We start from the raw sequence: 72089 nt of genomic DNA on the forward strand, positions 1-72089 counted from the left end.
GTGGCGGCGACGTGGGGGGGGGACAGATTAGGGGTTAATAAATATAATATAGGTGTCGGCGGTATTAGGGGCAGCAGATTAGGGGTACATAGGGATAACTTAGCTGGCGGCGGGGTACGGAGCGGCAGATTAGGGGTTAAAAAATTTAATAGAGTGGCGGGGATGTGGGGGGACCTCGGTTTAGGGGTACATAGGTAGTTTATGGGTGTTAGTGTACTTTAGAGCACAGTAGTTAAGAGCTTTATAAACCGGCGTTAGCCCAGAAAGCTCTTAACTCCTGTTTTTTTTCTGCGGCTGGAGTTTTGTCGTTAGATTTCTAACGCTCACTTCAGCCACGACTCTAAATACCGGCGTTAGAAAGATCCCATTGAAAAGATAGGATACGCAAATGGCGTAGGGGGATCTGCGGTATGGAAAAGTCGCGGCTGCAAAGTGAGCGTTAGACCCTTTCCTGACTGACTCCAAATACCAGCGGGCGGTAAAAACCAGCGTTAGGAGCCTCTAACGCTGGTTTTGACGGCTACCGCCCAACTCTAAATCTAGCCGTGAGTTTGCATTCAAGTGTCAATCTTCTACCAGTTTACTCTGAAGCCTGAACATTCCACATGGCTATATTTTTCTCTCATTGAATCCTGCAGCTACTCCTATTAACTAACTATAAGTCACAGTGAAGCCAGAATATATTGTATACAAATGTTGCACTCTCCATGAATTCTACAATAACTTCTAGCAACTATGAATCACAGACTATCATCTATCCACGTCCAGGATACTCTTCCCTGGGTCAGGGGTCGTGTCTTCAAATCTCTACCACTGCCCCTAGGGTCTGTGTCCTGAGCGCATGTACACCGGAACATGACAGAAAGTTAACGCCTAAAAAAGGGATCCGCAGTGGTAGTGGATGCACCGACCCTCAAAGGAAAATAAAAAATTACAACCTATCTCAGACCCAAGCTATCCCTAAAGAAAAAAACAGAAGATTTTCATGCTTTTAAAAATTTAAGGACACAGTACTCCCATTGTAGACTATCCTCTACTCATGTTCGTGGTTACCATTTTGGTGAAACTGATCCTGAATCTGACTATGAAAATTAAGAGGATGTATCCATAGATTCTGCAGAAAAAAAAATCAGATCTTTAAAGATTTAAAGAGACAGAACCACTTTTCTAGAATTTCATCTACTCATGTCCGTGACTTCCAATTTGGTGAAACTGATTCTTAATCTGACTATGAAAATGAAGAGAATGTATCCATAGATTCAGCAGAAAAAAATCAGATCTTTAAAGATTTAAAGAGACAGAACCACTTTTCTAGTATTTCATCTTCTCCTGTTCGTGACTTCCATTTTGGTGAAACTGATTCTGATACCCTCAAGGTCACGCTCCACATAGTCAATTGCACAACAGACATCTCTATGTAAAAGGAAGCAAGTTCACTGACTGGATAATGGGGCAAATTACGAAATTGTTGTGAGGTCCTATCCCAATGAATCTCCTGTAAGAAAACTATGTGTAATTTATGAGAGGACAGATAGTTGGATAGGAGACTCCGTTTAGTGGGGGAGTTGAGTCCCTGGGCATTCAGGGTGGCTACAGTTATAGGGGCCATGGGTCACAAGAACTCAAAACTCCCAGGGGGGGGGGGAGCCCCGTTGAGTCAGAGAGTCTGAAATCGTAAAGGGGGCGGGAGGAGAGGGGGCCGGTGGGCGGGGGGGGGGAGAGGGGGAAAGAAAACACTAGTGTGCCAAGGAGGGAAATAAAGGAGCGTTGAACGTAGGGAGCACAGCTGTCCACAATATCTTGTTAGTATGTGTCTCTATGATACTGTCTAGTGTATAGCGATGTGTATATAACACTATCTCAATGAGTGGGGTCTCTCTCTCAATGTTCGAGAGAACACAACTTTTTATGTAGGGGGGGGAGAGGTAGGCATAAGAGGCCTAACCCCAGTCAGCTATTTTGATTCATGCTTTAGAATATCTTGTTATGTCATGATTCCTTGATCTGCATTTGTTGAGCAACTATATAGCCAAGTCACCTCTGACTATATGATGTTTTAGGGAGTGTTCAATGTTATGTCATAGGGTTTCAGGACTTTTCAGTATAAGACAGTGTCTACATGAATCCCAGATGGGAATGCGAACATAAAATAATAGTCATGAGCAGTGCTATCGATCATCATGGGCCCGGGGTGGGGGGGGGCAGTGGAGCGACTTAATCAAGAGGAGGTGATATTCCGCATCCTCCTTCAAACTCCCCCCTGTGCCCAGGAGTACATATGCTAGATTACAAACACAGCGATAAACAATTAAAGAGATAAGAATCAAGGAAACAGGCCATTTGTTCATCAATATACATACAATGATAATACAACAACACAACAACATAACAACATTACAATATTACCGGGTGACCCAACCCCTGTCTCTCATACTAAAAAGAAGAGAAACGGGCAGGCATTAAGGGTGTCTTAGGGATATAGGAGCCAGTGAATGATGCGCAATGTTAAGATATAGAAGGTGTTATAAGCAGCTGGGGTGTAGGGAGGGGAAGTTCTACCTTCAATCACTTGAATCCCAGGGGCCTCTTGCACTCAGAAGCGAGAGTTAGGAGTGGGGATTTAGGGATATCTTTTAACCTAAACACTATTTCAAAAAATCCTATGTAGATTTGTATCAATAGGATGTAGCAGGATATCAGATCTCAGGATATCACCCAGGTCGGAAACAGGCTAGAGGGGATGGTCACCCAGATCTCAAAATTCAGATGTGGCAAAGATGTTAAACAGTATAAAGACACTATGAGTTTCTGTAAACATTGCAAGAGCTGCAAACAGATTTGGAGTACAAGGAGAAGGAAACTAAGAAAATAAAAAAGAAAATGTGAAAATCTATGTTAGATAACATTAACAGAAAACAAAGTCCATATAATGGACTATCTCACCCAACTTCATGAGCCAGTGGTACTAATTCCACCGAATCTGCTAGAATGTCTCTCAGTAAACAGTCCAGGTTTGGGCACAGTATAGATTTTTTGGACAAGGAGTTGTGATGTGAGGCTAAGAGCGATGTAATGGAGTCCATCAGGTTGTTGTTGGTATTAGTATCTGTGCGCAAAGAACACCCCACCGATTGGATCAATGTCGCCCCCCTCATGTGTTTCATTAAGACTACTTGCATCTGAAACTTCTTCATCAGAGCCAGCTTGAGATCTGGAGGACGGTTTGTAGTGGTCTACTACTGTGTGCTTCAGGGTGGTATGGGGTTTTTGTTTTCTCTTGAATGCTTGAGGCATTTTGTGTTTCTGCATAGATTTCGGTAGGTAGTGATATAGCAGATAGCACTATAAAGGTTGGCTTCTGGTTAGCGGACTGGGGTCTTGGCATAAAGAAAAAAAAGTGACTCACATAGTCAGGGCCCTCACGTATTCAGCGTGAATGAGTGACTAAAGGGCCTTCAACGTCCCTTTAATAGGACATGTAATTAAAGCGCCCCTCTACTAGTGTTGTAGCTTGAGGGAGGTCTGGAGCTCAAATGTGTTATGATGCAGGTTAGGGTTACAGCATTGGAAGCAGGATCAGAGTGTGTAGATGTTGCTGGGGAGGGAGGGGTAGGCCTAAGTATATAAGTCCTGTATCAGCAGTAAGATAAGCTGTAAGCCCTGATGTTAACAGCAGAGTTGTAGGATATGCTGATTCCACTATCTCTTAGGAAGTCTTTAATTACTGGCCTTTACAGTATATGTGGCCCAGCTTTATGCCAAGTGTCTGCATGTGGGCTATGTGGAGATTAATGAGCTGCGTATGTGCTGGGTAAAATGGCGGCCTCCCCTTTACTGCGTATGTCACACACCTCACCTTTAGGGCAAATAGTCCAGATGAGTCTAGGAGGCTGGTTGTCTGTTTAAACGACGTGCGCCCTGTGATGTCCAGTGGGCCATCTGCTTGAGAACACCCCACCAAGTCGTCTGCTGGATTTAGCTGGATCACTCCATCTCCAATGACCCCAACGACTCCTGCAAACCTCTGCACAGCAACTCAGGAGCGGAGCCCCGACCATCCGGAGTTCTAGGAGTAGCGTGTGCAGGTGGGGAGCTTGTGAGCTGGGTGTAGCTTCAAATGTAGGGGCCGGATAGGCCGTGGGAGACCAGAGTCTCATCTTCTAAAAGCTCCACCTGTCCTCAGCTGTTACTGAATCCGGAGCAGAGCCCCGACCCTCCGGATTGGCTATCAGCAGGAATAGAGATGCTGCGAGCCTGGGTGACCCCACGTTGGTAGGCCGCACTCACTCTGTGTCACGGTTCCGCTGGGGGTGGTAAAACTAGCAGCCTCTGTGCACCGAGTGTTGCTCTGGTGTCCCGTACCTTAATCAGGGAAACTTAAATCAAAATTAAGCTGTGGAATCTGGTAATAAGAGCTATTTTATTCTTTTATGCTCCGGAGATCCTCTAAGATGCGACCACTTTCACTGGCAGTTGACTCCGCCCCCCCTGATGAAGGATTTTATCCAGCCACTGGACATAAGTGGATAACTCTTCTCCTTCATTTTGATAAGTGTGTGAGAACATATGAATTAACTCGGCACAGTCCTCCACCCCTCCAAAGATTTCTCATAAAACTTCTAGACATTCAGCAGCTGTGCAGTCTGGCTTGTCCCTTTTTAGGTTTCTGATGACAACCTAAAGGAGAAGGCTCTCAATTAACCTTTGTCTTTTTACTGTGTCAGCAGCTTTCCATTCTTCCACAGCCTGCACTGCCTGATTTATCCAGGTTTCAAAGTCCTCTTTCCCAGATGGCACAGGGACCTTACAAGAATAGAACCGCAACTTGCGATATCCATAATTGGCAGACGCGGCTGAATTTCGGGCCAACGTTTCCACCAGCTTTCCCATAGTGGTAAAGAATGTAGCATGAGGTAACCCTATGGTTGAGGTGGAAGTGGTAGCTGATACTCCTGAACCTGATATTATTGGGCTGGTACTTTCAGGGTGGTCATCCAGCATATTTGGCTGTATAAGCTGAGCTTCGAGGTCCCCTGGTAACTTTATGCTAACTCCCTGGAAACAGGTTGGGATCCCTCTTTTCCATTCTAGCAGAGTATAAGTGCGAGAGACTGCCTGATCAACTTTCAGGTCCAATATGAATGTTTTCTGATCAGGTATCAAAGCTGACATTACTTGTTGAAACTGTATCTTAGTCTAGGTGGCGTCAGTGAGACACATAATTACACAGAGCCACGGCCTGCCATTTTGCTCTTCACACCACTTGGCAGCAGTACCAGGGTCCATCATGGTGACTTGGCTGATAGAGGTAGTCATCACTCTGTTACAGGGACCAAAATTTATCCCGGATGAGTCCCCTTCATGTAGCGCTATCCCCGTAAGGGCCGCTGTAATATACGGGCCTTCTGTTCCACACCAGTTATGACTCACCTGAACCTAAACCGAAGTGACACGAATACACCGTTTACACTTTTGAATGGGCTTTAACTAACAATAAGCCCTAAAAAGAAGAGATAGAAGCAAACAAATAAATATAAACTGAATAACAGAATAACAATATCAAATGCAATATTATTAAACAGCTCAGGAAATAATTCAGGACTTAGGTTCGTTCACTTTAACCGCCATTCAGAGGCCTTGCCTGAAATGCACTGAGCGAGTGGTGAACAAAACTGTCAAATACACAATACAGCAATACTGTTCAATTAGTATCTAAAAGTAATATAGCTGACTATAATAGCCTATCTAAGTCTGATAGGTTCTAACTAACCACTGGCTAGTGGGTATCTTACACACACCCAAAGTCTGCATGCGTTGGGGCCCTTTAAATTCTGTGGTTGAGTACTCTGGTAAAACAATATTTGTAATCCACAGGATGGAAAGAGAATGTTCGCAAAGTGTCACAGAGTAAACAACATTAACTGATGTGGTGATCCACATTCAGAACGAGGTGCATTACCATTAAGGGAGCAGGATTTTTCACTTTCTGTCTCATTTCTCTGCTGAAAGGTGTCTGTGGTGAAGGATTTGCTGTTAATCCTGCTGTGCCAGGCTTTCTCCCTTCTCCCCAAAACAAACAACTAAAACGTATTTTAAAAAACGGCCTCTCTGATCAAATAACCACTCTCCTCTTTCCTCCAGTCCTTGCTTGCCTTCGTTGTTAGGGGTGGGCTTCCTCCTTAGCTACAGCAGTAACCAATAGAGTCTCTCCTCCAGTCTCTGTGAGCTATCAGTTTAGCCACAAAAATGCAATGTTTTAGAGAGCAATTTTCAGCCTGTGCTACAAACGTATTACAGTTTAATTAGTAGATATGAAATACTACAATCAATTTTAAGTTGAACTTTAAAGAAAAATGCCTCAGATGCCTGAGGCTCCTGCTGGACAGAAAAAAATGTCCCATTAGTAAGAGAAAACTCTCTAGAAGTGATTTTCTCCTCTGGGAATCCGGTGAGCTGATTAACAGAAGCGATTCAGAAAATGTCCAAGCAGAGTTGTTACAAACTGCTGTTTGTAACTGGCCCTTTAAATGGAAAATTGCCCTGCTTCCCTGGATTTTGGAGAAGCCTATTTGCCAGCCTCCTTCCACATGACTATGGCCCCTGGAAGATTGTGCCCCTGAAAACCTATTAACTTTTATTGGGTGTGTATGGCCCTTTAAGAACCGTCTGGGGACATATTGTGACTTTGGTGAACAATGCCCCCTTTAAGACTATGTCCCCAGACCTGTGAAATGACTTGTCCCTGGCTTTCTCCCACTTGGTTCAGTTTCATTGTGTGCCATTAAGAGTTAAATTTTGTTCAGCTTCAAGAAACCTATTCTAAATACAAGTCTGATGGGATTAGCTCTAATTAGGTTTAGTGATCAACTTTCCCATTGTCTAATCAGACTAGTATTGATAAGGTGGACTGCATTGTTTTATTGTGTGTAATGTTATCTGCTGAAGTAAATGTTGTGGCCTGTCAAAGGGAGTGTCTCTCTATCTAATATCAAATGTGTGATGGGGGATTTTATGCCTCCCCCTGAGAGTGTCCTGTTTGCATGTAACCTCAATAAAAAGGAGGCTGTGTGCTCAAGCACATCAGACCTATTTTTGACCCTCTAACTTGCAGCTTTGACTCATGTTTGTAGGGGACAGCTTATAATCACTACAGGGATTGCTATGTTTTTCATACTCCCTTAGCTACAGGGATTGCTACAGAAGGAAGAGGTTCGCCTACTGGAGCCTGGTCGTAGGTCCAGGGCGCAGAGCAGACGGCGAGATACCAGCCCAGCAGCGGTGGTTCATATAGTCTGCATTACTGATGGTGGCTACGCAGTAGTTATAGTGTCCACGGTGCTGCTGCTCCTTTGGTGAGCGCTAGGAGCATCCTTTTCTACGGTCCAACTTCCAGCCAGCCTGGCGGCAGCGGTGGGATCGCGTCCTAGCGCAAGGAGCAGCACCACAACAGCACTGGTATCGTAAGAGAGTAATTGAGGGCAACGCTAGCCACTGCGCAGCGTCCCTACCTACAGCAGCATGGAGCTGACAAGACACTGGTCAGAACCCTGTGAAGAGCACCTCAACCTGATCCGTCGCTATGAGGGCGCTGATTTCGTTCCAGAGGTAAAGAGGCGGCTAGTCCGATATGGTCCAGACCCTGCACAGGAGGTAGTCAGTCGCCTCATCCGGGAATTGGCTACTGAGAACGAAGCGGCACGAGCCTTTGAGCGCCAACTGTGGAGTTTGAGGGTATGGACACCTGGTCTCTCTCCCCAGCCGCAGCATATTCCACAGGGAGAGGAGAGCAGCGACCTCCCTCCCCAGCGGCAGTATACTGTGCAGAGGGAAGAGACAACCGGTCTCCTTCCCCAACCCCAACCAGAGATACCAGAGGCAGCAGGCCTCATAGACTGGTCCTGGGAGGACCCCCAGCAGGCAGGTGGAGATGGGACCGCAGTCTCTCTACCGGCCCTACAGGGATGCTGGGCAGGCGGCCCAGATACCCAGCGACAGACCCAGCTACAGGGAGGGGAGAGCATCGACCTCCCTCCCCAGCCGGAGTGTGCTTTCCAGGGAGAGGAGACAACCGGTCTCTCTCCCCAGCCGCAGCATGTTCCACAGGAAGCGGAGAGCATCGACCTCCCTTCCCAACGGCCGCCGGAGTATCAGGAGGAGGAGGTAAGCCAATCTCCCCCTCCCCAGCTAACTCCTAACTTGGGCCCAGGGTTAACAGTGGAGATGTTAACCCCCACTGACCCCCACGTTCCCTTTGCCACTGGGCAGGACTATGCCCCAATTCCCCAAGCAGAAGAGCTGGCATCAGGACAGAGCGCTGCTGGCCTCTGCCCTACAGACCTTGTCCTTGTTACAGGACTGGCCTGCAAACCCCTCACCCCAGCAGAAGCGCTGGCACCAGGGCAGAGTGCCGCTGGCCTCTGCCCCCCAAGTACCATCAGCTATTTGCCCAGCTGCGCCAGGAAGGCCGAGGATGCTACACTTTCATCCTACAACCTGGAACTTACAGGCCAGTACTACGTGGTGAACAATGCCCCCTTTAAGACTATGTCCCCAGACCTGTGAAATGACTTGTCCCTGGCTTTCTCCCACTTGGTTCAGTTTCATTGTGTGCCATTAAGAGTTACATTTTGTTCAGCTTCAAGAAACCTATTCTAAATACAAGTCTGCTGGGATTAGCTCTAATTAGGTTTAGTGATCAACTTTCCCATTGTCTAATCAGACTAGTATTGATAAGGTGGACTGCATTGTTTTATTGTGTGTAATGTTATCTGCTGAAGTAAATGTTGTGGCCTGTCAAAGGGAGTGTCTCTCTATCTAATATCAAATGTGTGATGGGGGATTTTATGCCTCCCCCTGAGAGTGTCCTGTTTGCATGTAACCTCAATAAAAAGGAGGCTGTGTGCTCCAGCACATCAGACCTATTTTTGACCCTCTAACTTGCAGCTTTGACTCATGTTTGTAGGGGACAGCTTATAATCACTACAGGGATTGCTATGTTTTTCATACTCCCTTAGCTACAGGGATTGCTACAGAAGGAAGAGGTTCGCCTACTGGAGCCTGGTCGTAGGTCCAGGGTGCAGAGCAGACGGCGAGATACCAGCCCAGCAGCGGTGGTTCATATAGTCTGCATTACTGATGGTGGCTACGCAGTAGTTATAGTGTCCACGGTGCTGCTGCTCCTTTGGTGAGCGCTAGGAGCATCCTTTTCTACGGTCCAACTTCCAGCCAGCCTGGAGGCAACCGTAACAAGAGTCAAAGATGGCTGCACTAACTCTATAACCACTCTGCTTTGTAAAAGCCGAAGTGCGGTCTCAGAAAGTAAACTGTGACACATAAATTTACACCTCTCTAAAAATAGTGCGAAAAACTGCAGTTTAACAACGGCTAAGGTATTAAGACCGTTAAACTGAATATATGTTAATCCGGTAGCCCAATAATGTCAAATAAAAATGTAAGCCTCTAACCTAGAAGCGTAATTAAATGGGAGGTAACCAATAAAGAACTCCTTTACTGTTAACCCCTAAACTCCCCTGGCCAAGTGAAACTCCTCATATGATCTGACCGTACCCATACTAATAAAAATACCCAAGTGCCATGTCCTTAATATAAATCCTTAACTAATAAGGAGTATTAAGTCCCAAATGAAGGATCTGAAAAGAGGATTAACCTCCTAAGTGCTGCTATCCTTCTGTACCTAGAAGGCAAAAGCACATACCTTAGATCCATTTGCATGATAGATGCTGATCCTTAGATTTGACAGCCGCTTCACTCCCTGTCATAGACCTGTAGGAAAAGAAAGAACAGAGTAACCAACTCTGGCTTTCTGCAAAGGGCTAGCAAAGTGTTAAAAGTAAAGCAAAGACTTCCTCACCGCCTTTTAACTGCTAAAAGTCACCACTACTCTTACTCAAGAGATTGACATGGACACAGCTAGACCCCAATCCTTGCTTGCAGGAAAAGTACCCATAAAAGGATTAAAATCTTCAGACCCCAACGGCTTAATGGGTGAAAATAAATGCATGAGCTATGTTAGAGCTTAGCACTAGCGACCCTAAATGTATATGGGCAAGATTACAAGTGGAGCACTATTCAATGCTCTCGCTCGAGCGTTAACTGTGCTAGAAGTAAACTTTTTGCACGCGTTGGGTTCCACACATATTAAGTAAACTGTTCGCTAACCTTACGTGTGAAAAAAGCCAAACTTAGGATATCACGCGCGCGATAAGGTATTTCCCCCATAAAAGTCTATGTGGCAAAAAAGTGGGAAAAAAAACACACTACTCACGGGGAGAATTTCCCGAAACGTCACTTAATTAAAAGCATTTATTGCATTATTTAAGACCAGTGAGTGCTGTCTTCTATCTACTATATATATAAAAAAAATTTGCACAAATACAGGGAGTGCAGAATTATTAGGCAAGTTGTATTTTTGAGGATTAATTTTATTATTGAACAACAACCATGTTCTCAATGAACCCAAAAAACTCATTAATATCAAAGCTGAATAGTTTTGGAAGTAGTTTTTAGTTTGTTTTTAGTTATAGCTATTTTAGGGGGATATCTGTGTGTGCAGGTGACTATTACTGTGCATAATTATTAGGCAACTTAACAAAAAACAAATATATACCCATTTCAATTATTTATTTTTACCAGTGAAACCAATATAACATCTCAACATTCACAAATATACATTTCTGACATTCAAAAACAAAACAAAAACAAATCAGTGACCAATATAGCCACCTTTCTTTGCAAGGACACTCAAAAGCCTGCCATCCATGGATTCTGTCAGTGTTTTGATCTGTTCACCATCAACATTGCGTGCAGCAGCAACCACAGCCTCCCAGACACTGTTCAGAGAGGTGTACTGTTTTCCCTCCTTGTAAATCTCACATTTGATGATGGACCACAGGTTCTCAATGGGGTTCAGATCAGGTGAACAAGGAGGCCATGTCATTAGATTTTCTTCTTTTATACCCTTTCTTGCCAGCCACGCGGTGGAGTTCTTGGACGCGTGTGATGGAGCATTGTCCTGCATGAAAATCATGTTTTTCTTGAAGTATGCAGACTTCTTCCTGTACCACTGCTTGAAGAAGGTGTCTTCCAGAAACTGGCAGTAGGACTGGGAGTTGAGCTTGACTCCATCCTCAACCCGAAAAGGCCCCACAAGCTCATCTTTGATGATACCAGCCCAAACCAGTACTCCACCTCCACCGTGCTGGCGTCTGAGTCGGACTGGAGCTCTCTGCCCTTTACCAATCCAGCCACGGGCCCATCCATCTGGCCCATCAAGACTCACTCTCATTTCATCAGTCCATAAAACCTTAGAAAAATCAGTCTTGAGATATTTCTTGGCAATGTCTTGACATTTCAGCTTGTGTGTCTTGTTCAGTGGTGGTCGTCTTTCAGCCTTTCTTACCTTGGCCATGTCTCTGAGTATTGCACACCTTGTGCTTTTGGGCACTCCAGTGATGTTGCAGCTCTGAAATATGGCCAAACTGGTGGCAAGTGGCATCTTGGCAGCTGCACGCTTGACTTTTCTCAGTTCATGGGCAGTTATTTTGCGCCTTGGTTTTTCCACACGCTTCTTGCGACCCTGTTGACTATTTTGAATGAAACGCTTGATTGTTCGATGATCACGCTTCAGAAGCTTTGCAATTTTAAGAGTGCTGCATCCCTCTGCAAGATATCTCACTATTTTTGACTTTTCTGAGCCTGTCAAGTCCTTCTTTTGACCCATTTTGTCAAAGGAAAGGAAGTTGCCTAATAATTATGCACACCTGATATAGGGTGTTGATGTCATTAGACCACACCCCTTCTCATTACAGAGATGCACATCACCTAATATGCTTAATTGGTAGTAGGCTTTCGAGCCTATACAGCTTGGAGTAAGACAACATGCATAAAGAGGATGATGTGGTCAAAATACTCATTTGCCTAATAATTCTGCACTCCCTGTATATATATATATATATATATATATATATATATATATAGCCAAAATGGAAGAAAGGGTATATGCACTCTCACCAGCTACCATCAACTACCAGGGTGCTCTGTAGGAAAATTCATCAGCAAAATTGAAAAAAGCACTCACTGGTCTTCAGATAACAGTTCAAATGAAATTTATTAGTGACGTTTCGGGACAAATAGCGTCCCTTCCTCTGACCAACAGAAACTGCAAACAAACAAACTAATAAAGGCCTGTTAAGCCCTCCCCTAAAGAGGCCACCAATGAATGGAGGCCGTGTGCAAACCTATCAGGACTGTACCAATTGACAGAAAATGTGATCTTAAACAAACAAATAAAGTGTAAAATATCTAAATCGTGTATCAAGTGTATATCATATGTATATAAACAAGGTGTACAAAAAACTACATATATGTCCCTCATTCGAAGTCCTTATATAAACACATACATACACAAACAATAAATATATTGGTATACATATATATATATTAATATGTATTTACAAATACTTAGAACATATTCAGAACATTGGAATTTGAAATACTTACAGTAAATACACAGTATAACACTTTATTAAACATAAATATTGCATAAATATCTTTTTTCATGTTTTCATCTACTTTAAGGGATAGTGTTGTCAAAATTAAACTTTCATGATTCAGGTAGAGCAGCAATTTTAAGCAACTTTCTAATTTACTCCTATTATCAATTTTTCTTCGTTCTCTTGGTATATTTATTTGAAAAAGCAAGAATGTAAGCTTAGGAGCTGGCCCAATTTTGGTTTAGCACCTGGGTAGCGCTTTCTAATTGGTGTCTAAATGTAGCCTCCAATCAATCAAAAATGGGCTGGCTCCTAAGCTTACATTCAAATAAATATACCAAGAGAACAAAGAAAACTTGATAATAGGAGTAAATTAGAAAGTTGCTTAAAATTGCTTGCTCTATCTGAATCATGAAAATTTAATTTTGACTAGACTATTGCTTTAACTGCAATGTACTTATATGTCTATATATGTGTACAAACATATTTATATGTTTAAATGTGTATGTATGACTGTAATTACATATAGTTCAAGAAAAGAAAGGCAGGACCTTGCTTGGAAAAAATCGACACACTTTATTCCAACATGATTAAAATAGATCCAAGGAAGAACAGCACAATACAGGGGGACGTAGCACCAATGGCTTATGCGTTTCAGCTGAGTGCTGTAATCATAGCCTATGGTGCTACACCTGATTCTGACTTAAAACAGGTAATCTAAATTTCTATTGGCTAACTATTTAAAAATATTTGCATGCCCATCCTGAAAATAGTTAATCTCAACTGCTCTTAATTGACAGCAAGACTATATTTGACTGTGATTATTATACTGGAAAATAAGAATAAAACATATCAATAAACATATCGATCTAGAAAATCATACATCCATTATAATGGAAAATAAACACATAAAATTCATGAGGGATAAAATTGATTAGCAGTCTGAATCGGTGTATATCTGGAATAAAAAAAAAAAAATAATAATAATAAAAAAAAAAAGCGCAATGAATTCAGACGTAACCAGCCTCATCCTAAGAACAGGAATAGAAATAGGAGATGTAGAGGCAGGAAAACAGTGTCTTTTTCAGATAGTGAGACTGAATGTTCCTCAGATAAGAATAAAACTATTAGAAATGTTGCCTCTAACCAAGGTAAATCTGGCATACTTAAAAGCCCAGAGAGGATGGGAAATTATAGTGTGGCACCAACTACAATGGTAGTAATACCTAAGGAGACATATGGGGGGAGCAAATACACACAGGGCCCCGTAACCAGTGCAGTGCCCCTAGCTAATTACCCATAAACGAATGTACCCATTACCCATATCGGAACTAGATATTGTTTTTCCGGTGGACCAGGAACCTATGGGGGGGGGTCAAACACACAAACACAGCTACAACGAATAGCAAACATACAGGAAAGATATCAACTCAGGGGGAATCGACCCCAGAGCAGGTACAAATGATGAATGTGATAAACCTCTCTAGTACTCAGTTAACACCTGAACAGGAACAGCTACTTAGTTTGGGTTTAGGCTTCTCCTCACTGAGTTCGATATATTTCAAACTTTACTAGATGTAAATCGACTGATAAGGAATGTTACCCTAAAAAAGCATTTTGGGGGAATGGAGGCAGCTTCTGATGATGTAATTCTGCAAACCCCAGCTTTCGATATTAGTTTTACATCTTTTAAAGAAAATTGTGATTTAACAACTCTTCAGATGTTGGAATCTTAATGGTGAATTGGGACATATAAACAAAGGGAAGACTTTTAAAAACAAGGCACGTTTTTATCCCATACAAAGTATCATAGAGACATTTCAGTCTAGGATAGAAAGAGACCTAATAGCCCTTATGAACAAAACAAAATCAGAAAAATGTAAACAGAATTTAATGAGGAATCAAAGAGAAGTTATGAGAGCCCTATAATAGAACAAAACACTTGTCATATGTCCTGCTGACAAGGGTGGGTCAGTGGTTGTCATGAATAGAGGGAGTATTATGTTGCGGAAGCAGTGCACCAATTGAACAATCCGAGTGAATACACTAGACTTATGGGGGATCCTACTGGGAGATTTAGGACAGAATTGAGACATATCTTGGATGATGGTGTGGAACACGGGTTTCTGCTGCCTATATGGATGTAGAATTTCCCAGAATCCTGTGGTTTCACCATCTACCTAAGGTACATAAAAATTTCACGGAAGTCCAGGGTCGCCCCATAGTTAGTGGTATTGACTCACTCTTAGAGCGCACGTCCCAATGGCTTGACTCAATTTTACAGCCACTTGTGGTCACCTTAGCCTCCCATATAAAAAATACAAAGTATGTTCCAAATCCTATAGAAGAAGTATATTGGAGCAATGACTACACCTGGCTTACAATTAATGCAGTCTCCCTGTATTCCTCTATCCCTCATGGCAGGGGTCTTCAGGCTATTAAATTTTCTTTGCAACATTTGACCCAATATACCAGGGAATTTCAAGAATGTATCCTTAGGGTCACTGAATTTTTACTATCTCACAATTTTAAGGGAGATTTCTTTCTCCAAAGGTGTGGCACAGTGATGGGAGCAAAATTTGCCTCATCATATGCAAACCTATATCTCAGATGGTCAGGGCCGCCACTAGAAATTTTGGGGCCCCTTACTTAACCATTGATCAGCACCCCCCCCCCCCTTTGACATGTGCAATTTTTGACCAAGTGACTAAAATGTATATGCACTTTATTATTAAGTGTAGTCAAACTTGGAAATGTTGTAAAGTTAGTAACACACAAAAACACAGACACACATAAGTTTTCACATATAGACACTCTAGCAGACAAGCAAAGAAACACACAAACAATCTCAGACACAGACACTCAGCACTTGTTTACATTGACCTGACAAGTAATGAGGTAGACTACAGTTTTGTCAAAAAAGGAGACAGAGACAGCCTCAGAAAACACATAAAGACACACACACACACACACACACACACACACAAACCCTCACAGAGAGATCCACAGAAAAAATATACACATTCATATACACACCAACAAAAGCACAAAGACATAAACACAGACACCCACAAAACACAGGAGGTAAAATTTCTGCATATTGCCATCCCCTAAATCAATAGTGTGTCACATGCATGATAAAAAAATAGCAGAAATTAAGAAATCACTTTTTAAAGATTCATATTTGTAAATGTGCAAACAAAAATAATTTTGTGAATTCAAAATTGTACATTATTGGTCTGTCAGAATGGGTAAATGAAGAAAAGTATGTTTGAAAGGTTGACATATGTTTGGGGTTCCCCCCATTTTCCCCAACCAAGAGCACAACTTCATATCTGGTTTACAAATGTTCCCATCTGTCAGCTGTACTTTTGGATTTTGAAAATGCTGTACTCTATATGGTCTTGGTGGAACCATAAGCTGTGGAACTAGGTCTCTTACCATTAAATCTGGTCAAATGCAGGATTTAGGCTTGTTTGTATGTATTTTAAGCTGTTGAGTAAACTGGACAGCTGTTGAGTAAACTGGACAGTGTTAAGTTAACCTGTCTCATTTCAAACACTGAGCAATCTTAGCCTGAGAGTATAACATTTTATGCAGATGAAAAAATCTTAGATAAAATGCCTCCTGGCATCTGGAAAGTCCTTGCATAAAGGGGCAGTAAACTGGAATGTAATGTAAATATAAAAAAAATCATATTTGTCAAAAGGGCACCTACCATTTGTGTATTGAGGAGCCAACATTTCTGCATGGTTTTAAATATAGAATTTCTACAGCATTGTCAAATAATCCTAACTACACTGCTGCATATTGTTAAAAAAAAAACAGCTGTTGAGTAAACTGGACAGTGTTAAGTTAACCTGTCTCATTTCAAACACTGAGCAATCTTAGCCTGAGAGTATAACATTTTATGCAGATGAAAAAATGCCTCCTGGCATCTGGAAAGTCCTTGCATAAAGGGGCAGTAAACTGGAATGTAATGTAAATATAAAAAAAATCATATTTGTCAAAAGGGCACCTACCATTTGTGTATTGAGGAGCCAACATTTCTGCATAGTTTTAAATATAGAATTTCTACAGCATTGTCAAATAATCCTAACTACACTGCTGCATATTGTTAAAAAAAAAAATTATGGAGCCCTGGCCCGCCACACAACTACCACACTGAAGTTACAATCTGAAATTGCACAAATAAATAAAAAACATTTACTAAGTAAGTCCTACCTACTCTGCAAATGAAAGTGATCTGCCGCCTGACTCTGCACACACTGTACAAACTGAAGTGCTAAGTCTGTCTCACACTGTGCATAGTGGTTTAGTGCACACTCAGAAATCCTCTCAAATGGTAATGTTTTACTCCTTGTAATAACATTTTCCATGCTCAATGGCACTCTGCTGTAGCACCCTCTGGTGGCTGCCAAAATGTAAAAAAATAATAATAATAAATATATATATATATATATATATTTTTTTTTTTAAATAATAGTTGTGCTTGCCTCATGGGGCCCACTGGGCCCCTGACAGGAATCACCCTATTCACCCCCTGATGGTGGCCCTGCGGATGGTGGGAGATGGTGCACATCTTTGGAGAGGGGAATCCCTACAGGTCACACATAATGATGTATAAATGCTTTATAGATGACCTGCTTTTGATTTGGACACGCCTGGTGGACACTATTGAACCCTTTATGCACTACCTAAATTGTAACAATCTGGGTTTATGGTTCACCCATGAATCTAATCCATCTCAGATCAATTTTCTTGACCTTGACAAGCTGCCCCCTAAGCATGTGACATATGCGGTAGCAAAGTGTCAATTCACCAGGATCAGGCGCAATTGTAGTGAGGAGACAGATTTTTTCAAAGAGTCAGAACAATTGGAAGGCAGGTTGCTAACCAGACAGTATCCCAAAAGAGACGTGACACGAGCCAAACACAATGTACAGTCTATACGAAGGGATTACTTACTGTGACAGGGGCCTACTAGAGAACATGCCACTAACTTTGAGGGACTTCATTTTGTAACAAGATACAGTGCTCAGTACAAGCAAATTTTTGGAATTGTAAAAAAACATTTCCCACTATTAGCGGCAGACAATGGTTTAACAGATGTGGTTGAAAAGGGAATTAGATGTTCATATAAAAAATGTAAAACTCTGGGGTCTATTCTTGCACCTACCCAATTGCGACCTATAACATCCACCACTAGCTCTTGGCTCACGCATGTAGGCATGTTCAGATGTGGACATAAAAAATGCAAACCATGCGAATATGTTTTAGTGACCAAAAAGTTTTCATCTAAAGACAGGCCAGTTCTGAGCTGGTACACCCCAATAGATTTGCCAGATTAAGTGAAGATGTTGGGGATATCAGTTCAGGGGTGGCAGTGTCAGAGAGGGCTGTTTTGCCTAGTATAGTGAACAGTCCTTTAGTTGTGGAAGAGCAGCATACTATGGTGGGCAGTCCTTCAGAAATGGTAGAGGGGCATACTATAGTTAACAGTCCTTCAGTCATGGAAGAGAGGCATACAAGTCAGTGCCTGAGGCAGATGTTGGTGATAGGAGACTCTATTATTAGGAAGATTGATAGGGTAATTTGTCATCCAGACCCTTTAAATAGAACAGTTTGCTGTCTTCCAGGAGCTCATATTAGGCATATTGTGGAGCGTATTGATAGATTGTTAGAGGGATGTGGGTCTGATCCTGCAATCATGGTGCATATTGGTACCAATGGAGGAATCGGTGGGAGATGGAGAGTCCTAAAAAATGACTTCAGGGAGTTAGGTATCAAGCTTAAAGCAAGGACCTCCAAAGTAATATTTTCTGAGATATTACCAGTGCCGTGTCCTAACTCAGTAAGGCAGAAGGAGCTAAGGTCTGTTAATTCATGGTTAAAAACACGGTGTAAAAATGAGGGGTTTGACTTTTTTAGAACACTGGGCTGATTTTTCACTAGGGTACAATTTGTACAGTAAGGATGGATTGCACCTGAATGACATGGGTGCTGGTGAGCTGGGGGAAAGGATGGTAGCACGTTTAGAGAACCTTTTAAACTAGGCAAAGGGGGGAGGGTCAGTTAAAACACAATAGAACAGAGAGATCAGTCTGTGAATATGTCACTCCCTTAATATCTCAAGGAAGGGATGACTTAAGAAATGTAACATTAGAAAGTATAGAGGAAAGCACACCAAGTAGCAGCAGAAAGCACATTAAAATTAAATATATGACAACAAATGCAAGAAGCATGACAGGTAAAATGGGGGAGCTGACGCTCTTAGTTGCAGAAGAGGACTATGATGTTATCAGTATAACTGAAACTTGGTGGGATGATTCAGATGACTGGGCAGTTAACTTAGAGGGGTATACTTTATTTAGGAGGGACAGGAATAATAAAAGGGGTGGAGGAATATGCATGTAAATTAAACCTAACCTTAAACCTACAATAAGGGAAGATATTTATGATACAAGTGACAATGTAGAGACCCTGTGGGTTGAAATAAAGAGTGGGGAAAAAAATCCTAAAAAAATATTACTAGGAACATGCTACAAGCCCCCAAAAATTAGTGACCCAGAGGAAACTACTTATCCAAATAGGTAAGGCTGCTAATAACAGTGCTGTAATTATGGGAGATTTTAACTACCCTGATAGATAGGGGGATAGATTTTTAAATGTTCTCAGGGATAGCGTCTTGTCACAATTAATAGAGGAGCCAACTAGGAGTAAAACTATATTGGATTTAGTGCTATCAAACAATACAGATATAATATCAAACATAGAATTCAAAGAAAATTTGGGTAACAGTGATCATAACATGGTCACATTTGAAATCTCTTTTCATATGAAATGTCTTAAAGGTTTAACTAAGACTTTTAATTTCAAGAAAGCAAAATTCAACAATTTAAGGAAATTATTAAATAATATAAATTGGGACAATGTATTCTCTAATAAAAATACAGAGGATAAATGGATAATATTCAAAACTTTGTTAAATAAATATACATATCAACAAATACCATATGGTTATAAAAAGAAAAAGAAAAAATCTAAGTCGTTGTGGCTAAATGGGTTATGTTTAGAGGACATCAGGAAAAAAATGGATAATATTAAGGTAAATAAAACTCCAGGCCCAGATGGAATACACCCAATGGTGTTAAAGGAACTTAGCACTGTTATAGACAAACCTCTACTCTTAATGTTTCAAGACTCATTATCCTCAGGCATGGTACCCCAGGAATGGCGTAAAGCTGATGTGGTGCCACTCTTCAAAAAGGGAAGCAGGGATGATCCAGGAAGCTATAGAACAGTTAGTCTGAAATCAATAGGGGGGTAGATATTTGAAGGGATTATAAATTATTATATTGATGAGCATATTCGTGTAAACAAGATTATGACTTCTAATCAGCATGGTTTTAGGAGAAATAGATCATGTCAAACTAATCTAATTAAATTCAATGAGGAAGTAAGTAAAAATATAGCTAAAGGGGAATCAGTTGATGTGATATACTTAGATTTTGCAAAGGCATTTGATACAGTACCACATGAGAGATTAATGCACAAAATTATGGGACTGGGAACAGCTGAAAATGTTAGCTCAGAAGTAACTGGATAAAAGATAGGGAGCAACGAGTAGTAGTAAATGGATCATACTCAGATTGGACAAAGGTAATCAGTGGAGTCCCCCAGGGATCAGTACTGGGCCCTGTTCTTTTTAATATTTTTATAAATGACTTGGAGCAAGGATTAAATAGCAAAATCTCTATTTTTGCAGATGATACTAAGTTAAGTAAGGTCATTAGGTCAGAGCAGGATGAACTTTCATTACAAAGGGATCTGCAAAAATTAGAACTATGGGCAAGTAAAAGGAAAATGAGATTTAATAGGGAAAAATGCAAGGTTCTACATTTTGGAAGTAGGCAACATATTTTTTAAATGGGACAAGACTTAGCCAAACAGAGGAGGAAAGGGATTTGGGAGTAGTAATAGATAACAAGCTAAAGATGGGTGTACAATGCAGGGCAGTGGCTTCAAAGGCTAATAAGATACTAGCATGTATTAAAAGAGGCATTGATTCAAGGGAGGAAAGCATAATTCTGTCACTATATAAAGCCCTGGTAAGATCTCACCTTGAGTATGGAGTGCAGTTCTGGGGAACGATCGCAAAAAAAAAAAGATATTGCAGAACTAGAAAAAGTTCAGAGAAGTGCCACAAAGCTAAAAAGGGGATTGGAGAAATGAACCTATGAGGAGAGGCTAGTCAAACTGGGTCTGTTTTCTTTAGAAAAAAGGCGCTTGAGAGGTGACATGATAACTTTATATAAATATATTCAAAGCCCATATACAGAGATTTAATCTCCTGCAACGGAAATGTTTTTTTCACTGTAAGAGCAATAAAATTGTGTAACTCATTACCGAAGGAGGTAGTGAATGCCAATACCCTAGATACATTTAAAAATAGTCTGGATACATTTCTGTATATAAACAAAATTCATGGATATGATTGCTAGTATTAAATGGGTCACCTTTTAATGGGGTTATTTAAGCTTAAAGAGACAGTCAAGTATAAATTAAACTTTCATTATTCAGATAGGACTTTTAATTTTAATTGACTTTCCAATTTACTTTTATCATCAAATTTGCTTTTTTCTCTTGGTATTCTTAGTTTAAACTAAACATAGATAGGCTCATATGCTAATTTCTAAGCCTTTGAGGGCTGCCTCTTATCACATGCTTTTTAAATCTCTTTTAAACACAAAGAGACAGAAAGTACACGTGGGCCATATAGATAACACTGTGTTCAGGCACAGAAAGTTATTTAAGATCTAGCACAATACAATGCTAAATTTAAGACAATAGATAATAAACAGTCACAGTCATGTGATCAGGGGGCTGGAAGAAGGTTCCTAGATACAAGGTAATCACAAAGGTAAAAAGTACATTATTATAACTGTGTTGGTTATGCAAAACTGGGGAATGAGTAATAAAGGGATTATCTATCTTTTAAAACAATAAAAATTCTATGGTTTTTTTAACTGGAGCTTTTTGTAAGTATTTTAGATTTGTATAGGTTGAACTCGATGGACTTCGGTCTTTTTTCAACCTTATCTACTATGTTACTATGTTAAAGTCACTTGGGAAAGTTATGATATACTTTCATGTCTTAATTGTACCATGACATATGTTATTTATCTCATAGAATGCACCCAGTGTGGGATACAATACGTGGGTCTAACCACCAGGGATATTAACTCCAGGATTAGGGAACATCTGTCGACCATAACTGTGGGTAAATCCTCTACACCGTTAGTGCAGCACTTTGTCACCAGACATGGTAGTAAACTCAATACTTTCAGGTGGTGTGCTATCGAAAAAGTTAGGGTACCTAACAGAGGGGGAAATAAAGAGCAACTTCTGGCTAAGCGAGAGTTGTATTGGATTTTTAAGATGGGTACACGTATACCAACAGGCTTAAATTTGAGATACGATATGATAAACTACTGGGAGTAACTTGTGATGTATGAGACAAGTACCGACAGTGGTAGTAAAGACATACCCTTAAAGTGGTTAATATATGTCATGTCTTGTCCTTTTGCTCTCTTGTCCATGTTTGCTAAATAATCTATTGACCTATGATGTCTTGAACAATGTTTTATTGCAGAGTGTGTTCTTATTTTGTTTTATATACTGACATTGTATATGTACACTGAGATTTTGGATACGAGTTTGTGTACGTGTAAATATATTGCAACCTATGTGCATATGTAAATGTCAGTGTAGTAATATGTATTCCATTCTTATAGGTTCATTGTGTCAATATGTGTTTTTTACAATAATTGTAAATACTGATATAACTTTGAATCACTGTGTATGATTTTCTAGATCAATATGTTTATTGATATGTTTTATCCTTATTTCCCAGTATAATAATCACTTAGTCAAATATAGTCTTGCTGTCAATTGAGAGCAGTTGAGATTAACTATTTTCAGGATGGGCGTGCAAATATTTTAAAATATTAAACCAATAGAAATTTAGGTTACCTGTTTTAAGTCAAAATCAGGTGTAGCACCATAGGCTATGATTACGGTATTCAGCCGAAATGCGTAAGTCATTGTTGCTACGTCCCCCTGTATTGTGCTGTTCCTCCTTGTATCTATTTTAATCATGCTGGAATAAAGTTTGTCGATTTTATAAAGCAAGGTCTTGACTTTCTTTTTTTTGAACTTTGGATTACCAGTATTGGGACCACTTGATGCTGCAACGATTTCCCTGTGAGTGTGTACCCGTGAAATTGTCGGATAGTGACGTCACTACTAACAGACACAGAGGTGAATACGCTGAGTCAAACGTGGGAGAAGGAGACGCTGAAGTAAGCTTTGTCAGTCTGTGGCAACAGAGTCCTAGCTCACCACTAAAGGCCAATAGCTATTGATGCAGTTTGACACATCCAATTACACTTTAGGTTTAAGTGGCTCACAGGTGGTACCATTGGGTAATATCATACTGTGAAGGATATTGGGTTCTATGACTTTTTGGGCTTCCACTCCCTTGTATCTGTAATTACATATATACACATATAAATACATATGTACACATATATAGATACACACACACTTTTTTATATACAGTATATATATATATATATATATATACAGTATATACATATTTAAACATGTATTTGTATGTATCTGAATGTTAAAGCCCTTTGTCTGCCTTTTTTTTCTAACACCTGAGACCTCGTTGTGTAATATTGTTTCTAAATCATTTTTATTAGATGGTGTTATTATGAGTGTAACTGTACTTTTAAATGTATTTTTGATGTGTTTTGCGAAACAGTTAACCAGAGCTCTGAAGTTGCGGTAAACCGATGCACGTTAACATCAATTGCACTTAATCTATCACGTTTACTTTTAACTTGTAATAGGAGCAGAAAACCTGACGCGTGCAAACATCTGCGATAAACCCATTATCACTCGCCCATAACTGATAACGCGACACTCGTTATCTGACCCTATGTGTTTAAACTACACAAAGGGTGGTTAAACACAAAGGGAAAAATCATAAACTTTTATAAAAACTTATAGAGTTTCTATGGAAAAATCAGCATTAAAGAGTATGGGGATTTTTTTTTTTTTTTTATAGAAAAACATTTGATAGTTTTCTCTAATGGATTATGATTTGACCCCATAGACTTTCAAGGTTGCTAGTGCTAAAATTAAATTTTATTTTTACTATAATGACTGTATAATATAGGTAATCATGTCAAAAGTTTCCATATGTTATTAATTAAAAATGAAATTTTATCTTACAAGTTTGTTTACTAGAATTAGCTAATAATTTTCTTTCATAATCACCCAATATGGATGTTGTCAATAACAAAACGTATATGACCAGATTAGTCACTATTAGGGTCTGTGTGTGTAGTCTGAGGGTTACATCTAATTAGCTACTTACTCTGGTCCTCAAACTCAGTGGCAGAGTAAGGCTGGCTGGCATGTTTCTGTTTCACACTGGCAAAATGCTTTGTGTCACTAAAAATGTGGTTGTAATAGTGATTTGTGCAGGGCAATTGAGGACACTAACACAAATATAAGTGAAACACTGCCACTGTGACACAAAGCTGCATGACAATGTGACAATATGATGCAAAGCCATTAGTGGGCTACTGGGTGACAGTGTGTCACAAAGGTTTGTGTGGGACATAGTGACACTCTGAGGCAAACCATTGTGTGCGTAGTACTAAGTGAATGTTGTTTTGAAGTTTTTCACTAATCTACACGGAGCATCATTCTAACACCAATTTGATTCAGTGGGGTGACAAAATAACACAATAATGATAATCATGTAACACACACTCACCATAATATTACAGAGAACAAGGAAGAGTGAGATCTCCTTCACAGATCTTCTGCTAATGCTGAGACGTCCCATGTCCTGCAGATAGGCCAGTGATGCTCTCCGAAGATCCATTAATGACATTCTGCGATGCAAATCCTCCTGCTCCTCTGCCTCCTCTGTGTTAGGATGAGGACTTATTGGCCTCCCATGGTCTCCTCGGAGGCCCTCAATGATAAATATGTTTTGAGACATATGCTGCAAAATCATAAGTACAGAGTATGCCAGATTAAGGCTATTTAACAGATTCCAGTTATTTGTAGCTACAATTGCCACTAAAGAGAAATAGGAGATTGAGAAGTGTCCCAGAGCAGCTGCCAACAGCAAAACAATATCCAAACTGCGAGTGTAGTTCTTAGCATCTCCCATTACATTAGTATGTTTGTGGCCTCCATCCAGGATGTCTCTTTGCTCCTTTTTTCCTTGTCCATCTTTGTACTTTGTCCTCTTCCCTGCTGTTTGGTCAACCATCTCATCATGCCTGTTCTCCATCCTTTGCTCCAACTTTCTTTGGTCATCATCATCATCATCTTGCATGTACTGATTGTCCTCTCCAAGAACCTCACACTGTTCCCCATTCTCTGTCCTATTCTCACCCTTCTTATTTTTCCAGTTTTCTTTGTTCTCCTCTGTCACCTGGATGTCTTCTTCCTTTGAATTCCAGTGCTCCCCTCTCTCTCCATTACAATGTATAGACTCATTGTTCTCTTTATTATGTTGTATATCCTCCCCTATCTGTTCCAGCTCCATTTCAAGTCTGTGTTTCTCGTCTATTGCCATGTCATCTTTCTTCTCTCTGTGCTGTCCAATGTGTCTGTCTTTCTCCCCTAGGCTAAGGGAGAGTGTGCCTATGATACAGGAAATGATCATAATGGGCAGAAGGGTGACACAGTATGCATAATAGAATAGAAAGGATGTCAGTGGGGCCATGCCAGCAGATGCCTGGACTTGGTATTGAATGAAGATACAAAGACCCACTAGTAGAACTGCTCCTCCAAGAAAAGGACCATACACCACCCCTTTCAGGTGGAATCTAGGCTCTTGATGGGAAGAGTGTCCATGCTCCCTTCTGCCAACGTTTTTCCACATGACAAATAGCATAGAAGCGCAGATCAAACAATATTCTAGCTTGAAAGGGTACAGAGTCACATACCCATGCTTGAAAGTCCAACAGGGGGAGTCATTTCCACATGTACAAGAAGTCATGTCCAAACCTGGGAGTGGGGATAAAAACAGGGTCAGAAATGGGTAAATGTGGGGTAAACATAATACTGTAATCTCAGTTTTGTATATAATGGTTTCTATGACTTTTATTAATTCCTACTTCCTTTATTAAATTTCTATCACTCGTTCCTTAGGTGGCTCCCAGTCAACTCCCAGTAGTGTATTGCTGCTCATGAGCCTACCGATGTATACTCTTCAACAAAGGATAGCAAGAAAACAAAGCAAATTAGATAACATAAATACATTGGAAAGCTGTGTAAAAGTGAATGCTCTATCTCTATCATGCAAGAAAAAATTTGGGTTTCAAGAGAATTAAACCCAAACATTTTTGTTTTTTTTATTCTAACAGAGCATACAGTTTATAAAAAGTCTTCCAATTTACTTTTTTTTTTTTTTTTAAATCAAATTTGTTTAATTCCCATGATATTCTTTGTTGAGAGATATCTAGGTAGGGATCTTAAGCACTACATGGCAGGAAATAGTGCCCTTGCATATGGATAACATTCAAGCAAAACCTGCTTGCCATATAGTGCTCTTGAAATAGATAACATTCAAGCAAAACTGCTGCCATATAGTTCTCCAGAAATGGTCCAGCTCCTAAACATCCCTGCTTTTCAACAAAAGTCCAAGAAAAGGAAGAAAAAATAAATAATAGAAGTAAATTAGAAAGTTGTTTGTAATCTCATGCTCTGTCTGAATAATAATACAAAAAGGGCTTTATATCTCTTTAATGTCCCTTTAAATTAGCAAACATCTTTATTTTCTGAAAAATGCACGTTACAATCCTAGAGTAATATTTTCTTGCCGGGCTTGTAGAGGCACGTTACAATCCTAGAGTAATGTTTTCTTGCTGGGCTTGTAGAGGCACGTTACAATCCTAGAGTAATGATTTTCTTGCCGGGCTTGTAGAGGCACGTTACAATCCTAGAGTAATGTTTTCTTGCCGGGCTTGTAGAGGCATCGTTACAATCCTAGAGTAATGTTTCTTGTCTGGCTTGTAGAGGCACGTTACAATCCTAGAGTAATGTTTTCTTGTCGGGCTTGTAGAGGCACGTTTCAATCCTATAGTAATGTTTTCTTGTCTGGCTTGTAGAGGCATGTTACAAATCCTAGAGTAATGTATTCTTGTCGGGCCTGTAGAGGCACGTTACAATCCTAGAGTATGTTTTCTTGTCGGGCTTGTAGAGGCACGTTTCAATCCTATAGTAATGTTTTCTTGTCGGGCTTGTAGAGGCACGTTACAATCCTAGAGTAATGCTTTCTTGTCAGGCTTGTAGAGGCACGTTACAATCCTAGAGTAATGTTTTCTTGTCGGGCTTGTAGAGGCTCGTTTCAATCCTATAGTTAATGTTTTCTTGTCGGGCTTGTAGAGGCACGTTACAATCCTAGAGTAATGTTTTCTTGTCGGGCTTATAGAGGCACGTTACATTCCTATAGTAATGTTTTCTTGCCGGGCTTGGTAGAGGCACGTTACAATCCTAGAGTAATGTTTTCTTGTCGGGCTTGTAGAGGCATGTTACAATCCTAGAGTAATTGTTTTCTTGTCGGGCTTGTAGAGGCATGTTACAATCCTAAAGTAATGTTTCTTGTCAGGCTTGTAGAAGCACGTTACAATCCTAGAGTAATGTTTTCTTGTCGGGCTTTAGAGGCACATTACAAACCTAGAGTAATGTTTTCTTGTCGGGCTTGTAGAGGCACGTTACAATCCTAGAGTAATGTTTTCTTGTCGGGCTTGTAGAGGGCACGTTACAATCCTAGAGTAATGTTTTTCTTGTCGGGCTTGTAAAGGCATATTACAATCCTAGAGTAATGTTTTCTTGTCGGGCTTGTAGAGGCACGTTACAATCCTAGAGCAATGTTTTCTTGTCAGGCTTGTAAAGGCACGTTACCAATCCTAGAGTAATGTTTTCTTGGTCGGGCTTTTAGAGGCACATTACAAACCTAGAGTAATGTTTTCTTGTCGGGCTTATAGAGGCATGTTACAATCCTAGAGTAATGTTTTCTTGTCGGGCTTGTAGAGGCATGTTACAATCCTAAAGTAATGTTTCTTGTCGGGCTTGTAGAGGCACGATACAATCCTAGAGTAATGATTTCTTGTCGGGCTTGTAAAGGCATATTACAATCCTAGAGTAATGTTTCTTGTCGGGCTTGTAGAGGCACGTTACAATCCTAGAGTAATGTTTTCTTGTCAGGCTTGTAAAGGCACGTTACAATCCTAGAGTAATGTTTTCTTGTCGGGCTTTTAGAGGCACATTACAAACCTAGAGTAATGTTTTCTTGTCGGGCTTATAGAGGCATGATACAATCCTAGAGTAATGCTTTCTTGTCGGGCTTGTAGAGGCACGTTACAATCCTAGAGTAATGTTTTCTTGTCGGGCTTGTAGAGGCACGTTACAATCCTAGAGTAATGTTTCTTGTCGGGCTTGTAAAGGCATATTACAATCCTAGAGTAATGTTTTCTTGTCGGGCTTGTAGAGGCACATTACAATCCTAGAGTAATGTTTCTTGCAGGCTTGTAAAGGCACGTTACAATCCTAGAGTAATGTTTTCTTGTCAGGCTTTTAGAGGCATGTTACAATCCCTAGAGTAATGCTTTCTTGTCGGGCTTGTAGAGGCACGTTACAATCCTGGAGTAATGTTTTCTTGTCGGGCTTGTAGAGGCACGTTACAATCCTAGAGTAATGTTTTCTTGCGGGCTTGTAGAGGCACGTTTCAATAGCTAGAGTAATGCTTTCTTGTCAGGCTTGTAGAGGCACGTTACATCCTAGAGTATTGTTTTATTGTCGGACTTGTAGAGGCACGTTTCAATCCTAGAGTAATGTTTTCTTGTCGGGCTTGTAGAGGCACGTTTCAATCTTAGAGTAATGTTTTCTTGTCTGGCTTGTAGAGGCACATTACAATCCTAGAGTAATGCTTTATTGTCAGGCTTGTAGAGGCACGTTACAATCCTAGAGTAATGTTTTCTTGTCGGGCTTGTAGAGGCACGTTACAAAAAAATAGATAACATTCAAGCAAAACTGCTGCCATATAGTGCTCTTGAATAGATAACATTCAAGCAAAAACTGCTGCCATATAGTTCTCCAGAAATGGTCCAGCTCCTAAACATCCCTGCTTTTCAAACAAAAGTCAAGAGAAGGAAGAAAAATTAATAATAGAAGTAAATTAGAAAGTTGTTTGTAATCTCATGCTCTGTCTGAATAATAATACAAAAAGGGCTTTATATCTCTTTAATGTCCCTTTAAATTAGCAAACATCTTTATTTTCTGAAAAATGCACGTTACAATCCTAGAGTAATGTTTTCTTGCCGGGCTTGTAGAGGCACGTTACAATCCTAGAGTAATGTTTTCTTGCTGGGCTTGTAGATGCACATTACAATCCTAGAGTAATATTTCTTGTCTGGGTTGTAGAGGCATGTTACAATCCTAGAGTAATGTTTTCTTGCCGGGCTTGTAGAGGCACGTTACATTCCTAGAGTAATGTTTTCTTGCCGGGCTTGTAGAGGCACGTTACAATCCTAGAGTAATGTTTTCTTGCTGGGCTTGTAGAGGCATGTTACAATCCTAGAGTAATGTTTTCTTGTCGGGCTTGTAGAGGCATGTTACAATCCTAGAGTAATGTTTTCTTGTCGGGCTTGTAGAGCATGTTACAATCCTAAAGTAATGTTTTCTTGTCAGGCTTGTAGAAGCACGTTACAATCCTAGAGTAATGTTTTTCTTGTCGGGCTTTTAGAGGCACATTACAAACCTAGAGTAATGTTTTCTTGTCGGGCTTGTAGAGGCACGTTACAATCCTAGAGTAATGTTTTCTTGTCGGGCTTTTAGAGGCACATTACAATCCTAGAGTAATGTTTTCTTGTCGGGCTTGTAAAGCATATTACAATCCTAGAGTAATGTTTTCTTGTCGGGCTTGTAGAGGCACGTTACAATCCTCGAGTAATGTTTTCTTGTCAGGCTTGTAAAGGCACGTTACAATCCTAGAGTAATGTTTTCTTGTCGGGCTTTAGAGGCACATTACAAACCTAGAGTAATGTTTTCTTGTCGGGCTTATAGAGGCATGTTACAATCCTAGAGTAATGTTTTCTTGTCGGGCTTGTAGAGGCATGTTACAATCCTAAAGTAATGTTTTCTTGTCAGGCTTGTAGAAGCACGTTACAATCCTAGAGTAATGTTTTCTTGTCGGGCTTTTAGAGGCACATTACAAACCTAGAGTAATGTTTCTTGTCGGGCTTGTAGAGGCACGTTACAATCCTAGAGTATTGTTTTCTTGTCGGGCTTGTAGAGGCACGTTACAATCCTAGAGTAATGTTTTCTTGTCGGGCTAGTAGAGGCACGTTACAATCCTAGAGTAATGTTTTCTTGTCAGGCTTGTAAAGGCACGTTACAATCCTAGAGTAATGTTTTCTTGTCGGGCTGTAGAGGCACGTTACAATCCTAGAGTAATGTTTTCTTGTCGGGCTTGTAGAGGCACGTTACAATCCTAGAGTAATGTTTTCTTGTCGGGCTTGTAGAGGCACGTTACAATCCTAGAGTAATGTTTTCTTGTCAGGCTTGTAGAGGCACGTTACAATCCTAGAGTAATGCTTTCTTGTCGGGCTTGTAGAGGCACGTTACAATCCTAGAGTAATGTTTTCTTGTCGGGCTTGTAGAGGCACGTTACAATCCTAGAGTAATGTTTTCTTGTCGGGCTTGAGAGGCACGTTACAATCCTAGAGTAATGTTTTCTTGTCGAGCTTGTAGAGGCACGTTACAATCCTAGAGTAATGTTTTCTTGTCGGGCTTGTAGAGGCACGTTACAATCCTAGAGTAATGTTTTCTTGCCGGGCTTGTAGAGGCACGTTACAATCCTAGAGTAATGTTTTCTTGTCGGTCTTGTAGAGGCATGTTACAATCCTAGAGTAATGTTTTCTTGTCGGGCTTGTAGAGGCACGTTACAATCCTAGAGTAATGTTTTCTTACCGGGCTTGTAGAGGCACGTTTCAATCCTAGAGTAATGCTTTCTTGTCAGGCTTGTAGAGGCACGTTACAATCCACCAACAGAACTGCAGGAATTGCCTTATTCCAGAAGATGTACAAATATTTAGGATTCGTTATTAGTAAAACAAATTCCAAAAATAGCTGTGATCGGCATTTGCTAGTTTTAAAGTGTGATTCAGCTACATTTTAACTTTTTGTTAAACAAAAATAATGTGGTTTATTAACGTGTGAGCATTAAAAAAAAAAAGTGTGAATAAGAAAAAATGTCATTTTTAAATAGGCCAAATGGGTTTCTGACAAATCAAAAGTCCAAAAACCTTGAAAAAATGACTCAAGGGGGCATATTTATCAAGTTCTGTATGGAACTTGAGGCCCCTTGTTTCCGACGAGCCGGAAGCAGAAGTTATGAAGCAGCGGTCAGCCCTCCCTTTGCGCAATATGGATGTCTTTGAGGATTTTTTTATATGGGCCGCGCAGAGACTGCCACCCGAGTGGTTAAGTCCTTAGTTTGCGGGTCCATATCGCTCCCAAGAGGCTGCTCTCTAAAAAGCCTTGGGAGCCTAGCCAATCAGTGTTCCTGAGTGATGTCATCGAGGTCTGGATGTCGGGCGGGAAGAGACTAGACTAGAGAGAGGCGCATAGTGAGTGAGACGACTCACGTGTGGTGTCATGCGGTGATCCGATAGTCCCTGTCTCTGGCAGCTGCTGCCCTCTTTAGCCATTAGCCGCATAAGCCCACCATGGGACCACCACCTTGGCTGTTGGCTTGGGAGCCTTGGACTACTTGCAACTGGATTGCCAAGTTTGCCAACCGGATTACTGAATATACCGGACCGGCATAGTGCAGCAGCTGATCTGAGCTTCTTGGTAAGGTAGGTTTCATATGGTTAGGGAGGGATAGGGTGGGTCAGCACAGTCACACTCAGCACAGGTGGCGGTCACTGGTGGTGCCGGGGACCCCGTCGGGTGGAATATGCAGGCGCCGGCGGGGAAAAGCACAAGCCTTGCTGCCTTAGCCTAGCCTAATAACCTTAAATTTTAAAAGGCTTTTAAATTTTAAGGCTATTAGGCTAGACTAAGGCAGCAAGGCTTGGCTTAACTTTTTATGTTCCTTACCCCAACATGGAATATGGATGACTGACTGTCAGTCATCCATATTCCATGTTGAGGTAAGGAACATAAAAAGGTCATGTGTATGGTGTGTATCGTGTCATTTAGTTACTGCTGATAAAATGCATAGAACAGACAGAATTCTAATTAGGGAGCTGAATTTAATATGGGGGTGGTGCAATGACTGACCTTATGAAATTAATATCAACTTATCACGTAGTAGATTCCATCCAAAAACTAGTCTTCCTTATGAAATTGATATAAATGTATCAAGTAGTAGATTCCATCCAAAAACTAGTCTTCCTTTCATTGAAACACATTGCTAATGCTATGCTAGTTCTAATCAAAACAAAAGTGTCACTGTGACTGTTGCCTTTCTACAAAAAGTTTTTTTTAAAGCGTTTCTAGAACATTGCACCACCCCGTATTAAATTCAGCTCACTGATTAGAATTCTGTTCTATACATTTTTGTTCAGTATTAAGGGGCTGTACATATGTCTTCAGAACATTATGGCAACAATCTATAGCACATCAGGGACAAGGCACTGGCAGATAGTGACCGCAACTCTAACTGAAGCTTTCAATGTCTTCTAGGAATTGAGTACTGGACTAGCAGTCTTAAAATATGGGTTACAAAGTAAAAACTGAAATCTGATATAGGCTGCTCTGCTGCTGATTCTACAAGAGCTGTTGATTAAACGTTGCAGACTATTAATCACAGAAAGTTATAGTTGTTTGGAAATGCATGTCAGTTCTCTTCATTTATCTTAAATACAGATTTCACAGGTTAGCCTTGTGATTTATGTCTGTGTGCTTTGATGGGTATTTCTGCTAACTACTGTCAGAAGAGTCATTTTAACACTTATCACAAAAACAACAAACATGGAAAGTGTTTAGTTTTTTTTATTGAAGAATATATTAATATTCATTTTCTACAGCTGGGATATATTCAACAGAACACAACATTTTTCTTTTATGTTTCAGATAGAACATACAATATTAAAGACTTTTACATTTTACTTATGTTATCAAATTTGCTTTTTTTCTTTTAGTATCCTTTAAAAAGCATACCTAGGTAGGCTAAGGAGCAGCAATGCACTACTCGGAGCAGCTGGTGATTGGTGGTTGTGCACATATGCCTCTTGTCATTGGCTCATTTAATATGTTCAGTTAGCATCCAGTTGTGCATTGCTGCATATCCTTCAACAAAGGATGACAAGAGAATGAAGCAACTTTATTAATAGCCTCACCAGCCTCTGACCTCACCGCACATCACTTTTACATTGGCTATAAATGATTTAGAAATCTAGACATATGAGGTAATACTAAAATCAGGACAAAATAATGAATCTATTTTGAGGTATCTTTCTTTAGCTAACATAGTTGCATAGAAATTATTATAAAGAAAACTGAAAAAAAAAAAGATTTTTTTTTTTATTTCCATTTTTTCAGTTTTAATTTAATTTTTATTAATTATTTTTTATAGTATCACAAGAAAGCCCTCTTTGTCTGTTAAAAAATTATTATATAATATGTATGGTGCACTTAACAAGAGAGTGGGATAATTATGGTGAAACCAATAATGATCAAAAATACCAAAATTGCCTCTGTCAAACTGGGAACTATATAGTAAACAGGGACTTGCCTGATGTGGTGTTTTGGAACATATCATCTTTTCTGTTCACTGAGTCAATGATAACATTCCAAAATCCAAAGTAGCAGGTTGGTGGAGAGTGTCAGCATGAGACCGAATCTAGGGGACAAAGTGGGTGAGAGAGGCAGCTAAATAATTTCAGCACATAGAACAAAGACTAGTGTTTGGAAGGTATACAAACATGCAGAGAAGAGTAAAGAATAGTTGTTATAATAGTAATGGGGGGGGAGACATGATGACTACTTGGCAGGTCAAATAACTTGAACAGATGTGTGTAAGGGTCAAAGTTGTCTGAAGAGATGCAGAAACTTGTATAAAAGAGTTTATTGGACATGGGAAGATGGGTGACAAGAACAGGGGAAGGTTGTTGATAGTGACACAGAGAGTTGGGTGGAGGAAGGCATTGACATGCCTGTGACTGGGACAATGGATAGATGTATCAAGAACATGGAGATGAGGTGTGTGCAAAATCGAGACAGAAAGAAATGTGTTTAATAAAGGCAGATGTGTAAGGGGCATGGACAGTCAACTGAGAGTCATATTAACTAGTAAGTCATTAAGAGGAATGGATACTTGCAGGTCACATAGATGAACATGATGCATTTTACATTTAATTGACATAGACAAGTGAATTAAAGGGACAAAGATTTTAGATAAGTGAGACATGGACAGGTAGGAGAAAGTGATGGAAGGGCCAGTCAACACCAGAAAATTTTGTTGTTTTAAAAGATAGATAATCCCTTAATTTACCCATTCCCCCATTTTCCCAGTTAATTTCCCCAGTTATAATAATACACGTTTTACCTCTGTAATTACCTTTTATCTAAACCTCTGCAGACTCACTGTGCCTTATTTCAGTTCTTTGACAGGACTTGCATTTTAGCCAATGAGTGCTCACTCCTCGGTAAATTCAAGTTGCATGAGCTCAAATGTTATCTATATGAAACAAGATGAACTAACGTCCTCTAGTGGTGAAAAACATGCATTTAGATTATAGCAGCCTTCAAAGTCTTAGAAATTAGCATTGAAACCTCCTAGGTTTAGCTTTCAACTAAGAATACCAAGAGAACAAAGCAAAATTGGTGATAAAAGTAAATTGGAAAGTTGTTTAAAATTACATGCCCTTGCTAGCACACTTGTGGTTCCGGAGGAGGAGCTAACTGCACACACCTGTGTGTGATTACCTTCCAGTCCCTGCAGCTGCTGGCGGAGCCTCTCGTGCCTAACCCATGAGGAGACTGGGTAGCTATCTGGATAGCTATTTCACCGCTCCTGGACCTGACAGTGGATAGACATCCCACTGTGCTGACCACTGTTAGTCAGCTTGCAAAAGCCTGTATAATTGGACTCTTTTTATTTTTCTTTTTTTTGTATGTACAAGCAGAAACTTTCAATCTAAATTTTAAGGAGGATCTGGGTGCTCCCCTCCCCCCACCGGTGCTGCGTGGCGAGGTCGAGGCCTGACTTTATTCATTTTTCTTGCTATATTGACAAACTGCCCTGAATCCTACCTGCAACATAAACAGCAGTCTCTTTAACATGCCCTCCCCTCCCCCACCTGGTGCTTGCGTGGGGAGGTCGAGGTTGATTTCATTTCATCTCTCTTGCTACACTGACAAACTGCCCTGAATCCTATCTACAGCCATAAACAGCAGTCCTCTCACACCAACCCTTCCCTCCCCACACCGGTGCTGCGTGGGAGGTTAGGCCGTCCACACATCTCAGCATTGCTGCATCTACTGAGGACCTGCTGTTTTTCCCCCCTGACTCCTGCTCCGAGTGCCTACAGTGGTCCGGCGGACCTCCCACATACCTTCCCCTCCCCCAACCGAAGTTGTGAGGGAGATAGAGAGCAATTGCGGAGCTGGCCCAAAGTGTGGTGGCCAAGTCGCATCTTCAAGCAGGGGTCGCTGGACTACTCAAGGCGGTTCTGTCTGGTGACTAAACTGAAGGTTCTGCTGGAGACTTCCCCCCTCCCCCCACGGTGCTGCGCGGGGAGGTCGGGACTGAGTGTGACCGGTCTTCGGGACGGCTGCTGAAGATTCCCCTGCTTGGCGCCTTAAGTGTCTTCATCCTGGTCTCCTTAGACGTTGGGGCCAAACGTCAGAATAAGAGGCGAATATTCCTGGATCAGGTTTTCTCTGTTTCATTTTTTCTTTTCTTTACAGAGGTACTATCCGAATCTGCCTGTCCTGGGGAGCATTGTGCTGGTGTTGGTAAAAACGCTTTGATAGCTGGACATTAAAACTAACCCACAAACAGTATTGCAATTCAGGTACTACCATATTTGCAGGCTCTCTCCGCCTACCTAACCTTGACATTAGTTGAATATTAACACATGAACATTCCAGGTAAGGTGGAGTGCATCTACACATAAAGAGGACTGGCCTGTATTTCTTTAATTATACAAAGGAACTTTTTTTTTTTCTCTTTCTGCTTTTTTTCCCATTTCTCTCTCCTTTCCCTTTATTTCCTGTTAATTGGCTTGGCTTAGTTAAAATGTATCTCTTATATTTTGTTACCATTATCGCCCATAAACAATGTATTGAGTAAATCTTGGCTAAGTGGAAAGGGGAAGAGGGGGAAGGTGAAGAGGAGGGGGGGAAGGCAAGAGTTAAAGCTTAGAAAATTGTAGGTTGTGTATAACATGTAAAAGTTCATTGTATTTTCTCCTCTAAGAAGCGAAGTTTATTCAGGGAAGGGAATGCAAGGTTATCAAGTGTAAGCTGGGGAATTAATGTTTTAAAACATCAAAGGAGTTTTTTTTATAATCACTACAAGGATTTATTCATTTCTTATTATGCTAAAAGGATAAGGTTATATAGCAATATAAAAGATCCCCTAACTACACTATTTAATTAGTCTTTATTAAGATAAATCTCCTGTTTTTTCCTGAAAATAAAATACTATCTCTGTCCTTTGGTAGGGGAAAGCGGTATAGAAATACAAGATTTTTAGTTAATCTACTTAATACCCATTTTCAAGGAAAAAAAAAGGATCCTATTTTCACTGAAAATATAACACCAAAGGTAACTGAGGGAACCTGGATATAAATAGGTCACTGCACATATATCTCGCAATCTGCCCAGATACATTGTATACATTTGCTGGAATAACACTCTTTTGGTTATAAAGTTAACTGAGGAATTGTTATTGGTGCTTTTAGAGATATTATTCTCTTTACAGTCATAATTCGATACAATATTGCCTATAGTAATAATGTCCCTGATCATTGCACCCTTGACTGGACTTAAATAGCACGATTTAATTCATTTATTTTTTTTTTCTTTTTTTTGTTTCCCCCTCTCCCTCACTTAGCCACCACACCGCACATACCCATCCTCACTTGTCCAACTGAGAACGGTTTACCCTCTCAAACTTAATTCGGAATTAATTCACCCCTTGTATTGACCCTCACTGAGATAATTCGCTTCACTTTATTTTTTAATTTTTTCTTTTCTTTTTTTTTTCACTGGCACATGGATAAATTCCTTCACACTTCACCCTGGAACCCTTCTCCAGTCATGGCAGCAAGACAGAGAGACAGAAAATTGAAGGGCAATCAAGAGACCACCACGGAAGCACAATCAACAATGCTTAATCTACCAGCCATACAGGAATTAACCAATATTCACAGTTTAGTCGCCAATATATCAGATGCGCTCTCTCCTAAATTTGAGGCTCTTAGAGCTGAAATTAAGCAAGATTTTCTCTCTCTTAACACAAGAGGTTCGTCAATTTTCAAATAGGTTACAAGAAGCCGAACCAAAGAGTTTCGGACCTGGAAGACCTAACAATAGTACACAGCCTCCAATCTAGAAGGTATAAACAATAGCGTGCAGAAAATTCAAAATAGATTAGAAGACCTTGAAAACCGTTCTAGAAGAAATAATATAAGAATCATAGGTCTTCCGGAAGAGCAGCAATATGACAACCTCGTTAATTTTATATCAGAAACCTTGCCTACAATTTTAAAAATGCCATCTACTTTATATCCCATCCCAGTGGAGAGAGCACACAGACTTGGTATCTCTCGGATCAGGCAACAAAGAAAGAACTAGGCCTAGGCCGGTTATTGCTAGAATTTTAAATTTTCAAGATAAACTTACTTTATTCCAGTATTATCGCAAACAACAGCCTGTTAAGGCTGGTGACGCTACAATCCTCATGTTTCAAGATTTCTCTGCTGACACTGCAGCAAGGAGAAGGGAGCTTGCTCCTATTTGCTCCAAATTGATACAAAAAGGGTATCAGGCAACCATAATGTATCCTTACAAATTAAAGGTTAAAGTTGGAGAAGTCACACATTTCTTTGAAGAACCCAAGCGGCTGAGAGCTTCTTTAACACACTGGGCTCTTAGTTTAATAATAACAATATTAAATAATCAATGTTAGATCTACAGGTTTTTTGCTTATGGGGAAGACTGTGTCTCTTCTAGACACGTGTCTTAGGGTCCTACCCCCACCTATGCGGAGAATATGTAATTGTTCAAAAAATATTCTTCCCTTTTTTTTTTTTTTTTTTTTTTCTTTTTTTTTCTCTCTCTCTCTCTCCTCTTCTCTCCTCCTTCCTCCTAAATACATAATCGACTATGCGGAATAGTAATTGTAAAATAGTATCGTGGAATGTTGGTGGCATAACCACCCCTATAAAGAGAAAGGCAATTCTCAATCACTTACGAAAGCTTCAGACTGACATAGGGTTCATTCAAGAAACCCACTTATCAGCTGAAGAATCTTTAAAACTTAAATCATCATGGGTAAAAGAAATTTATTTTGCACCCAGTGTTAAGAGGAAAAGGGGGGGTAGCAATTTTAATAGGAAAGAAAATCAATACAGAAGTTGTACATTTTTGAGGCTGATATCGGGGGGAGATATGTCTTATTGAAATTAAAGATTGCCCAGAAGATGTATACATTTTGCAATACATATGGCCCTAACGAGTTTGATCCAAAATTCTGGAACACTCTGCAGACTAAATTATTATCCTATGCGGAAGGCTCCCTAATTGTAGGAGGAGACTATAACATGGCACCACAGTGCCCGATCGATAGGCTTAGGCACAATGTTAAACAATTAAAACAAAAAAAAGACAACCTAGAGGGTAAGATGTTTAAAAAAATCATGCAGAACTTAGCGCTGCGGGATATTTGGAGACAGCAAAATCCTTCCATTCAAAACTTTACATGTCTCTCCAAGGCGCATAAGACACTCTCTAGAATCGACATATTTTTAATTGATGAACGTATGGTATTGCAAGGGTTAAATTCAGATATAGGACCAATCTTCCTCTCAGATCATGCACCGATTGTACTCGAATTTCAGCCCGCACGTTCCCATTCTACTCCAGCACGTTTTTTTTCCCCCTATTATTTAATCACTGAGTTAAAATTCAAGAATTGGCTCATAAATAGATACAAGGAATTTGCACACTTTAATAGAGATTATTTAAATCGCCCTGAAATATTTTGGGATACTGCAAAAGCAGTGATGAGAGGGGAGATAATTTCATACAGTGCAGCTCTGCATAAGAAAATTCGATCCAGAGAAAAGGAGTCATGCCAATGTTTAACTAACGCATATAATCATTATCTGCTCGATAAGACCCCTTTAAACTGGGCAAAATATGTCAGAGCAAAAAATGAAAGGGACACTTTTGTTTACTGCAAGAAACTCAAAAGGAATTAAAATTGCAGGCTAAACTACATAAATATGGTAACAAATCAGTAAGATGTTGGCCAAATTAATAAAAAATGAGAAAAAACAATCAATCATAGACAAATTGCATAATAAAGAGCTTCAGGTCTCCAAAGCCGAAGACATATTGGCCGCATTTAATGAATATTATCAGGAACTATATTCATTTAAAACAAGTAATATACATGCATCTGATGACTTCTGGAGGGATATTACATATCCTACTGTCACATCAGAAATGCTTGACAGTCTCAACGCTCCTATTTCTATAGAAGAAATAGAGAAAGTAATATCTAATCTTGCCCCAAATAAAGCAGCAGGCCCAGATGGCCTCCCTAACGAATTTTACAAAATTCTTACCGGCGAAGCCACCTCACATCTCTGTACGCTCTTCAATAGTTTTTTCATTGGTGGTAAATTGATTCCCTCTTCGTTTACTAATTCTTATACAACTTTAATATTAAAAGGCGGAAAAGATCCTGAATATAAGGAATCTTATAGACCAATCGCTTTGCTAAACTCAGATTACAAAATCCTCACTGCAATTCTTGCATCTAGACTTCAGGGGCCGCTCTCAGAAATTATTCATACCGACCAAGCAGGTTTTCTAAATAACCGCAATTCAGCTTCAAAAATCAGGGAAGCCCTAATGGTGACAGAATACTTTGAGGTTTTATCTAGCTTAACTAATGGGGGGGAGGACTTACCTGATCTTTCTATTATTTCTTTAGATGCTGAAAAAGCCTTCGATTCAATATTCTATGAACATATCAAAACATCGTTAAGGCAATTTGGGATCGGAGGTAATTTTCTTGAATTTATCAAGAATTTATATAAACAACCATCTACAAGATTGATAGTGAATAACAATATTTCTCCTCCTATTTTTTTAGGTAGAGGAACAAGGCAGGGTTGTCCTCTCTCCCCTTCTATTGAACCTCTGGCAATTAAATTTCGTCACCATCTTGATGGTATAAAAATTCGTAACTGTGAAATAAAAATTGGTCTCTATGCTGATGATCTGCTGCTTTATCTGGCTAATACTAAACTAAATTTACCAAAACTTTTCCAGATCTTGGAGCAATTTGGCTCATTCTCTGGATATAAAGTAAACATGGCAAAATCAGAGATGTTATGGCTTAGGAAAAACAAAACCTCAATATTAAACACTCCTTTTTGTCAAGTAAAAGACTCTTTCAAATATCCAGGAATTCATATTCCGACAAGATCTGCAGATCTCTATACTTTGAATGTACCCCCAATAGTTAAATTGATCAAAGAAAAGCTTATGATATGGCAAAATCTTCCAATATCACTCTCTGGAAGGATTGCCCTTTTTAAAATGGCTCTTCTTCCAAAACTCTTATATATACTTCAAAATACACCAATAATTCTATTAGGAAAAGATATACGTTCAATTAATACCTCACTTATCCAGTTCCTATGGCAGAATAAGAGGTCAAAGATATCTATTTTGAAACTTTCAATATCAAGAAAAGATGGTGGTCTTGCTTTACCAGATATAAGGCTATATAACCTCTCTTTCCTGGCCCGTGTTGTAGTAGATTGGATCTCATCTAATAATTATGTTTTGAACAACTATCTTGAGGCCAGTGTCTGCCATCCGTACTCCTTATCTGCATTATTACACTTAGCACCTAAGGAAATTCCCTTAGAAATTAAACGACTTAAAACAATTCTCAACCCACTTAAAGCTTGGCACAAAATAGTAACTCTTCTCTCAATTAACAACAGCGCTACTTGCCTATTGCCCATAATAGGTAACCCTAATTTTCAATCAGGAATATTTTCCAAAGTCTTTAGGAAATGGCATACGCAGGGGTTAACAAAGGTATTTCAAATAATTGACAAAGAGAAAATATATTAAAACATTTCAGGAATTAAAAAGAGATTTTGATCTATCCAACAAAGATTTCTTTGCGTATTTGCAATTAAGGCATTATGCACAAGATCTAGTCAAGAAAGCAGGCTGGGAATGGGGATTAGGCAAACTCGATGACTGGCTTGTTCTAACAAGAAATGGCCATATGTCAATTGCACCATGTTATCATCTTCTGGGTACAAATAAAGGTGAGCCGGTTTTGGAAAGGATTGCCTCCTACTGGAATACAGTAATTCCTCAGAGTAATATTGAGCCTAAAAACATTCAAATGTCAATTAAAAAAATTGCACAAATAACGCTCTCTGCAACTTGGAGGGAGGCACATGTTAAGCTCCTCCATGGGGCATATTTTACCCACGAGAGAGGCTTTAAATGTGCAAATGTAGGGTTTAACAAATGTCCTAAATGTTCGTATCAGGCAGCCGACTTAACGCACATGTTTTGGCACTGCCCAAGGATTGGAAATCTTTGGGCTAGGGTCGAATATTGCTTAAAAAAGGTCCTTAAGATAGATCATGTCTCTTTGACAATATATCAAATAATATTATGCCTGAAGGAAGAGCCTGGTAAGGAAGAGCCTGGTAAAAAAAGAAGTGGAAAAGTCATGCAATGCCAAGCATTACTGAAATAAAAAACTGCATGAAAAAGCAATATATTTTGGATCAGAAAAATGCAGATATAAATAATGAACAAGACATTAAAAGGTTCTTTGATAAATGGGCCGCTTTTTAAAATTTTTTCCCTGCTGCAGAAATAGATTACTTAATCTTTCCCTTCAGAAACACAGAAATTGTCTTACTAGGAAACTGGTAAAGTCTTTGGAGGAGGAGGGTGATGGCAGAGGAGAGGGGGGGAGAGAGGGAGGAAGAGGGAAGGGAAAGGGAAAATTTTCCCCTTTTTCTTTTTCTTTCCTTTTTTTTTTTTTTCTTCATAATTAGGTTTTTTTTTACCCTCTTTCTTCGCATGGGGGGGGGGGGAATAAGGGGGGGGGGGAGTTTTGAAAATTAAAATCCCAAGCATTGTTGGAAATTAAAATGTTCATGTTTTCACCAACATGATGAGAAATTTAAACTTAACTATATACATAATTGAATATAGTACTATATTGTCGAATCTATTGTATCTTTTATGTTATGCTTTCATTATGGTTGATTTTGTCTTGTTCAATGACTTGGATCATAAATAAAAGTAAAAAAAAAAAAAAAAATTACATGCCCTATTTGAATCATGAAAGTTTTTTTTTGGACTTGACTGTCCCTTTAATGAGATAGACAGGGATTTGCATGAGATATTCCTCTTGGAGTATCCCACCATGGGCATAGTGACTGCGAACAACCCCCCTCCCCCCCGTTTATCATCAGTCTATTCTCATCTTATATAATTGATTCATAAACAGATGAGTGATTGGGAAAAGGACTGGTGTGTCTGATGGACTTGAACCAATGGGTGAAGAAAACAAACACATGTAAAGCACAATGAAAGCTAGGTGGGAGTTATGTGGACACATCTATGTGATGGGCCTAGAAAAATAATTGATGGACAAATTGGTGTGGGGGATGTGAGGGAGAAAAAGAAATAACAGTCCATCCAAAATAAACTGCCACGTTTTTATCTTTGCCTCCTAAATCACCATTATACTGCTGTTTCTACGTCATTCATCCATCAATATCTTCCCACCCATTTTCTTTCTGCTTCTCACTCATCTTCTGGTACTTATCTTCTCACCAGACCACATCTCAATAATATAAGCAAATATTCCTGCTGCAGCAATTGTAATTGTTCAATTTATCCCCCCCATATATCAATTTTTTAACCACTGCCTAAATGCTCTCTCTCATTGTACTCTTTTCCTACCAGCCCTGATCCTCCTTCCCCTCTCACCTGGTTAGGTTGTGTTGCACTTGGATGCAGTCCTTGCAGGTGAACCATAGGAGACATGTCTGAGAGAAAGTCATAAAGTGAGTAACACTTTGTCAACACCCTATTTATTATCAGCTACTGCTATATGTCATTGTTTCTCAACTGTGGTCCTAAAGTTCCTCCAACAGGCTAGGTTTTCATTATAGCTGAACCAGTGCACAGGTGAAATAATCAACTGAAGTTAGTAACCATGGTGTTACTGATCAGCTGATTACTTCACCTGTGCACTGGTTCAGCTATAATGAAAACCTGGCCTGCTGGGGGTACTTGAGGACCGCGGTTGGGAAACACGGATCTATGTGATAGCTCTGTGTTATCATTTTGTCAACATTATTTGAGTGTTATTTGCATGTTAATTTATAACATATAGACATGTCACTTATTACTTAAGTAGGTTACCTGCACACAAATGAAAAGGAGTTCCACAGAGGCGAAAAGGATGTCAGTCGTTAGGTTATCACACTGTAGGAGCATCACACGATAGCTGATCTTAAACGCAATTAGAAGTAGACTGCATATGCCAAACAAAATCAGAGAGGCTGAAACACAGTGAGTGAAAGTGAGGGACACCAAAAGCAGAATGGGTTAGAGTCTGATTTCCAAAGAGTGGTTGAGAGTATGACTGAGATGAGTGAGACTCAGATAATGAGTAAGGCAGTATGAAACTTCCAGCATGACTAAGCTTTTAAAAATGAGGGAGTAATTCAGATGACTGAGGCAATATGGAATAATAAATATGAATGGGACTTAGATAATGAATGAGGCAATTTGAAAACAGGAGAATGGGAGACTTAGATAATAAGGCATCATGAAACCATGTGTATGAGTGAGGCTATGATAATAACTGAGACAAAATAAAACCATGAATGTCATGAGCACTGGGAGAATGAATGAGCCAGCATGAGACTGAGACTTGATTAATGAGTGAAACAGCTTGAAACAATGAGACTCAGAGAATAAGTGAGGTAGTATGAGAAGGTAGGTAGGTGAGGTAAGTGGCATGGAACCATGAGAGTGACTTAAATTTAGATGATGAGTGAGGCAGTATGAGAAGGTAGGTAGGTGGCATGGACCCATGAGTGTGACTTAAATTTAGATAATGAGTGAGGCAGTATGAGAAGGTAGGTAGGTGAGGTAGGTGGCATGGAACCATGAGTGTGACTAAAATTTAGATAATGAGTAAAGCAGTATGAGAAGGTAGGTAGGTGAGGTAGGTGGCATGGAACCATGAGTTTGACTTACATTTAGATAATGAGTGAGGCAGTATGAGAAGGTAGGTAGGTGAGGTAGGTGGCATGGAACCATGAGTGTGACTAAAATTTAGATAATGAGTAAAGCAGTATGAGAAGGTAGGTAGGTGAGGTAGGTGTCATGGAACCATGAGTTTGACTTACATTTAGATAATGAGTGAGGCAGTATGAGAAGGTAAGTAGGTGAGGTAGGTGGCATGGAACCATGGGTGTGACTTACATTTAGATAATGAGTGAGGCAGTATGAGAAGATAGGTAGGTGAGGTAGGTGGCATGGAACCATGAGTTTGACTTACATTTAGATAATGAATGAGGCAGTATGAGAAGGTAAGTAGGTGAGGTAGGTGGCATGGAACCATGGGTGTGACTTACATTTAGATAATGAGTGAGGCAGTATGAGAAGGTGAGGTAGGTGGCATGGAACCATGAGTGTGACTTACATTTAGATAATGAGTGAGGCAGTATGAGAAGGTAAGTAGGTGAGGTAGGTGGCATGGAACCATGAGTGTGACTTACATTTAGATAATGAGTGAGGCAGTATGAGAAGGTAGGTAGGCGAGGTAGGTGGCATGGAACCATGAGTGTGACTTACATTTAGATAATGAGTGAGGCAGTATGAGAAGGTAGGTAGGCGAGGTAGGTGGCATGGAACCATGAGTGTGACTTACATTTAGATAATGAGTGAGACAGTATGAAACCGTATGACTAAAATTCAGGTAATAGGTATGAGACAAAGGTAATGCGTATGTGAGAATAAAACCATGAGTCTAAATAAAATGTAAAGAATTAGTGAGGTACTAAGTATGAAAGAAAGAGTGTGACTGGGACTAGAACATATGAAAAGATAAGTATGGTTAGTTTAAGTGAAGCAGTTAGAAACCATAATACATGGAAATAAGTGAGCCACTAAGTATGACTGTGGCTTAGAGAACAAATGTCAGTATGAAATTATTAATATGAGTTAGGCTCAGATAACAAGTGAAGCAGTATGAAACCAAGAGTTGGACTTAAAGAATGAATAAGTATGAATGAGTGAAGCAGAATAAACCCTTGAGTGTGATAGGGATTTCTAGAATGAATGAAACAGCATAAACGATTAGCATTATTATTATTATTATTATGATCATACGATTCGTTTTGTTCTCTTGATATCCTTAGTTGAAGAGTATGTTTAGGAGCAGGAATGCACTGCTGGGAGCTAGCTGAGCACATCTGGTGAGCCACGGAGAAAAACATACATGTTCAGCTATAAATCACCAGCTAGCTCCCTTGCTGCATATGGGTATAATTAAGTATGCTCTTCAACAAAGTAGACCAAGAGAATAAAGCAAAATTGATATTAGAAGTAAATTGGAAAGTTGTTTAACGTTGCATGCTCTATCTGAATCATGAAAGTTTAATTATGACTTCACTTTATATCAGTCCCAGGTGTTCTACAGTTACCTTCTCTCTCTGTCGTGTAATTTAATTTTGTATCCCAGAGAACTTTATTACTTTCTAAGGAAGGCATCTCTCATCTCCCTGGGAATTCCAGGTTCCTCCCGTTTTCTTAAAACATTCAGTGAGTTCAGCCCCTGTGAAGTCTGCTCTATAATCTCTCTTCAAACTAGAGAATTGTTTTATGTTTCAATTTAAGTAAAAGTAATGCAAAGTGCAATGTAATTTGAAAATATTACACATAAATATGCAAAGTAAGAGACTAATTTGTTAAAGTTACACAGAAAACAATCCTAAATACACTGCTGTATACAAAATAAAATACAAAATAGAAAGTGCAAAAGTTTAAATGTAATAAAAGATAATCTGAACTGTTAATTGATATAAAATACAAAGCACAAAGTGTAAATTCAGCAGAACTGTTATGTTATGCAGTGCTATATTGCACTGGGCTTGTCTTTTCTTCACATACAGAAATTTACTTGGAGAAGTAAAGCAAATCTGCCTTTTGAAAATTTCACTAGGGATCTCGCAGTGCTGGAGGATCATTTTAGAATATCTCACCTGAGCGGCGAGGTTTTCAATATCAGTCCCTGAGAGGGAACGATTAGAGGGCTTTGTTTAATAATGGTGTTAAATGACAAAGCATATTTATGTGGAAATATGCTGAACATAGGAAAGTGTTATGGTAATGTCATTACAAATATGAAGAGAAAATATATAGGTGACAACAGGAATTCAGTGCACTGGATAGAAGTCATGACATGGGGGCCAATTTATCAATGTCCGCCAGACATCGCTGAATGCCGACAGCATACTCTGTCTGCATTTAACATTGCACAAGCAGTTCTGGTGAACTGCTTGTGCAATGCCACCCCCTGCAGATTCGCGGCCACTAGCAGGGGGTGTCAATCAACCCGATCGTACATGATAGGGCAAATTGTAGACCGCAGCCTCAGAGGAGGCGTATGAGTTAAGGAGCAGCGGTTTTAAGACCGCTGCTTCTTAACTCCTTTTTCTGGCGAGCTTGAAGGCTGGCGCAGAAACAGATGCATTGGGGCCGATTGACTATTTGATCAATTGGCCCCTAAATGTCTATTATAAAAGGGATAAAAAAATGGCTACAAATGATATAAGTATATGAACATTGTATATTCCCCAGCCCAGACAGATGTGTGAGGCTCTAACCTTTTACCCAGAGGGCCCCTGCATGTCTGTCTTGGATCGGTAGTGCGTGGGGTTTTCTCCGGGTGCACAGCAGGTGGTAGAAAGCCCAGCCAGTACTGAGAAGCATGAGGATGCACATGAAGATGTCTGAGACTTTAGAGCTCACGGAGCCCTCAGCCAGGATCACACTGCTGACCACAGCTGCTCCCAGGAACACGATGTTCATGGCCAGGAGCCCTGAGAAGAGTTGGCCTGACCCCTGAGCCAGCTGGTGTTGGATTATGGGGGATGGACAGTGTCGGTGAAGCCATGATCGCTCATAATGCACAAATTGGCTTGGTTCTGTAGTATCCATTCCTGGTAGAAAAATAGTGAAATGTGTTTTAGGTGTGACAGTGAGCATGTAGTATAAGGCAAGAATGATACTGTATCAGTTCAATACAGAGTAGTGAGCCTGTGATATTGAGAGTAATGTGTGTCTGTGACATGGGGCCCAATCATCTAAACCTCATGAGTTCATATGTGGTTTTTCATGCCGACTATCCCAAGGGTTGCACTGGTGGAATTATTGTAAAAAAGGGGCAGTCCCTGTGAGTGGCGAGATGTTTCCTATTGAAAGGAATGGCGCTCGCTGGGTAGAGCGAAGTTAGCAGTGAGCAGGGGGAGCACTTTAAAAATTAAATCCTGCAACCAATATGAATCACATTATGCTGCATTCTGCATATAGCATCTTTCAATAGCCTTGTCAAGGTATTTGAAATATTATTAGATGATGTACACAGGTATACTTATTATTATTTAATGGTGATGTGGCTGTGTACATCAAATAATTCATTTAATTTCTAAAAACTTCAAATGGCACTGTGTGAAATTTAGCCCCACTGCTTTTGATTACACAGAATGAATCATAAAAGTCACTTCAAAACATTCTTTACCCCATACAGTGAATAAAGACGAAATGTCTGGGATCTTGCTTTTAGGCTTAATGAGATTCGTAGGGAAAACCAGTTTGTAGCTAAAGAAATGGCTATTATCACCTATATTTAAATTATCCCCTGTGGAGTCTCCCATATGCAAAGCTCAGACAAATTGGCATTTGAAATCTCTGTGTAACATAAAGAGAATAATAAAATAGAAAAATATAAACTTTGCAAAAGAAATTATCTATATAATCCTCATAGAAGGGAATACTCAAATATATATTTAGATAAAAATCATAAAATGTCTTAGCCTCTTTAAGCATAGGAATGGATAATTAGGAATATGAAAAGCAATGACTAATAGTAATATTTTGGACAAATGCTACAAATAGATGTATACATATTTGACAATTTTTCCCTTTGTGTTACAGGAAAACAAGATGTCCTTAATCATTAAAACAGACATGTGGATATTTTCTATTGTAACATAAAGATTGATAACACTATTATTTTTATTTCAGATCTACATTTGGTATTGTCATGCATTCAGATATGCATTAGAAATATGAAATTAATTGCATTCCTATTGAGATACAATAAAATACCAGGATGCTGAATGCTATTTTAGATGGATTTTGAGATAATAGTTAGCAGTATAAATTTTTATTGATATAATTATTAAAATATGCTTATGTCTGATATTGAAGTGATCAGAGGAAATAGCACTATATGATCTTACGAATATTAAACACATAGGTTATTAATATCAAATTATAGTGTACATATTAAAAATATAAAATCTGTTAATCTTCTGTTAGCAGTATAAAATGAAACTGTTTGTCTGTCTGCTGCCCCCGATGGCCAAGATCCAGTATTGCAGCCAGAAGGCCTTTGGCAGTTAAAAATGAAATTTCCCAGGGCTAACCCGATAAGACATCCCAGGTATCCAATGAGAAGGGACAAGCTAGAAGGGCCAATCCGAGACAAGCTTCCGTTGTGCGTTTCCAATTTCACCAATGATGGTACTTAACAAAAAAGGGGTGGGGTGATATCAGATGATTTTACCCCAAGCATAGAGAGAGAAAAGGTAGAACTTTTGCTGCAAAAACTTGACTAACTTTTGCTAAACTTTGACTGGTGAACTGTTTGCTGAAACCCTGGATGGATAACTGCTGCAGTTATTATAAGCAAATAGCTACTTTTTATTCTCCACATGCAACATACTCTAATTTTTGTATTCTGAGGTGAAATTGGACCTGTGAGAAATATTGGAAATTAGATATTGATTTGTTTATTTTGGTAAAGTATAAAAGGTTGCTAATTACAGGTAAATGTCTAAAACAAAATATATGCATAGTCACTGCAGTTAAATTACAACTGATAGATTTAAAGAGCATATTTATATTTTAGAATTATATACATAGTGCTGAATAGTTTTAAGCCTGCCTTTTGTATGCTAAATATTTAAACAAACATCCATTGTTGCTGTAGGTAGCAGACTTAAAGGAACAATTTTTTTTAACATTGTATTTCATAGCCTGTGTATTTTAAAAACAAATCCTTAATGCTAAGTAATTTATCTTTGCAAATATAGATATATATCTTCAAATTTGTCTTAACTGTAGGTAACTAACGGCTAGATTTGGAGTTCGGCGGTAGATGGGTTGCTAACGCCACGCGTGTTTTATGTCTAACGCACGGCATTGTTTAACTCCGGTATTTAGAGTTCAAATAAGATCATCTAACGATGCTCTTAACGCGTGTATGTCACACGCGTAATCCTGCCCGCGTTAGACAGTCTCCCATAGAGATCAATGGGAAAGGCAAAAGATAGCTTTTTTCACCTAACACTCGATCTCGCGAGAATACGCACAGCTCGGTCATATGACGCATACCACATCATGCACAACAATAACACGCCCCAAATGTCACAACAACAATCAATCAACAAGCACACAAGCATTACACATTCACAAGCGGGGGAATTTGTAATAAAATTTATACGGGGAATACGCATATACTTTAAGATGCGGAAAATCGCAAAATAACAACAAGGATTAAAAAAGATATACATACACTAGAAAAAAATCGCATTCAATATCACTATATATTATGACAAACATACATATACAACACTTCACGAAGAACACACCATCGCAAATTCACATTTAAAAAGAATACTATTGGACAATGAAAGAGAAAACGACCACTATGACATCATCGCATTCTACACATTCCACAAATACCAACTCAAAATGAGCATGCGCAAATTCACACACTTAATACACATTGCAATAATATTAATTGCTAATAAAGCACACCTGAACACTATTTACAACGGAAATTGGGACATCATTAAACATTTACACAGGGTATATAAGCACCACACAAGCAGGGCTTCTTTGACTGTGTTGCTGTTGGGTCTTTGGAGATTGGAGGTTTAATATTAGAGAGTTTGAGAATTTTTGAGAGTGAGTTAGTGTTAGCGTGAGAGAGTGAGTGAGTTAGTGGGAGTTAGTGGGAGTGGGAGAGAGTCTGTTAGTGGGAGCGTGAGTGAGTTAGTGGGAGTTATTAGTGAGAGTTGTTAGTGGGAGCGTAAGTTACTGGTAGTTAGTGAGAGTTAGTGGGAGTATTTGTTAGTGAGAATTAGTAGTAGTGTGAGTTAGCGAGCGAGTGATTTTTCTGTACACTTAACACATTTACACGCAAACACATTCAATACATACATACACTTATCAATAACACTACATACACTCCATACCCCCTACCCCCTCATACTACACTCCATACCCCATTCCTTGTAGTCCCATTCCCTTTCATCCCATTTACTCTTATCCCATACCCCATACCCATCCCATACCCATCCCCTAGTTACATTTAGTTTACATATCCTCCTTTTAGTCTTCTTCTTCTTTTGGTTTATTTAAATACTCCTTACCCTCTTTGTTTTTTTACATCCCTCTCACACTTTAAGCACCTTTTTTGTCTTTTTACTTCTTTATTTTGACCCCCTTTCATTTCATCACACTCACTTTTTGTTTGATTATTTGGGGTTTAGTTTAGGGAACAGATGGAGGCCAGGCAGGGGACAGGTAGAGGGGGGAGGAGAGGGAGGGGGAGAGGAACAGGGCAGGAAGGGGAGCAGGAAGGGGGGCAGGAAGCGGGGGTGGAAGCGGTGGGTGGACCCAGCCACTTGGTTCAAGATGACCAAGTGGCTGGGCCCAGTGGCGGTCAGAGTAGGGCTTCACAGTCCGGGAAACAGAGGGCATCATCACAGGGGAAGGCCAAGGCGACTAGGGAGGCGAGGTTTACGATGGAGGAGAAGGAGGCCCTCGTAGAGGCCTATATGGCCAGGCATAGGAGGCTGCAGCACCAAAAGACAACCCCGACTGACAAGAGGAGGCTCTGGAATGAGATCAGGAATGCAGTCAATGCAGTGGGTGGCCGGAACCGAGATATGGATTCGATCAAACATCGCTACCGGGACTGTAAACTGGAACTCAAAAAAAAGTTAGGTCTGGAGGCACGACATGCCGCAGGAACCGGTGGCGGACCTGCCCTTGAAATCGAGTACTGCCGATGGGAGGAAATGTTGCGGCCCAGCATCTACGAGGTGGAAGTAGTCGGTATCGGAGGAATTGATACCGGGAACCTGCCACTCTCATCTGACGGTAAGCTCATTGAACAATAATTTCACATACGAATGTATTTCAAGGGACACTATACGCAAACATTTACTTTCATGATTGAGGTAGCGAATACAATTTGACAAAACATTCAAATGTACTTAAATTACCTAATTTGAATCCTTCTTGAGGTATATTTTAAGGAAGAAATAGCCATGCACACGGTGAAATAATCACAGGAGGCAGCTATATTCAGCTAACAATCAGCATCTTATAAGCATATTTAGATATGCTTTTCAGCAAAGAATATCCAGAGAATTAAGCTAATTACATAAGAAAAGTACATTCGAAAGTTGATAAAAAATGTATGCTTCTAAATCATGAAAGATAAAACATTGTGTTTCATGTGTTAAGGATCCGATTAATGCTATAACGTTGTTTACACGCATTCAATTACTTTGCGGTTACATCAGTATCTAGGCTATAGGTTAGGTGTACATTTAAACAGACTGAAAACAAACGCTAAAACATTCACATTGACCAGATATCACAAACACGGTTTATGAAAAAGCTGAAATCGTATTGATTGTTTGTTAGATTTCTAAGTGGATTAATGATTCTGCATTTGTTATTGTATCGTAAGCTAAGTCATTTAAAGCTTGATTTGCAAATATGCTTATATATACATTTTTTTTTTTTTTTTTTTTAATATACAGAGTCTGGGGAGGAGGCAGCACAGGAAACACAGCCTCATGCATCTCCCCGTGATGAGAGTGGTGGGGAGGAATTTCCACTTTGGAGGGAAGAGGCCCCCCGTGACGAAGAGCGCACGGGAGATGATGAAGAGGCCCCGGAAGCACAGGAGGATCCCGCGGAACCCGAGGCCCCTCAAGGACCCGCACCCCGCCGTGCACGGGCACCCCGCCGTGCACGGGTACAACAACAAGCACAACAAGAGGAAATAGCGGAGGTGCGGGTTCTACTGGACTACATAGACCAGATGCGTACCTCCCGGATAGAAAATATCGAAGAACGCAATAGAATACTTGATGGCCAAAATCAAATTATTCAAGGACAAAATCAAATCATCACCAAACTGAATCGAATCGAAGAAGGACAAACCAGAATATTTCAGCTTCACCAAGAAATGTTTTCCGGGAGGCGCATGCTGGTCTACCTCCTGGTCCGCCTCTTGCTGCTGGGCCTCTTGTTGCTGGGCCTCTTGCTGCTGGGCCATCTCCTCCTGCCGGCCCATCTCCTCCTGCCGGGCCATCTCCTCCTGCCGGGCCATCTACTCCTGCCGGGCCATCTACTCCTCCTCAGCCATCTTCTCCTCCTCAGCCATCTTCTCCTCCTCAGCCATCTTCTCCTCCTCATCCATCTTCTCCTCCTCACCTTGGTCGTCCCAGTACTCTTCCTTCCACTCTTCCCACAACAGCTCCAAGGAGAACTCTTCGGAGTCGGCAGTTGCCTCTCCCAGAGCCTCAGCCCCGTGGGAAGAGGGGAAGGAAGAGGAAGTAAGTATTTTTTTTCATCTTTACTGTTTTTTTTTAATTTAATGTGTAATGGATAGGTATGTGATGATGTGGTTTTCATACACTTGTGGACCACACTCTGTATATAATCGACTTCTATGGGACCGGGTCCACGGAGGGAGATTGTTTGCAGAGTGTGGGTTATAAGTGTGTGAAAACCACATCATCACATACCTATCCTTGTTCATGATATTGATTGGTTTCTGTGATGTGATGTCCAAACTGTTTCCCGAATCGCAAACAAAATTACCATTACAATTATCCATGATGGCATATTACTGTTTGAATGCCAATAACACAGCTTAAAGGGACAGTCAGAAAATTATTGATTACAAAGAAAACACTGTATTACGCATTATCAAGTTGGAAACAACAAAACATGGAGAAATACGTGTGACTTATGTGCTTACCCTTGTATCTATGACTATGAAAAATGACCACTTATTTGTTGTTCAGACATAACAACATTTTAGATATCAATGATCAATACATGGTCAATAATATGCTGTATGAGCACAAGGTTTTACATATACAAATGCTATCCAAATGCCCTCTAGTGCTCAAATTTTTTAATGATTACAAGCACTCTTCAAGATCGAAGAAATGAGCACACCAACCTCATAGGTTTAGCTAGCAAATTTAAATAAACCCAGACAAATTATCAATTGTTGAGAAACATTTGATATCATTGATATTACATAATTGACTTTTAGAATAATGAAAAACATTATTTGTTTTCGAAACTGTCCCTTTAACAACATTACATATGCTAACACATATTTGAAGCTTGTTGGTATATCTACATGTACTTTGTGAAAAAATAAATATTGAAATCACATTTATATTGACGTGTTAAATAAAGTCTATTTTCTTAAAGAGACATTATTGTGTTAATATTTTATTGTAAAGACATTTGTTTGAACAATGAATATGGTTTAAAGTCCTTTTAGGAGTGTGGTGGGGGGGGTGAAAATATGCTAACAATAATATATTTGAAGATTAAACAATGTGGATCTCATACATGATACAAAAAACAACATTTGCATTCAAGGGACAGTATACTATATTTTTAACAGAACTGTATGTAATAGACACTACTACAAACAACAAGATTAACATATACTGATATCAATATTACAAAGCTTCAAACACTTTAAAATAAAATAGGGTTAGCTATATTGAAAATGTAGATGAACCCCCATTACAACCGTAAAACAAGACAATACCCCATCATTAACATATGAAAAGACCCTTTACACAAACAGGAGAAAGCTGGAGATGGTACTCACATGAAACTCAGAGGCTTTGCGAGGAGTCAGAAAATTACTTACATTTTCGTAGAACAGAAGAAAAAATAAACGTATTGGTTAAACAATGGACTATCTAACTAGAGACAAAATCAAAGCTTTTGATTTATAATGTGAGTGTCTAATGAACCTTTAATAAAATATACAACGAAATTACATTTAGAAGAAGTCGGCATCATATATTTAGCATATGATAAATATAAATGCATATTGATTACTTTATTCAAACACAATAGCGCATATTTATTAATTAGATATCTTTAACATTAAACACAACAGTCATTTTTCAGAAAAAGGAACATTGTTGACAAACATATTAAACATGGACTATAGAGAATTGCACTTGCCTCGAAATATCATATGCATGAAAACATTTTGCTTTCGTTCGTTTATTCAACCAGACATCCAGCAAAAGAGAATGTGGTGGTCTTTATCAGCTACGGGTCAACAATGTAACATGATGCAAATAATACATATTCGCAAGGTTTTTAAAATTGGCTGCAGTCACAAACGTTTTTAACGTGCACAAATATTGCGGGACTACGTAATCCAATCAGACGTTTTTTTACCTTTGCATGTGACGTCTTAACATGGCTCTTCCTTGATCACGTAAGAACGCCATCCAATGAAAGGCACATTATTGATCACGTAAGAACGCCCCAAAAAAAAGGCGCATCCTTGATCGCGTCAAAACGCAATTCAATAAAAGGCACATTCTTGATCACGTAAGAACGTCAGTCAATACAAGGAATCATTGGACAGCCTGGCAGGTGACGTCTTAAGCAACATGGCGCATCCGACATCGCTGAATAACCGCAGACAATACAAGGACTCAGTGACATCTTGGCATATCACTAAGAAACGTATTTATATTTTAGGAACTAGTATGTGTCTAGATTGCTATCTAGGAATGTCACCAAATCATGAATCATCTTTTCGGACTTGACTGTCCCTTGAACTATAGCTATGGTGTATATCTTTAACATTTAAAAGATACACATGAGAAATACATATGCCATTGATGTTTTAAGATATCTTTGGATTGTTGTGGAATAACAATAGTTATACATGGATTGATTAAACGTGTCATTTATTCAAGTTTAATTATTGTCAGCCTACCTATAACCATATATGGGAGGATAAGTATTTTGTTAACATATTTGTTAACAAATATTCATCATCTAAATTATTTGCATTACACACAGAGATTTATTTGGTTACACTTTTACAATAATATAGAATTGAAAATGAAATACATGTGCTGTCAACATTACAATAAGATTGTTTATTAATAAGATTATATGTCCTTGTTCATGTAAAAAGGACAAAAACGCTTTAGAAATGGAAATACATTCATTAACAATTGTGCTCACCATCACTTAAAGGGACATTATTTTGTTTTTAAAAAGAGCATACACATAGACAATACTATTTCAATAAAATGAACACTTTACAGGGATTAAATCATTGTATCAATACTCAGATCATTTGGTAAAGGTGCATCAATTCATGCAGAGTTTCTAAATACACACATGGATCTGAACATTGAAATATACATATATACACAAATAACAATCTATATATACATATATAAAACAATTACTATGCTAATCATAATCAGGCAATGATAAAGCTAAGAGAAAAATATATAAAGACAAATAATAAGATTACATTGGAGATGTTAATCTTAAAGTCATTTACTATTGTCTTACATATATGATTTTATTATTACAAATATATTTGGTAGGTCCCTTTAAGGATCAACAACATAAACTAGAGCTTTCAAAAAATAACATGAAGAATCAGGACAAAGATACGTGCAATAAAATGTATTTTATTAGTATGTAAGAAAACATACACAACGTTTATAAATAATCTTGTAAAAATAAGGAATATATGAGCCATATGACAAGGTAACACAGTGCATCACAGTCCATGAAGAGAGTTGCCAAGGGCCAGCATAGCCCCATTGGTGACATATGACAAGGTAACACAGTGCATCACAGTCCATGAAGAGAGTTGCTAAGGGCCAGCATAGCCCCATTGGAGACATATGACAAGGTAACACAGTGCATCACAGTCCATGAAGAGAGTTGCCAAGGGCCAGCATAGCCCCATTGGAGACATATGACAAGGTAACACAGTGCATCACAGTCCATGAAGAGAGTTGCCAAGGGCCAGCATAGCCCCATTGGAGACATATGACAAGGTAACACAGTGCATCACAGTCCATGAAGAGAGTTGCCAAGGGCCAGCATAGCCCCATTGGAGACATATGACAAGGTAACACAGTGCATCACAGTCCATGAAGAGAGTTGCCAAGGGCCAGCATAGCCCCATTGGAGACATATGACAAGGTAACACAGTGCATCACAGTCCATGAAGAGAGTTGCCAAGGGCCAGCATAGCCCCATTGGAGACATATGACAAGGTAACACAGTGCATCACAGTCCATGAAGAGAGTTGCCAAGGGCCAGCATAGCCCCATTGGAGACATATGACAAGGTAACACAGTGCATCACAGTCCATGAAGAGAGTTGCCAAGGGCCAGCATAGCCCCATTGGAGACATATGACAAGGTAACACAGTGCATCACAGTCCATGAAGAGAGTTGCCAAGGGCCACCATAGCCCCATTGGAGACATATGACAAGGTAACACAGTGCATCACAGTCCATGAAGAGAGTTGCCAAGGGCCAGCATAGCCCCATTGGAGACATATGACAAGGTAACACAGTGCATCACAGTCCATGAAGAGAGTTGCCAAGGGCCACCATAGCCCCATTGGAGACATATGACAAGGTAAAAGAGTGCAACAGGCACAACAATAAACTTTTAAAAAGGCCAAATGGCAACAATAAAAAAACAAAATCAACATGTGGACGGAGGATTCTTATCTGCCACCATGGAGCATCTCCAGATCCTCCACTTACTGGTCATCCTCTTCATCGTCCTGTGCATGTCCAGCTCCAGATTCAGGCCTTGAACTTAATCTCATAATTGCACGCAGAGTCAAGTCCTGAACCCGGAGCTGGGCCTGCATGGTGTCGTTCATCCCTCTCAGGACAGCTGCGTTCCTCAACACGGCCTGCTCTACTCTTGCTATACTTTCTAGCATGAGCCATGCTGAGTCACAGCCTAAAATAAAGAATACATTAAATATTAAGGATAATTACACAACAGACGAAAATTTTTTACAACATACATTGTCATCATAAAGACAAATAATTCTTCACATCAATTAGTTTACATTTATTCTTTACACATGAATTAGGTTATTCAGACAGACAGAAATCATTAAAGGGACATTTTACTCAAACATGTTGTCCCCTTTAATTGGTTTTAGATGATCCACTTATACAGCTTGAGTGTATCAAATCTTGTTAAAGGATTTACATTGTACTTACATTAGCAATTTAAAAATTTCAATTATACTGTGGTAGGCACACCTATCCTTAAACATTTTGGCATTGAGGACAAGCTGTGTAAACATAGCAACCTGAAGAAATTGCATTCCCACTGGGTTAGACAAGAGATAATGTATCAACATTTGTACATTAATTGTTGGATCCAAGTAGTGGTGATTGGTATATGTAGTGATATCCAATTAAAGGGACACTGAACCTAAATATTTAATGGACTGATTCAGATAGAGCATGACATTACAAATCTTTAAAACTTACACATATTCATTAAATGTTTGAATTCTCTAGCTAGATTTGGAATGCAAGAATGTTGCTTTTTAGGGAATCCAATATTTGTTTATCAACTTTGTTTGTCCCTGCTGGTTGATGGATACATTCATCCAACAATAAAGAAATGATGGCCAGAATTTTTTTATTGTTTAAACTAATTATAGGAATTTCTTTGTTTCAATAAAGATATCAAGAGAATGAAGAATAATTCATAAGAGTAGTAAATTATAAATTTGATTAACATTGCATGCTGGATTGGAATCACAATTGAAAAAATTTAACTTCACTGTACCTTTAAGTATCTTATAACGTGTATTTTGAATGATACTTACAGCTGGGAAGGACAATCCGACACCCAGGACAATGAAGGTTGAGACAGGGGGGAGGGATGGGATTGGCTTGGGGAGGGATGGGAGTGGCTTGGGGAGGGATGGTAATGGCTTGGGGAGGGGTGAGCTGCCGCTCTGGGGTAGGCCGTACAGCTGGGGAGTGGGGAGTTTGGGTCTGGGCAGCTGTACGGGCCATAATACGGGGAGAACGGCGAAGGGGGGTGTAGGTGCGTTTTTTGGGAGGGACAGGAAATGAACAATGGGAAGGGCCGGCAGTGGTCTGGGCATGGGCAGGAGTCTGGTCATGGGCAGGGGTCTGGGTCTGTGCAGGGGTCTGGGCATGGTCACGAGTCTGGTCATGGGCAGGGGTCTGGGTCTGTGCAGGGGTCTGGCCATGGTCAGGGGTCTGTGCATGGGGAGGGGTCTGTGACTGGGCAGGGGCGGAAACCAGATGACCAGAAGTGGTGGATCCATCTGAAAATTTAAAGAAAATATATTAACATCTCATACATCCTGACATCAAATCAACGCATTTCAAATTGATTATGTTTTCAATATACTTCGAAGTGTGTTTGAATTTGTAAACAATTCTGAAATGAGGATATGGTATGTATATAGGCACTCGGATGAATATCAATGACTGTCTGTACAATTATAACATTATTATTGTGTTTTGGCCTGGAATATGCATGTGACATAATGATGTCATGAATTTTACATATTTTCTATTCAAAATTTTTCATGCTGCCTGATATAGAAAGGGGGCAGTAGTGTATTTGAACAGACAAATAATATTCCTTTTTAAAGTGCAAAAGCTGTAGACTTTGAATGTCTTCAATTAAATTATTTCAAATAAACAAACATATTGGAAACATGATAGATATATTTCACATACCATTAGACTCCAAGGCAGCCTCTTCCTCCTCCGTCACATATGTTAAATCAATCTCTGTAAAACATAACATGTTGTGTACACGTTAACAACACATATTATAACATATGTTACTGTTGGTCAAAGACACACATCAATGTTGCATTAAAGATATACACACCCAAAGTTATGATTTACATCATTTTGATGGAGCATACAAATTACATTAGATTTGTTATTCTCAATGATTCATATTTTCGATGTATTGTTTGGATTAATGTAAAAATCATAAAAGCATAGTACATAGAACATTTAAGATTTCTCATGTGTGTATCACTTGATGACTGTTGTCAAAAAAGAACATGGAAACAAACATATGTTATACATCTTCTGAATAACAAATGTGGAGACTAATAAAGTTGAAATTATTAATCGTTCAATATTAAAAGAAAATTAATATATAATCAGAAGAGAAATTTTTTTTTTTTTTCTAATGTTATGCTTCATCAGAATCATGATCATAATATTGATTAGCAATACACCTTCAATTACATATAAATGAGTCAATGGACTTACCAGGAGACCGCAAAGGCGGCTCTATGTCACTGCTGGATTCCTGTGGGCTCACCACACCAACTCTCTCTATGAATGATATAGATATATATTATGAAACACATTTGGGATATCACTAAATCACATCTGTCTCGAATTTTACCATTAATCAACTTTAAAATGTGAAGAATAGAGCAGTCATTACACCAGAAAATGCTTGATTGAATCAAGGGGATTCTGTTAAAAATTCTGTATTGAACATATGTTTAATGTCAGACTATATTAGACATCAAAATCATCTCATACGATGCTATTGCATATCTAAATATACCCATTGATCAATGTTCTTAACCCTTTAAGGACACAGCTTTCAGTTTGCTCAATTGTTTTAATGTTGTTTAAATGTCCTTAAGAGGTTAAAAGAATACACACAAACCACATTTTCAAGAGCATCTGTTGACAAATCTAAACAAACACATGTGTCACATCGAGCCATTTGTGCAATGTACAGTAATCTTGTTTAGGACACAACACATATTTATCACAATACAAAACAAAATTGATTATTACAAATATGTAATCATGGTGCTGTTAGAGTATGCAGATATCTATTAAGTAACTCCAACAGAGAATATGTGAATTATATATCAATATTGTTTAATCAAAAAAATGTAAAGATGAATGAATCTATTTTGTCTTAAAGGGACACTGACATGATTAATTTAAATAATTGATTTCTATGTTCAAACTGTTCAAAATGATTTAACATTGACTCCTATTATAATTAGAATGTTGCTAGATTTTAATCTTAAAGGCAGATAAGCAATATTGGATTCAATAAATATTGTTTGTTCAAGGTATCCACCAATCATCAATAAAAACCCAGGTTGGTCAACCAAAATTTAGATGCACATAAACGTACATTCTTGATTTTAAAATACATTTAGCAATAGAATATGTCACATATGATGATAGTATTATATTTTTATGTTTATTAATATTGCATACTGTATCTGAATGACAACATTAATAATTGTAGCTCAGTATCCCTTTAATCTAAAATTAAATTGATTCGACAATGTTGTTGTTAATGAATTATCTACTCCATATGTTGATGTAATGAATGGTATTGAGCATGCAATTCAAATCTAATATGTTATTTAAGGATATCCGAAGAATTATTTAATTTTCATCTATTAAAGAGACATTACATATAAATATTGAACAATGTGGATTTAGTATGTAATGTTCTGTCCATGTTTCTAAGACAAATGTCAATTAAAAAGAGACATACCATACTGTGACAAGCCCTGGCTTGAGGATCCAGCAGCCACATCCATATCTGTAATATATTAAATGAGGATTGCATATCATTAATACTAATCATGCCATGTTTAAAAAGTTTACATTATTAACAAATCAATTTAAAAATATTAATCCTTTGGTAGTCCCATGAGTTAATTGTTTCCTCAATTAAATTAATGATAAATATATCCTGGACTCTTATTTTCAATCAGTTGTGTTGTTTACTGTATCTTTAATAATTTCTGGTTGTTATTTCATAATCATCAATTGATGGCCATATGTTATAATTTATTTGTATTCTTCGTTTTTTATTAGCTATAATATTGAAAATAAGAATACTGTATTCTTCACTAATATAAGAATTCACATTTAATTTTGACCAACATGTGTAAAGCAATGCCACTTACAGCAAAGCCATGTTAACGTGGATGAGAAATTCCATTTTCGCGATCATTGCGCAATGATTCCAAGCGGAATTACGCATCCGTCATTTGAACAACATGTATAAAGCAATGCCACTTACAGCAAAGCCATGTTAACGTGGATGAGAAATTCCATTTTCGCGATCATTGCGCAATGATTCCAAGCGGAATTACGCATCCGTCATTTGAACAACATGTATAAAGCAATGCCACTTACAGCAAAGCCATGTTAACGTGGATGAGAAATTCCATTTTCGCGATCATTGCGCAATGATTCCAAGCGGAATTACGCATCCGTCATTTGAACAACATGTATAAAGCAATGCAACTTACAGCAAAGCCATGTTAACGTGGATGAGAAATTACATTTCCGCTCTGTGACGCATATTCTGTAGAGCGCAAGAAACATCATTCCTATTTCATGTGTCACTAATCTAAAATCAGATATCTAAACATCATATGTAGTGTATGTTGTGAGATCTGTATAGGTTTAGTATCTGACTATATACACATATTTGGATAAAAATAACAAATATTAAGATATTATATGAAGTTGGATAATTACCTTGTTCAGATTCTCTATCTCCTCCCAGGCCACCGGACGGAGAAGCATCTGCCCTGTCCCCCGCGTCAGGACTTTCAGATCCCGCAGCTGGGAGGGAAGAAGAGGAGGCCGAGGATGGCGAGGATCGAAATCTTTTGGGGACCCGGAGATTGAGGAGCTCGCATAAAGTCACCTCATAAGGGAGTAGGTACAGTTTCCGCGGGGCCTTTCTTTGGCCCCCTCTTTTACGGGCTTGTACCCAGTCCCTTATGAGGTTGACTTTTTTGGATAAACGCAACCTCATATCTCCGAATCTCCTCATGATCTGATCCTGGGTCCTCTGGACGTCACACACCAATCTAACCGCATTGGTGATAGACTCCCAGAGGGCCTTCTTAACAGGCGCATCTGTCGAGCTCCTCTTGTTCCCAAACAGCTGGGGATAAAAGTCCTTGACGGCGTGGACCAGTGCGGCGCTCTCCTCCTTGGTGAACCTGGGAACTGACATGCCTGCTCGGTTTGATAATAATATAATATATCAATATATCAATATATATACTGCCTGCAGGCATTAGAGAACTGACAAAGATGGCAACGTGTAATGGACTTTTATATGGTGAAGTAAACATGAGATGCACCATGGGACAAGTTATCTGTACATCTGATTGGATAAAAGTTTGAAATATTGTTAGAATGTCTGTGAGACCATCCTGACTCAAGTTGTGTTTGTGTGATGAACTCTGATTGGCCGTTCCTTAATGTTTCATATCTTAGTAACTTCCTTACACATACCGCTTGGTGGTGCTGTTACTTAATTTTTCATGTAAACTTATTTGTAACTCATGGGCCTGTCATGCGGATATGTGTGACGCAGATTTAATATCCGTGATCCGTTAAATATTAATGATTAAATACTCTTTAAAATCTAATACTGTCACATTATTAAATGTTGTCGACATTTCTCGGTTTAATAACGGTCTGTTTCTTTAATACAAATACACATTTAATATTGTATGTCTTTATTGTTCTTTAAATAAATTTATTGACTTATTGTGAAGTATTGACATTGCTCTATTAAATGTCTTTATAATGCACATTGATTGTGTGCTATTGCGTGACATTAGACTCTAATGTTTAAAGATGCAAATCTGGTGTTTCAAGATGCGTTTCCCACGCAATATTTCTGAATGTTCAAATTCAGGTTATAAGGTCAGTAACTTGGATAATCTGTTTATAAATGTTAAACTACAGGTGTGTTTGTTATTAGCAAATAAACCTCGAGCTTGTATTTCTCTGAAGTGCTCATATATGTTATTGTGCAATGGCGTCTTTAGTTTTAAATAGACATTACAAACAAACAATTGTATCAAATGATCTGTAGAGATAGAAGATTGTTTAGACTTTAAAATGTAAATCAATTTCTCTTAGTATTTAGATATCCTCAACAGAAGAAATTTCAATGCACATGGTTGAGCCAATCACATAAGGCATCTCTGTGCATCCACCAATCTTCATCTACTGAGCCGATCTCGATATGCTTTTCAAGCAAAGTATGTCAAGATAGGAAGATAAGTAAATACACTATTTAAAGCTCTTAAAGGGACACTGTCCAAACAAATTTAGCATTGGTGATTGAGCATGAAATGTTAATCAACTTTATTATTTAATCCGATTATCAAATGTTAACAGTTATCTTGTTATGTTTCTTTGCAAATCAATAATGATATTTTATATTACGGACAATTGTTTAAAAAAACCTGGGTTGTCCTTGACGATTGTTGGATCAATTATTCCAAACAAAACAAGCAAGTTCTGTCCAGAGTACTGAAGCAAATAAATTAGCTATTTAATGCCTTATTTTTAAAGTAATGATAGCAACATCACAAGGAGCATTCATAATATGAGACAATTTTTAAAGTTGCTTAAAATAGTATACTCATTCAGAATGTATAAATCATTATTTTTTTAACTGTCTACCTTTAAGTATATTTTGAGTTCATGTCCCTTTAAAGAAACATTTCACAATAATGCTTAAAATATCATAAACCTAGGCACCTTCCTTTTGCTAAATTAGTCTAACATATGAGTAAAGCAAATTTAGATTAACTTCTAGATTGTTTTACACACTGACTGAAATATATTTATTAAAGGAGGTATTTTGGAGCCTTCAGCTTAGAGGGACATTAAGCTATATGTTATGTATGCATTTTGTATAATATTCTTATATTTGACCAACTTAATATGTTTTGTTATTCAATCATTATATTGTAATTATATATATATATTCTTGGATTAAATACATCTCTACATAGGCTATTTTGATGCTGATTGTTGTTTGCATATAGATGCCTTATGTAATTGACTAAGATATGTGCATTGATGTATTTTTTGAAAAGTATATTTAAAGACTGAATGTAATTCTATATTACTTTCTAAATATGTTGAAATTCTTGTATGATATTTTTAAAAATCTATACACAATATACTTTGTGAATGTCCCTTTAAGGACCCAAACATTTGGAATGTTGATTTAACATTGACAAAATAAACTAAAGGGGAATTAAAATTCTATATAGATATTTGATGTCTAACCCAAGAGGTAAGATTTTAAAAAATACATAATATTACTAAGTATAGTTAAATGACTCCACTAGAAAATTACATAGATTAACCTGGCATCCAATAACTAGCTTGTGAAAAATATCAAGTTAAATGACCTACCATTTATAAATGTAAAAATTAAAAGTATTTAGAAAATAATGTTTTGAGATACCTAAGGAAGATACAAGATCTTATAAAATTAATTTTACATTCAACAACACTGTCACTTTAATGTAATTGAACCACTTCACCTTCTTAAAAGTTAAAATAAAAAACTTTTGACTACATATCCAAAATTAATTTAATATCTACATTTTCAAAAGAAAATCATCGAAGGATCTCACTCCCCAATTAATGTTATAAAAGATATTTTAATGTAATATTCTCGGAATCAGTTGATTTTCTAATATTAATGCATTATTTGATCTTATGCATGTGCTTGTCAAATAGCCAACTACCAGTCATGGGAGTCCAACTTTTATTTATTGACAGATTATATTGATATTTAGTAGAATCTGTTTATCGAAAAACTAAATATATTCCTGGAAGTCATCAGATGCCAATCTGAAATGACAAATAAAAAAATGGAACAAAGTTAATACACACGTTGTCAAATATTCATAAAATACATTTAAAATCATCTTGTGTCTATGCTCTAACTTTGTTCAACATTTTTGAAAGATAATTATTAAATTGATTTAAAAAAAAAGAAATACATACACCATTATATTGTTGAATCAAAATTCTATTTAAATATCCAAATTTCAAATTATACATAATAATGTATATCACATTTCAACAATATATGTATGCTGAACATAAATGTAATATTTCATGTCCATTCAAATACCTCTATATCAACTATAATATGTATTCCTTTTTCGGATTGTGATCCCTAAATATCTAATGATGAAATAAGTATGACTAATGTATGTAAGCTAACAATAATCAACATTCTTCATGTGATTCTTAACTAGCATGCACCAACCTGGATAATGCATGGTCTTTGAAAGTCAATTCAGGGGTAAACAGTTGATCTTCAATAGGTGTCTTATTCATCAGTTCATTAAATAGAGGACTGGGAAATACCATCTAAAAAAGTAAAATCATCTAAGTGTCTGATTGTGATCCCTAAATATATAATTTAGAACTAAATATGACTAATGTATGTAAGCTACTAATATTCAACAGTCTTCACTAGCATGCATTGGTACACCAACCTGGACAATGCATGGTCTTTGAAAGTCAATTCAGGGGTAAACAGTTGATCTTCAATAGGTGTCTTATTCATCAGTTCATTAAATAGAGGACTGGGAAATACCATCTAAAAAAGTAAAATCATCTAAGTGTCTGATTGTGATCCCTAAATATATAATTTAGAACTAAATATGACTAATGTATGTAAGCTACTAATATTCAACAGTCTTCACTAGCATGCATTGGTACACCAACCTGGACAATGCATGGTCTTTGAAAGTCAATTCAGGGGTAAACAGTTGATCTTCAATAGGTGTCTTATTCATCAGTTCATTAAATAGAGGACTGGGAAATACCATCTACAAATTAGAAAATCATCTAAGTGTCTCCAATAGGATGTCTCCACAGCCTTATTCTATCAAATAGTTTGCACTTACCATGTGAACATGTCTTTGTATGGTTTTCAAGGTCAGCAGAATTGAAAGATAATGCCAGACATGATCCCATTGGTATACTTCAATTTCAATCTTGGCTTTTTCCCACTGTCAGTCTGGGCAATCTTCACTGTCAGGCTTCTAATTGTTCCCTTTCAGTCTTTAGATTAAGTCATCTCCCTAATGGAAGAAATATTTTAAATAAAATTCATACAAGTGTGTGAATCAGTTCTGTACCCCTCTCCCACCCCCCATTTCATAATACATTTCTGTCACTAGCTTACTAAGCCTGTGTATCAACTTGTGTTATTTTCTATCAAGTGTGAAGATGAGTCATATTGAGCAGAACAAACCTCTAATGTGCGACATTGAACCATAGTCATTCTAGAGGATCCCTTTCTGAGTATGTACATTTTAAGTAATGTGTAAACTAAATTCTATTTTTGAAAATGTATGCCATATGATGTATTTGTGTACAATTCATGCCAGCAACAGTCCATACATTTCTACTTACCATCTGATGTCCTCTTTAAAAACCAGGTGGCAAAGACTTGCTACAGGACCCAATGCCCAGAGCATCACCTATATGAATAAATTAAAAATATTTTTAAAATTTGATCAATACTAACATGTTTGCACAATTCTCTACTTGTCATTTCCCTAGAGTTCACATCTATTGAAAATACTCCAGTCTAACTTCTATTCTTTACCGTCTAAAGTGGCGGTTGATGACGTCTGCTCTGACATCAAGTCCCTCGTCCTGGAATTCCCCCTCTAGAACAGGATCATCCTCCTCATCTCTAAGGAGGTCTCTGTCCACCGTGACGGCCTGCAGCATCCCAGCCCGCTGTGCAATATTATGCAGGACGCTACAGGCTACAACTATCTTAGCCACCTTCTTTGGGTTGTACTGGAGTGCTCCTCCAGAACGGTCCAGGCACCTGAATCTCATCTTCAGGAGCCCGAACATCCTTTCAACCACCGCCCTGGTTCTCTTATGAGCCCTATTGTAGCGCTCCTCAGACACATCAGTCGGGCTACGCAAGGGGGTAATGAGCCAAGGCCGGCTCATGTACCCAGAATCACCTATAAATTATGAACAGAACATAATTCAAACAGAATCCTTAAAATAGTATATTGTTTTAGAAATAATTGTTTGTACACGATAATCCATATTAAAAGTTTTTTCAGAAACATCCAAAAAAAAAATTCAATATTATTCTGTATCTTGCCATTTCAGCTAAGACATGCTACATATGCGTATTTTTCCAAAACCAAACCTTGTGTAAAATGCTAACTACATGGTTACATTGCATTCTCTATCTGAGCACTTAAGGTAAGACATGCTACATATCTGCATTGAACTAAAACTACACATTAGCGGAAAGAGACAATGACATGGTTACATTGCATGACATAATATCTTGCCATTTCAGCTAAGACATGCTACATATGCGTATTTCGAAAAAAAAAAAAGTGTAAAATGCTAAATACATGGTTACATTGCATTCTCTATCTGAGCACTTAAAGTAAGACATGCTACATATCTGCATTGAACTAAAACTACACATTAGCGGAAAGAGACAATGACATGGTTAAATTGCATGAGATAATATCTTCCCATTTCAGCTAAGACATGCTACATATGCGTATTTCTCCTAAACCAAACCTTGTGTAAAATGCGAACTACATGGTTACATTGCATTCTCTATCTGAGCACTTAAGGTAAGACATGCTACATATCTGCATTGAACTAAAACTACACATTAGCGGAAAGAGACAATGACAGGGTTAAATTGCATGAGATAATATCTTCACATTTCAGCTAAGACATGCTACATATGCGTATTTCTCCTAAACCAAACCTTGTGTAAAATGCTAACTACATGGTTACATTGCATTCTCTATCTGAGCACTTAAGGTAAGACATGCTACATATCTGCATTGAACTAAAAATACACATTAGCGGAAAGAGACAATGACAGGGTTAAATTGCATGAGATAATATCTTCACATTTCAGCTAAGACATGCTACATATGCGTATTTCTCCTAAACCAAACCTTGTGTAAAATGCTAACTACATGGTTACATTGCATTCTCTATCTGAGCACTTAAGGTAAGACATGCTACATATCTGCATTGAACTAAAAATACACATTAGCGGAAAGAGACAATGACAGGGTTAAATTGCATGAGATAATATCTTCACATTTCAGCTAAGACATGCTACATATGCGTATTTATCCCAAACAAAATAAATAGTGTAAAATGCTAAATACATGGTTACATTGCATTCTCTATCTGAGCACTTAAGGTAAGACATGCTACATATCTGCATTTAAATAAAAGTAAACATTAGCGTCGGTAAATAACAAATGGTTAAATTGCATCCTATAGATGAACATGACGCTAACATTTTAAAACTACAGGGGCAATTGTCAAACTAATTTACCATGTTGTGCACAAATACTCACCAACGAGATAACCAGGGGGCATTTGTCTTTCCTCAAACTGTCTCCACAGGGACGACAGAGAGAGGATGCGGGCATCATGACAAGCACCTGCAAAATTCGCACACACATGCATAATCCTCATCCGTGCGTCACAAACATACTGCACGTTGAGGCTATGAAAAAGTTTGCGATTTCTGAAGGGCAAGTCATCAATTGGAGCACGCAGCGCAATGTGGGTACAATCTATGGCTCCCAAGACATTGGGCAATTGAGCAATATCAAAGAATTCCCGCTTCAGGCGCCTCCAATCACCATCATTTTGTGGGAATCCTATGTATTGCTTACTGATACGTACCATGGCGTCCAGAAAGTTATCAAACACCACAGAGAATGTACCTTGAGCCAGGCCATGCATGTACAGTTGTCCGGATTGAAAACTCCCGGAGGCCAGGACGTATAGACAGCTTAGCATCTTACTCATGCCGGGAACAGCAGTCCTTATTTGTATACGTGGCTCCAAATGAGGTTTAAGAAGCTCGTAAAGGCCAATGAGCTGTTCGCGATCGAGCCGATACTTATCAAAAACCTCAAAGTCGCTCATGTTTTCCAAGGTGGGTCTCACCCTGTAGACACGAGGACCTCGAACCAGACGACCCCTTCGTCTCGGTCTGAGCCGCCGAGGCTGCCTGATTCGATCAACAGCTAGTTCGCCAATAGCAGCACCAGCAGTGTCTACCATGTCATTGTCATCCATCTTTCAAAACAGCGTAACAAGGTAAGCACTTGATCTGATGTGGATCACAAGTGATGCATTGGCCATGTTGTTTGGGTGATTTATAGTACAATTAGTCCAATGGTAGTGAGTTTGTAATGATTGCTGATTGTATTCACCTGTTTGTATGTGAGCAGCGCGAATGCTTTCACAGTGGGCGTTTATTTGTTGTTTGCTGAAATGTTATTTTCAAACAATGAATCTCAATGTGAAAGTGTAAAATATCACACATACAGTGCATGTTTGTAATGTTTGTTCATATGCGTAATCAATATTTCTTAAACGCGATCTTATAGTAACAAACACACGTCCAGGCTAACATGAATGAAAGTGCATAGTTGGGTATAATGTGCATAGAATGTGATCGATCAATGTTGCTGCAATATTGTTTGTAAACGATAAAGTAACATCTGTCATCTGTAGTATTGTATATATACGTGATTAGCGAGATGTCAATATTGTACGCGTCCCTTTCAAATCGCAATAATAATTCAGAACTTCCCGTCTGCCATCTGTAGTATTGTATATATAAGTGATTTCCGAGCTGTAAATATTGTATGCGTCCCTTTAAAATCGCAATAATAATTCCGAACTTCCCGTCTGCCATCTGTAGTATTGTATATATAAGTGATTGCCGAGCAGTCAATATTGTATGCGTCCCTTTAAAATCGCAATAATAATTCGGAACTTCCCGTCTGCCATCTGTAGTATTTTATATATAAGTGATTGCCGAGCTGTCAATATTGTATGCGTCCCTTTAAAATCGCAATAATAATTCCGAACTTCCCGTCTGTCATCTGTAGTATTGTATATATAAGTGATTGCCGAGCTGTCAATATTGTATGCGTCCCATTCAAATGGCACTAATACTGAAGAACTTCCGTCTGTCATCTGTAGTATTGTATATATAAGGGATTGCCGAGCTGTCAATATTGTATGCGTCCCATTAAAATCGCAATAATACTGAATAACTTCCGGCTGTCATCTGTAGTATTGTATATATAAGTGATTGCCGAGATGTGAATATTGTATGCGTCCCATTCAAATCGCCATAAAAAATCTGAACTTCCGGCTGTCATCTGTAGTATTGTATATATAAGTGATTGCCGAGATGTGAATATTGTATGCGTCCCATTCAAATCGCACTAATACTGAATAACTTCCGGCTGTCATCTGTAGTATTGTATATATAAGTGATTGCCGAGATGTGAATATTGTATGCGTCCCTTTCAAATCGCCATAAAAAATCTGAACTTCCGTATGCCATCTGTAGTATTGTATATATAAGTGATTTTCGATCTGACAATATTTATTAATTGTCCCATTGAAATCTCCCTAATAATGCTGTTCCAAACTGTTGTTTACGTATATGTTGTATTGTAGTATTGAGTGTTAAAGTTCAGAAAGGGGCAGTACAGTCTTGAATCTGTGATGTGTATGGTTGAATCTTCTAATGACGTCATGATATTATTAACCTGCCTATGTAGTTCTGAAATCCTCATTGTGTTGTTGTATTGTGCTACATTGTTATTGTGTGCTGAATAAAATCTAAATGTGTGCTTTGTGGTTGCGTGATGGGTGATGCGTGTTATGTACATGTACGTATATATTGTGATTGTGTCCCACATATGCTGACTTCTATATAGCGGTCTGGCATTGTTGTTCCTTCCCATAAAGTGACATCTGTAATCTGGTGTAATGATGTTCTTGTTGTACGTAATTCCTAATGGTTTCTGGTGATGGAATCATGATGTTAAAAGTACATTAAAATCCATATGTTGTGTTTTGTGATTCCTGTAGAGAATGTCATGTGTTTGTCCCCCATCATTTGAATGCACATGTATGAGTGAATGTTAAAAGTAATATATGTGCATCCATGAGTGATCATGTGTTAAGCCTATGTAGATATGCAGTTGCTGCAAGCATATGAGTTGAATAACAGAAATGCAATAATAAAGGGAAATGAGAGGTGTTTCCCATTGTGTAGTGTTTGTGAATCCAGAAATGTTTAATGAATTTTTTTTAAAGTTTAAATGTAATTTTATTTAAATAATAATGTGTTACTAGTGATGTTGATTTGTAGTTGATGTAATCTAAAAGTGTGAAACAATTTAATGGTGTTGTGAATATTCAATAATTAAAATCCATAAATCCACCATAGGGAAATAGTCATTTCTTAATCTATTTATCATAGCTGGGTCTAACGCATGAAATCATGTATTTTCTAGCGCTGGTATTTGGAGTTTTTCTGTCTACGCTATTTGCGTGCGTTAGGGAAATGAGGGTTTCGCGTGCACGAGCACGTCTTCCCAATAGAAGTCAATGGAGGCTCTTAAGATTTCCAATTTTTTTTTCTAAGACTGGTTTTCCTCGTAAAGTGAGTGACGTCATGAGCTTGTGTGAAAAAGTAACTAAATCGTGTTCTTTTTGTAATAAATAAATATTTTGTGTATGTCATGTGGTGAATATTATTTGTATGCATCGATGAGTGTATGTTTGTGATAATGTTATTAGTTAGATGTAGGTATATGAGGGTCTTTTCCCGTGTGTCAATGTAAGTCAATGGGAAAATGGATTTGTGTTGTTTTTTTTCAAACACCCGAGATCTCGCAACTTTAATCCTTTGTATTTTGCTGAAAAATTATTAAATATGAAAAATAAACATAGTGTAGTGTTTGTATGACTGTAAGTGTACTTTGTGTAATATTTGTAATTTGATTCGTAGAATTTTATTTTGTCGGTATATGTTTACTACTGGGTCTGAGGTGTCGGTAGAAATTTGAGCGTT

General features: G+C 38.7%; 1 protein-coding gene across 1 annotated transcript; it reads right to left on the minus strand.

Annotated features, from left to right (window-relative positions):
- Positions 1 to 9765: 9765 nt before the first annotated feature.
- Positions 9766 to 47093, minus strand: LOC128644619 (proton channel OTOP3-like). Its single transcript, XM_053697164.1, has 8 exons — positions 46760 to 47093; positions 43284 to 43423; positions 42846 to 42904; positions 33410 to 33462; positions 24367 to 25616; positions 23962 to 24085; positions 22548 to 22762; positions 9766 to 9783 (listed from the first exon to the last, which is right to left on the minus strand). Exons 1-8 carry the CDS (start codon positions 47091 to 47093, stop codon positions 9766 to 9768), a joined length of 2193 nt encoding a protein of 730 aa, XP_053553139.1.
- Positions 47094 to 72089: the final 24996 nt, after the last annotated feature.

The sequence above is a fragment of the Bombina bombina genome, unplaced genomic scaffold (genome assembly GCF_027579735.1).
Source record: "Bombina bombina isolate aBomBom1 unplaced genomic scaffold, aBomBom1.pri scaffold_482, whole genome shotgun sequence".
NCBI lineage: Eukaryota > Metazoa > Chordata > Amphibia > Anura > Bombinatoridae > Bombina > Bombina bombina.

Bases quoted from the DNA above. Each gene is read 5' to 3' on its own strand.
- LOC128644619 (XM_053697164.1), bottom strand. From the start codon at position 47,093: ATGGATACTACAGAACCAAGCCAATTTGTGCATTATGAGCGATCATGG. The intron at 42,905-43,283 runs GTAACCTACTTA...ACTTTCTCTCAG, and splicing joins TCCTTTTCATTTGTGTGCAG to ACATGTCTCCTATGGTTCAC. The intron at 22,763-23,961 runs GTAAGTAGCTAA...AAATCGTTGCAG, and splicing joins CACTGAGTTTGAGGACCAGA to CATCAAGTGGTCCCAATACT.